A 72089-nucleotide genomic window follows, 5' to 3' on the forward strand; every position below is an offset into this window, starting at 1 on the left:
AAATATATATTTTTTACCTCACAGTGTCTAAGGAGTGTGTCAAAATGCCGTGGTCAGGTTTCTTGTGCATAAGCAGTTCTACACATTTATCTTTTTTTTTTATTTTTAGCTTCCCATTCAAGTTAATGGATGGAAGATGTAAAAACGCATCTGGATGCTTTAAAAAAAAAAAAAAAAATCATCATACTGTAAGGCAAACTATTTCACAATCAATGACAAAATACTCTCCGTGCAAAATAGTGGCAGTTGTATCAGACATCACTTCTAGGAATACATTCCCATCTGTCACATCACCACTCCCTCATACCATTATGTACATGTTCTATATGAGGGAATATCTAATGGAAGTTCCTGCTGGGAAACCTGGTAATACTGAAATCACTTCTCTTTCCCAATATATATTTATATCTATATTTTTCCCCCAATCAAAATAAATTTTTTTTTTTTTTACAATGGACACTAATAAAAAAAGGTAAACATTTATCAAACCACACAAGGACATGACAGAAACGGATAACTATGCAGCAGAACACACCTTCTGTAAGGCAGGAGCGGGGTCTACAATACATTACAGTCAGCTAGTGGCATGGCTCAACAACACTTTTAGTGGCCACTCATTGGCCAAGACATTTTCTAGGGTTCCTTATGCAACCAGCAAGGGTGAGCAATCGCACAGGGATAATATCTACAATAAACTTCAAGGAAATATAAAAATGAAAGCCTGGCTATTCCCATGTATTATCCCAATACATCCATGAGGGGTGCCTGAGCAATATTACAAAAACATATTTTTGGTGCGGCTGTGAATGGCTCTCCGACCGCACGCAGCCTATATTGCCCAAAATTTGGCATTGTGATATATATTGAAGGTAGATGCGTAAATCCATTTATTAATACATCACCTTTATCTGTTTCTCCAAAATGGATTCCACTATGCACTGCAAGATATTGCTTTTTGTTGTCGCCCATATTCTGCCAGTGTCCCTTATTGGGATTAAGGCCAGAAGGTCTTCTCTAGAATTAAATATTCCCTTAAAAGAAGCATGGCAGCTTAAGTCATGTTACAGGGATATAAAATTCATCACACCATTCCCAGATTCCCTTGAGAGTTGCACTTAGAGATTTCTATAAGCATGTCCCAATAACAGTCCCTTGGCAGGTGTAATCGAAATCTGTTAAAATGGAAGCGATACCACATAACTCTACTCAGGCCTAAAAATGTGTGGTAATGCCACACAGACCAAAGTCTAGGAAAGTAACTAAGCAGGGGGACAGCCTGTGTAATGTTCTGTCATGCAGCAACAGTTTACTCTGCGATTGAGTGGTGTATGTATGTATGTATGTATGTATGTATGTATGTACGTACGTATGTATGTACGTGAGTGAGGGTTTGTGTGAGTATCTACGCGTTAGCTGGCTAACGTTTAGCAACCACCTCCTGTAATCCTTCACAGCATTTCATATATGGCAATATTAGATATGCTTTAATCCGAACAGAGATTATATTAGTCAATCAGAACACCTGACCTGCACAAAAAACACTTATCTATCTAACATAATAAAAGGAGAATAGCTGTTTTTTGGATAGCATAAAGCACCGCCTATCCCTATGGTGTCCTTTCCTCACATACAAATGTATTTTCCCTTTAACTGATAAACGATTGAAGTAAATAATACACAAGAGATCAGTGATGGGTGTACACTGCTCAGAGTTCCCTACATATCAAACATACTGCAATAAAACAACTAAAAATGAGAAATCCGACAATGACCTGCGCAGCTCCTTGATGGATACACTACAGTAAGTATCTAAATAATGAACTGTGGGCACGATAACTATGTGGACATTGGCAGTCTTATTACTTCTGACCATTGTCTACACTATATCGTAAACCATAGGAAGCAGTAAGTTCCCAATTGCTGCAACCCAACGTCATGTGTTTACCAGCAAATATGCAGGCAGGGATCAGATACACGAATGCTACAAAATACTGCATATATCTAATAAGAACTCCAGAAAGTCAGAGTGGAGCAACATAAGAAATATTTACAAATGGATTCCCTACTGATCCTGCTATAGATGCAAGAGATCCTCTCCATAGCAACACACACACACACACACACATAGAAAAACAAAAAGGTAGGTACAGACACAAAAACTCTGATGAGTGGAAGACACACAAAAAACAATCATACCAGGAGGGACAGTCCGTTCTGACTTTAATAGGATGCTGGTATACTCCTGTCAAAGACCAGCAGCACCCAATGAGATGGTAAGAAAAGGCCTCAAAGGCTGGAGTGTAGTTCATGTAAACAAGCATAGGTTAGAGTGGAGGAGACGCACAAATGCACTCGACTTTCAGCATTAAATCCATTCGAAGATGATCTTTAGTGTAAAAATATGTCAAATGTTCATTCATTTCATATGATTAAAACATCTCAAGTCTTTTGATAAATAAAAGGTGATCCTTGAAAATGGTAGGATTTCATATATCCCATCAGCACACAAACCCTTAAAAACAAAATTAAAAAAAGGGGTGAAAAAAAAAAAAAAAATGATGATAAATCCATCCCTCTCCTACTCTTTAGCAGCAGAAAAAAATATTCAAGCAATGGTTAGGGGTCCATTATACCCCTTCAAGAGGTTGGCTCGGCTTTTATTGAATCATTCGATGTCGTTGCCTTCCGAGATCTCCATTCAGACCCTGAGGAAGCCGACCGCCTTATAACGCTTAGTGCCTGAACCAATGTTTCAGTAACAGAAGTCCAGTCATGAGACTTCTTCACTCACATCCTCCATACTAGAGCAATCTTCTGAGTAGATTGCCCGACCATCAATGGATTCAAGGACCTGGATACCAGGCGTCCATCATGATAGACCACTCTCATTGGAGGTTTAAATCAGGGCTTCCCTTGACTACGTATTCTGGTCACAGATAGAGGTAATCGATCCAGTCCTTAAAAAGAAAAAACAAATATTTTAACATAGACAGGGCCCCCCGCTTGTGGGGGCCCTAACAATAAAATTGTCCATAATATATGCTAGTGTTGTTTCTAAAAAGTACAATGGATAAATAAACTCCAGCACCACTACTGCTGTAGTGGCCGCAGTTCACATATGTCACATTGCACCCATACTGGTGATAGTCCTATTACCCAACCCTTTGAGTGGCAAGTGAATTTGTCAAACTAGGTGTGAAAATTGCCAAACATTTTTATTCATCATAATGACCTGTAATGTTTAATTTATATAGGAAATAAAAAATATTGCGGAAAAAAAGATACTGAATTTATATAACAAATGTAAGCGACGCTGGCATTTTTAGTGGATATTTTGCACATCTCTCACAGATGTGTCAAAGGGTTGACCGGGCCCTGAACAGAGGTAATGGAAAGAATTCATCAATTAGAAATCTAGTGTATGTTTGTAAACAGGGTTTATGTAATTCCAAAAAGGATCAGATATAAGAACACTATTTTATGGTGTAAAATGATTTCATTGCAGAGTTTAGAGGTATTCTTACCAAATGCACGTATGAGCTCAGCTTGCATGGCCCAGGTAAACGTCTTCACCAGGCAGAGTGTGGTCAGGCCGGCGAACAGCATGTTATACAGGAAGATCAGATAAAAGTTCCCCAGCCAGTTAAAGCGCCCAAAGTCACCAAGAAGATCAAATCTTGTGATACCTGAATGTAAAAATCAACAAAGTTCTAAAGACACAATAATCATAGACTTACAATATATAGATCTCATGAAGTAGTAATTTCTAGCAGGTTACCTATAGAAAGCTGAAAACGCAAAAAGTCTTACTACTTAAAGCTGTATACCCAACATATCTGCCTTTAGTTTAGGTACTTCAAAATAAAACTCTAGTAAACAGTTTCCACGTGTACCACTATTAGTTGCTTAAATCCACATGTAACTTTTTTTTTCAATTTGATGAAAAAACTCTAAAGCAGGGTACACACCTCAAGATTTCTGTCCAATCTGTTTGGTGGGACAACAAAAGCCTGGAAATGTATGGGAGCAGAAAACAATCAAAAATTTGCTCCCAAATACTGGAAACCAGACAATGGTCAGACAAATTGGTTGAATCAATTTGATTTAACAAATGTATCCACTCCATTGTTTTTGTCTATTTTTCCAACATTTGGGAGCAAATGTTTGATTCTCATATGCTCCCCATACATTTCCAGGTTTTTGTTCCCACCAGATAGATAAGGGTAAAAAAATCTTTAGGTGTGTACCCAGCCTAAGGTAGCAACTAAATAACCTTTTTCCACTTAAGTTCCGGGTCCATGATAGAGATTCAGAAAGCAGAAAGGATGCTCTATCAATTTTGGTGACTTTTATACAGTTTCCACAGTCTTGAAATGTCTGGGCTTTTGCGTCGTCCGAGTTGTGCTTAGTGGAATAGAGTCCACTTACTTGGGAATCCAACCCAGGCAACTTGCAGGGTTGGATACAGTAAAACAAAAATATTTTGTACAGTTGCACAAAAAACACCAAAGCAGGGTTGGGTACAGTTATACCCCCTTTCACACCAGCCTAAGTTCCTGGGCCAAAATCCCAGCAAAATTTGCCCGGATTTCAACCTTGCTATGGAGCCGGGTTGTTCTTGGGTTTAACCCGGAGTCCTGGTCGTTGTGAAAGGGTCAGATGACAATACAGGCAGTGGATGAAGATGAGGCAGCTCTCCGGCGCCCTCACTGCAGCCGGAGAGCGGCGTCATCTGCGTCTGCTGTCTGACCTGTCTTCTGCGCCCGCGTGGATCCCCGGCCTGCACAGAGGACCGGCAACCTGAGGCGAGTACTATCCACCACCTCTGCCACCATCCCACCTCCTGAGTCCTGCTCACCTCCTTCTCAACAGAAAATGCAGGGACTTTTCTAATGTGAAAGGGGCCAACCCGGGAATGCCCCGGCATGATTCTTGGGCCATATTTTCTAGTGTGAAAGTCCGGAGTATTAGGAGCTGGGTTAAGAGGCAGTGCAAACTGATAACCCAGGACATGCGACCTAGGACCGGTTTACAGCATGGCCATTACCTCAAATGTCTATGACAGGGGAGGGAGAGATTACAGCCTGACAGTAGGGTCCAAACCGGTTTACCCCATCCCCGCATTATACAGGAAGGCTGTAGGCTCTCCTTGCCCACTGTACCTGTATGCGATGTGAAACTTGGTGTGGACAGCACCACCAGGGACTATCTTGGGTCAGTGCTGCTGTTCCAGATCAGTCCCAGAATAGTGTGCAAAACCCCCGGTCAGACCAGGTCACAAAATTGCATTTTACTTTAAAATCAGGATTCCTAAAAATAAGTAGCACCATTAACCCTGTTTGAAGACCCGAAGAATGCCATTTTCCACCTTGGTCTTTCCACCTATTATGGCTCTCTGCCTTAAAAATAAAGAACCTAAATCTAGCATTTATTACATTATCCTTACAGCACACACCACACCGGCAGCAACAAGACTCACCCAACGTTCTGGAGAAGACTGGGAGAGCAGAGCTCAGCACGAGAAGAGACACGCAGTTTCCGATGATCTATTAGAGAGAGCAGAGATTAACAGTTGGCGGCACATAATCCCGCATCACTGTTTGCTGAACAAAATTCGAGTCAAGATGAGAAATTTGGACAAATGTCTGAATAGTACATTGGTGCAATGGAGGAGTTGTGTCAACAACGCAGTTAATTCTATTAAGGAGAACTTACAATGCTGCCGCATGATGGGGGTGCACTTAGCATGAAGGTGAATGTGATGCCGGGGCTGGAATCCTGACATCACTGGAGATGCCAATGACAGAATCCCATTCATAAGTACGTAGGGGTCTCTTAGTGTTCGGCTGCTGTGTCATATGTTTGGGTGGAGTTTAAGCAGCAGGGGGGGCAAGTGGGGTAGGGCAAGTTTACTTACCCAGCCCCTAATGGGATCCTGATAATCGGGATGCCACGGTCGGTCTTATGAGGACCGGTATCCCGCCCGCTGGTCTCGCATATGTATTCCACCTGATGCATTAACACCACTGTGTGTAGTAATTTGCACACATGTCTAGGGGGTGAGTGCATGTCTTATGTGATGGGAGGAGATGGGCAGATCAGGGCATTTCTTGGCAATTCAGGTTAGACCCCTTTCTCTGAAGCTCTATGGAGCATAGTTTTATATTTAACCCTAGAGTGAAACTGAAGGTCCTCACCCTTCCTATAAAACACCTACTACCCTATAATGTTCAATAGAAGATAGGAGACAAGCAAAGGATTAGCATATACACTACAGGAGGATGGTCTGTGCTTCCCTAAATCCCTGAAACTAAGTACAGTAAGCCTAGCAATACCATCATCTGTCCTCCAAACAGGAGTTAAAAGGTGCAGATGCATCAACCAAATTTTCACAATTTGTCAAAAGTATTAAAAGGTGACCAATGGCTATTCTATAGCATACTGCTCAATCCTCAGAATGTACCCCACAAGAATCACTGACCACTCCTACCACCTATGTCAGTCCAGCAGTTCTGCCCTAAAAGAACTAGCTGAGCCAGTTGCCTTCTGAGTTATTGGGAGGGGGGCACTGCATCCCTTTTTACAAACAAGGCGCCTAAAGAAATGAACGCCTGACTACTGGGCAGGAATACTACTCCATGGAAATGTGCCACATCCAATTAGAAAAGTGTATCCGTAGGAGAGAGTGGGCGATGCAAGGAGCAACCCATGATTGAAATTGATTGATTAGCCCTAGGTATGAATACGAATTGGAGAGCACGGCTAATTCAGACATGACTAGCTGACTATGATAGCAAGAAGAAAAATGGTGCTCCATGTGGAACATAGAACAAAAGGCTGCAAAAATCCAGAAATGGCTGCTTGACATGCGCAGCTCCTTATAAAACAACACCAACATCTGGAAGCAGCTCCAGCTGGTGCAGAAAATCAGAGAGGGAGAAACTTGCACTCTGAGAACTCATAACTGTGCCAGCTCTGCCCCAAACATGGTCTGTGGACTTAAGGGTGTTGACCAAATGTATGTTGACCCAATGATCCATACCCAATTTCAGCAGGTCACTTTGCCTTGCTGTAACTGTACCGGACATCTATTTTTTGTGCCAAATAAAGGCATATTCATCAAAGAAAGGGTTTTATATCATAGTTGCTCTAAAATGAGGACCAGTGCAGCCAATATTGACATTATTACGCCAGATTCTTACTTTTGTCATGGTTGTATCGTGTTTCTGGGGAAGAAGTTTTGTAAAGAAAGGAGAGCTGTAAAACCCGACCACAGAGGCGGCCATCAGGTAGCTGGTCCAAGGTTAAGGAATCAAAACAATGTTTATATAACAATCCTATAAACATGGCTCCCCAAGCTATATACCATATGCAAATACACAAACACTGAGAAACAGAATGCAGGCAATGAAACATACAGTGTAACCTGATAGAAGAACCCCCTCGGGTGGTACACAACTGCATTTTCAAGACATTGTCTTAATTATTTAGGACTTTTCTTTAAAAAACAAAAAAGCTACACAGCTTTACTGCCGTCTCTTGCAAAGGTTACTATTATTTAGAAATGTTATACATAAAGGATACAAAATAAGAATGACTTGTATAGCTGCTCCAAACGGACCGAAGACTGAGAAGGACACTTTCCCGAGTCGAGAGTCCTGTGAAGCAGAAAGTGGCAATTTCCATGACAGACTCTCCAGTATACTACAAACATCTAACTGACATGTGCAAAACGTGAGGCATATACCTGCATCCCTTTGGGCATGGCAGAGTCATCGATGAGAAGTTCTAAGACATGGAAGCAGACTATCAGCACAGAGATGCCCTGGAACAGGTAGGAAATAATCAGTCAACACAGGGTCTGTATGAATTAATGGGACAGCAGCAGCCGCCATAATGGGAAAATGTTACATGGAAATTTTCAGAACATTAAAAAAATAAATTAAAAAAATAATTTTGTTTTTTTTTGCAATTTTTATATTAAGTGTTGCCAGGCAATGTAGTCTGGCAGCCACATTTATTCCTCCACAGCATACAGATAACCCACTTCCACCTGTACTGTGTGACTCAGATGGCAGGTATGTACATTTACACGGCATGGTATGAAGCGGAGAGGTTGCAGCAGTGGCTAGAGTGGGTGAACTAGCACTGAAGGCCCCTTTTCACATCGCACCTAATTACCAGGTTCATGCCGGTTTGACCCGGTAATTGGCTACAGCTAACCGGTGGCAACCCAACACTACGAGTAAAAAGAAGGGTTCTCGCCAGTTTGTTGCAGTGTTGCTGAGCAGTGTGAACTGGTCGAGCAACCCGTTTCCCATTCACACTATGAAGGAGGCAGTGCTAGCTCCAAGCGCTGGCTTCTTCCCCTCCCCCACTTAATGTCAACGAACCAATATTGCTAGTTCGCTGATGCGATCTGAACAGACTGCAAATGCAGGGTCGCACCGGGACTGAATCGTTTCAAAGTCACTGTGCGACCATGCATTTCCGGTCTGAAAGCAGTATAGGTGTGTCGCTGGGGAGTATTTACAGGAACAATTTACAATTTATAAATCACTGCGTCTGGTGCTTTTATGGGGGTAAATTACACACAGACACCAATACTGCTTGCTCTCCAATTAAAAGAATGTTCAAAATTAATACATTTGAAAAACACATAAAATTATATAATTACTATATGCACAAAAAAATTAATCACTAAAAGGGTCCTCCCTGGCCCTGAAATCTCCTTTTATAATTTTATACACGCAAGAGGGCTGGGTTTACCAAGACAGGAAAAGCCAAACCCAGCCCTCTTCACCAGAGAACTCAGCGTTGTCTCAATACGACAGGGGGCAGATGACAGAATATTTTAGAATAGAGCTCAGTACCATTTCAGCAGCTGGAAAAGCCGACAGCCACTGGCAACAGAAACCTCAGCAGTGGGAGCAGCTGAAAGAGCTGACAGCTACTGTCAGAACAGAGTTCAGTACCATTTCAGCGCAGTGAGGGAAAGCTCGAAGAGTTGACAGCCGCTGTTAACAGAGATCATAGCAATTGTGTGCTGGCTCCCTCTGACTGGAGGCAAGCGGCAGTGCCACAGGCATGAGAACCACGTCTCATTAAGAAAAGAGAAGCATGCAGCTCAAGAACAACGGGTTGGCCACCCCTATCTCAGAATATCAAAATGTGCAGCCAGCATATGACCTACCGTGAGTGCAAGGAGCAGTAGCATGGCCAAAGGGTACACCAAATTGCGTTGCCACGGAGATGCTTTCCTTCTCATCTCTGTAGGAAACAGGAAGAGAGCAACTTACTTCCAGGAAACTACAAACCGTAAATATGACAGCAATAGAGGTCGCCCCCTTTCACTGAAAATTTAGCTTTTCCAACACAAAATAGCTCCGGTCCTCTTCTTTTGCATAAAAGCCCAACATTTTACAATTTTAGTCTCTAAAGATGCGACCCCAGATAGACGGATAAGTTCAGTGACTTCTTTCTCACCTAATGTAATTCTCTGGCTCTTTATAGCTAGGAGTCTTTTCTGTAGCGCCTCCATGTTCAGGTTTAACCAGCACGATGCTTTAGCTGTGAAAGGAAACCACAGAAGGTGGTGAGGAAGGTAACCAGAGAGAACACCCCAGGAGGATACTCGTACCACAGCCCAGGTGTCACTTACTGGAGATTTTACGGGATATAGCCGCTTCCTCAAATGCCGTACAGCTCAGCTGCTCCTCCAAATTCTCCAGGAGCTGGAGGAAAACACGTTTTTTTATTATCTGCGATAAACAGAAAATCAGGACATTGTGATTTGATTTTCTAAGTAATTCCTACCCGAGGTTTGACCAGCAGCTTTCCAGTGACCGAGAACATCCGGGACAGGCCCAAGGGAGTGCACACTGCAAAAGGGTCAAAGAAAACAGAAATCAGCTTCAGTACTGTGCCATAAACCAAACAATCAAGGAAGGCAGTGAGGAGGTTCACAAAAAGGAATGACTACACAGCTTCTCATCTATTCAATCAACCTATATTACCCAGATCCATTTCCAATAGGTTCACTACCCTCTTTGGGCTGAGCATACTTGAATCATTAACAAAGATAGACAGAAAGACATAAAGCCCTGGCTGTTTGTTCTCTTTATTTATTTGACATTACAAATAAGGGCTAAGCCAGTGGTCCAGAAGGATCGGTTACTTATACTCTACATGGGTGCATACACTTATGGGTGTCATCAAGAGACCACATGGGGAATGCACTGAAACCCTGGCAGAATACAGAGATTCTGATTAGGGATGGCCATTGACCATCAATGTTTAGAAAACATTGATTGTTTATGGCCGATGTTGAATAGTTTGGACATTGATGGGAGAGAACCAGATGGTTTCCCACCATCGACGTCAAGCTTAGTTTTGCTTTTTTCCTGGGACACGGAGCATAGCTCCACCCAGGACACCCGTGAAGACCCACCCCCGTATTCTGATTGGCCCACAAGCTATTCAGTCAAAGACCATGGTTGACCATCGATGTGTAAAAAAATTTGCATAGTTACGCACCATCAATGGCCAGGTGCACTTTTGCCATCGATGGCAAAGGTAACAATGGCCATCCCTAATTCTGATTTGGCGAGTTCAGCAGTGTTGAGTGATGCAAGTTCAGCACAGTGTTGAGTGATCCTATTGGCTGAAGAGTGTCCTGCAGGACCCTACCAGACTCATGGTGTTTGTCTCTGTGTGGTGGCACTGAGAACAATATCACTCAGTGTGCATGCCCCATATTCTTTACTCAGGAGTTACGACAATATTGTTAGAAATATTGTCCACTAATGATATTATATAGCGTGTACCCAAGCTAGCTACAACTGCTGCAAAGACTTCTGAGTTGCTTTTTCAAATCAAGAATGTTCATTGAAATTTTTACATATAAAAAAATAGTACAGAAAGAGTCAAATGCCAGTCAGTACGCTGGTGCTGCTAAGCGTAGGTTACTACCAATCAATAGTTACACGGGAAATCATTTATGTGCTTTTAGCGCCCTTGTCTGGCAGCATTCTGTAACTACACATTAGCCAGAAACTTACATAACAGGAGAAGAACCCCAAAGAGAGAGATGCCGGAGTACAGGTATGGTAGGTAGTATTCCCACAGGTCTGAAAGAGAAACACACTTATAATAGGATACTTCAGTGGCCTCTCCCACAGTAAAGTCTATGCTGCCTTCACACAGGGAGATGTTTTTTTTTTTTTTGCGAACGAATGAATAATTAGATGTGCAAAAATCTGACAAAACCACATTCAAGCTCCCCCACTTCCCACAAACCTAAGCTAATGTCTTTTCAATATCTGGAACCCTCCCCCCCCCATATTCATCCCAATATTATTCACTTATACCATAATTTCATTAGAATACACAATTTCTGCACTACAAAATATTTTTCAATGCAATAACTACTGTTAACTGACATTATAACTAATATTTAAAATAGTATTATAAAAAACCATATCAGGGGCTTGCAAATATTTTCTAGAATTGTAATGAATGCTTTCTGCTAACACCAGCAGCCAAGAACTCCTATAGAAGCGCGTTCAGTGAAGGCAGAAGCCCCACAACACTACTGGTGGTATTACGGCTTCCTGACAGCAGGTGGAGCTGTGCACATATTACATGTTTCCAATAGATCTTAATTTGCTTGTGGACGGGATAAATACACTATAGAGTGTTAAATCCAACTTTCAACATAGTGATTCTATCCCCACATCTTCAAAATGGTTCCTACATCCTACAGCATCTGTAGTTATTATCAAACCATTGTGCAATCCCATGTTTGTATTATACAAAATGCTCATTATAGAGTCCCAATATTCCCTACCAGACTAAAAACAGCCAACACATTCCACTCTATAATAACATACCGTAAAGAGATTCTCTTCCAGCAGAGTCATCATCGACAATGGCAGATGCCACCCACACGATGCCAAAGACCAAGAGGGTGAGAAGAAGGAGAACTACGGAGGTCTCGTATACCCTGGACATGACTCCCTGCAAATAGGACACCAGAATATAATGAGCTGGCAAATATCTGCAACCACTGAGCATTTGGACTTGTAACCCTGGTGTAAGAATGAGAAGGTATTGGATACAGATAAAGTTAATGGTATCGTGTTCCACAAATATCACTTATTGTAGAGATTAATGGGGCAGTCTCACTCAAATATGATAGAGGTAACATTCCCGGGAGGGCGCAGCGCAGCCAGTGAAATTTTTATATGTGCCTTTACATGCCATAGAGGTGTACAGGAAATCTAGAGACATGGAGGGTACTGTAATGGGCAGGTGTGTGCAGCCAAATGTACATCGCCCTAAAGTAGCTCATTTATAGAAATGGTATTCAATATTAGAAGTAGGAAGAATATCTATTCACCAGGCATGAATATCAATGGTACATGAGGTATTTTGTGCCTCTTGCCTCTTTTTGGTCAATAGATACTTGTTAAATGTAGGCCACAAAAAAAGAGTGGTCTTCGCTGTGTGTACTCATATGGAAGGTCATCTTTTGAGGCTCCAACAAAAACCAAACCATAGGAATAATGTTAAGACACAGAATATATAGAAAGAAAAAATCACAATCTGAGTCTACCTTTTTGGATCCGGCAAAGCCTTCTGCTTCTGTGAAGAGATAGGCAAACGGCATCAGGAACACTAGCGACAGGTTGGAGAAGAGGAACACCAGATTCCACAGGCCTGGAAAACAGAAATATGTACTGAAACAGGGGGTTGAACAAACTATCCTATAGGGTTGAAAACAGACTTGAGTGTTCTAAAACTCTCTACAGAACACACTATAAACTTACACACAGGTTTCAAAACATTAAAAGGCATTATTTTTTATTTTATAAATAAAGGAACAAGGATTGGCAGCAAATGTATTTCTGCAAATAAAAAAAAGGTCTACAGAGTTCCCAACTTATGTCTATGGAAGTAGATGGGATAATTACTGGCCCAGCAAATAGATTAGCTCACTTGTGCATGATCCACAAATCTATGGCTTGGTGGTACCGGACAACTGGAGTCGGGAACCACTGGTCTATAGTATTTTGGCGTACATTAAAATGTATTTCTAGTTATTTTAAAGCGATTATAAAAGCTTGGAAAACAATCCTTGCAGCTCCCAGCTTGAAAGTTCAAAACAACCACCAACATACATGTCCAACGTTCTAGAACCCATTGAATTTTTTACTTTATAGAAAAAAAAAAAAATTCTATTGGCCATATTTTCCTGTTACAAACCTGCATGGCACTTCTATCTGTTGCATCCAATTGGTGATCTAATGTTTTACATAATGCTTGATGCAAATGATGCACACAGCATATATAATAATGGGTGTAGGGTGCTGCACACACATTGTAGCATAGAGAAAAGGAAATCGTTTTACACCTGGATTTCTGATTAAACAACAAAATGTGGCACAAACTAGTTTGTGCCTAATTAGCTCTTTGCCCTCTATGGGGCAGATTTAATCAAATCGATACCATCGTCATTTATCAAGCTACAGTGGGATTTGTGCAGGTTTAAACTTTTTCATAGTGCCAGCAACCCATTAGGTCATAATATTGCTTAATTCTTCTGTAGGTTTTATATCCAAATCACTTGCTCCACAGCTATGTTTTACTCTCCAGGCTGGGCTTAATATTAAATCAGCGGTCCCGTGGGTGGACGATATTGTGCACAAACACTGAACGATATCATTAATCATATTCAGCGACATCACTAGAACCCAGGTCGTTGACCTGCATGTTCAGATGACGGGAGGGTGCATGCAGCTGTAACTATAAGGAGCATACCCTATTATTTTTTTTGAAGATCTTAAATATAACAAGTAGGTGTGTGTGTATATCTCACAAATCAAAAGTTTAAAGGGGGGGAGGGGTGAGAGTCAGATTATCTGAAAATGCTATTCGGTTAGATACACTGAAATCTAACATTGGAAAGTGTTACATGCAGGAATGTGGCATCACATACTTTAGAAGAAAACTACACATTCAGACAGTACACTCATCGATACAGAAATATCGATGAGTGTAAGTGAGACTTTCTGTAATCGGTTCCAACCTTCCATAGATGCTGAAACCAGCTGTGACCGGCACTCACCATGGATGAGGGATCCATTGAGCCACTGGATGTAGTAATTGTGTGGCACGGAGAGCAGCACTTCATTACTGATGATTGAGAATGGCAGCAGGAGGACGGCCCCCACGGACTCAGCGAGAGTGAATGTACACATCCAGAGCCTGGGGAGAAAACAGCAATACGTTACCTACTACGGTGAGGTCAGACCTGACGCAAGCCTGTAACCTTACTGCACTTCCACTCACTGCTCAAACACAGACCTGCCACTATGTGCATACGGAATGTGCAAAGCGGAATAAAAAGTGTGCAGCACTCACATGTTTGTTTTGCACATGGGAACTATTAATACACATGCAGTATATTTCTTATTTCTCCCCCAAATATGTGATTATTACATCCAAATTACAGAACAGGACACTGATCTAAGCCTATGCCAAATGTCTGCTATGGACACAGGAAAAGAAGGAAAATACCCCAATTGTTCTAAGAAACACAGATTATACAAATAAAACACACGGAAGTCGGACTACTAGGAATAGACATAGGACAAAAATGGTTTTAGTGACCAATAACCATGCAACTACAATTATCATATACAACATGACATAAACACAGCGTTGTTTTTGCACGGTCACATGACTACTTGCATACCATTGGGACTACTTAACTTTGATCCAGTCAGAACTGATGCCAATGAGACTGGGCTGATCTCAGGAATATTGCAAAAAAGGACTCCAGGCTCATACCACCACTGGAAAATGTATGTGCAGATTCCTGGCCTATTTTGGGATTAGACCTGGATACACTGGAGCAACGGGCAATTGGTCTGACATTGGAGGATACCCTGAGAACTGGAGTTGGAAACCACTGACAGAAGCTGGTCAAGCGCCTGATTAACATGGATAAAACAGTCATTCAATGAAGTTGCTTTAATCATGCAGATTTACCCAACTTGTTTGAATGAGAATTTTCATCGATTTTCCAGCATTTGTGAGCAAACAATTTTGTTATTTGCTTACATACATTACCAGTTGAATGGATGGAAAGAATCTTTCAGATGTACTCCAATTACACAGATGCCAGCACACAGTAAATAAATGTATTAAACAACATGGAATGTACTTGCTAAGTATCACAGTAAGTAGTGAATATAAATAATATACTCTAGCCCAAGCAATACGGCTTATCCTTTATAATAAATTATGCAGTGTAAAAAAATAACGTTAAAATCAGGAATGAATGTAACCGGGGATGGGAAATATTTAGATACATACATTTATCACAATAGTTACATTACATACATTTATCACAATAGTTGTGTCAACAGTAATTTATAAGCTGCACTGACTATAATGGGCTGGGATCAACCCTGTAGAAGTGAACTTTAATTTACCTTCTGAACAGTCCTCTCTCAAAAGTCAGTGTGCAGAACATGAGTCATGGAAGGCTTAGGTGAGTGCATGCACCCAACTGTAATCCTTCTATCAGCATTATACTGTACCATCACGGGTGTAGCCATTTCTAGGTCACGCAAATTATTTATACAATAGCTATCAAAGCATCATTAAGCAGTGACAATTCCACAGTCATAAACACATGTAACTGGCTACAATTGCTCTTCATTAATGAGAAAGGAAGGAAGGGTACAGGAGCCGCAGCCCTGCACGTTCTAGTTACACACTATTCACAAAGTACATATTTACAAGTGCTAGAAATATGTACTGTATTACTTTTATACAAGATCCTAGAATATTTTATTTCTATTTAACCTCTAAGTAGTACTGGAATTTTGTAGCCACCATTGCCCGAATCATGAGTACATAAAATATAGATAAAAGACAATTGTCTGCGTGCCTGTAGTTGTTTGGCCACTCCCCCATATCTCACACACACACCCCCCTCCCCCTACTCTCTCTCTTCCCATCTACCCCCATCTTTTCACACTGGGAGTGCTTGCAACCAGGCGGTCTACTACAACAGGTCCAGGCTGCACGGAGGAGGAAAGCAAGTCCATGGGATATGCCTGCTCACAATGTACATGCAGGCCACCATAGTAAGCACAGATTATCAGGGTTACATAGTAGTATATACACTATGGTCACAATGACCTGTCCGCATACAGTAAGTAGTTTTGTGTTGAAACAAAAGTTGTTTCCGCCATACAACACTATTTTGCTTATTTCTACAGACGGACGCCCTTTAGTAGTTACAATAATATCCAGCTCATATATGTGGTGCGTGTCTACCAGATGAGATATGTCATCCATGTGTAATCTTCAAAGGAAATTCCTGAATCTCATTTCCTACACAGTTCAAAGTGATCTAGTGTCTACATATTAAAAACCATCTCCATGCTCTGTATTACCAGCTCTTATCTCTAAAACCTTGGTGGGTACAAGCTGGTAAATAGGACACTATGGTCATTGTAGGTCTTGGATGGGAAGCACGCTATTTACTGCTGAAGACAACTCCATGGTATGTGGGAAGCATGCAGCAAGTGATGACGGAGTGACAAGCTTACTGCATACTTGCAGAACCAAGTAAGAAGTGGAAACGGGGATGAGCTGCACGTTTAGGTACAGGGTGTGATCACTGGAGCCTCAGGGCACATGGAAATTGCTATTTCAGTACCGCACCAATAGTAAATAGAAGTTCAAGACAAGCCTGTAAAAGCAGTTTGGCATGCAGGATAAAGTTGTACGTAAGTGCCTTAAGCAATACGCTGAGGCCAAGGCTGCATTCCTAACAAAGTTGTATGTAAAAAAAAAAAAAAACAACACCAGACAACCTGTGTGATAATATATAAATATTCTATACTGTGACAGCACTTGAGAGATTTCATATTTTACACAAATAGCAAGACAGAATGTGAAGGCAGATGAGAAGCACTTGGTCCATCCAGTCTACCCATGTACATACAAACACTTACAAGTGGTCATTTTGTCATCAGGAGCCAATTAACCTATCAGTATACTTTTGGCTTGTGGGAGGAAACCCATGCAAGCATGACAAGAATGTGGTAGGAATAGAACCCATGACCTCAGTGCTGTGAAGCAGTAATGCTAACCATTACACCATCTGTACTGCCTACATTTAATAAGACTTTCACTATTATTAGGAAACCAAAATACTCTCACCATGGAACACCCTCCCTGTCCATCCCAGCCAACTCGCAGTAAATTGATGGCACTTGTCCCACAGCGCACAGCACAAGAGAACGAAACCCAGCCATTATGGTGTAGCAAAGCCTCACCCCCAATAATGCTTTACAGCAGATTTCAAATTGCACCAGGCCTGAAGCGGTGTTCTGCTTTTAAACATATAAAAGTCCATAGCTACCACTCTTCCTCCCCATTAAAATCAGCAGGGCTAACTTCCCCCCCACCATAGGCTCATACACAGAGCCGGCCCTACTTCATTTGATGCTCTAGGCAAGATTTTAGTTGGTGCCACTTAACACCATCGCTATTTCTGCCCCCGACCCATTGTGCCTTATTTAAAATTACATCGTATTCAACACCATATCTAGAATAACGATAATACCAATTACCCCAAACCCATTATGAGCTATATTCCATGTCTACCGTGGTAACATGTCAGCCAACGACCGTTATGTAAATGGGCCACATTTTGGTGGCCAAGAAACTCCTTATAGCAAGACACTGGCGTACTCCATATGTACCAACCCTAGATATGGTTAAATCGAGCGTACAGTTACATTGCAAATTTTAGATAGCTGGGATTACCTACTCTTCATCAGCTTCGAACAGGCCACCATATGGTCAAAGGGTTTAGTTGGACTGAACACTGGCTATCCTGGATACCTACATCCTCGTCTAGACCCCAGCCTCAGCCGACACAACCTCTAGACCTGTCCAACAGTTTTGGAAGTTAACAGGTTCAGGCTTCTTATAGTATGTCCCAACGTCCAAGATCCCTCTTGTTCAGTGAACCTCTCTGTGTAATTTGTTTCCTTTGCAAGCACATAACTGAACGGATATGAGTTGCCTCTCTCTACTCATATAACCAACAATTGTAAGTGCTCAGTGTCCCGTCCCCCCCTAATCTGTTTCACTTTCCCTTTATGTTTTACTACTGTTTACTGTCATTAATGCATTTATACTGTATTGAAATTCTAAAAAAAAAAAAAAATTTTACTTCATAATGTATTGCTCCTTATTCATACTGCACAACAAAGTAGTGCCCTTTATACACATTACTCCACACAGATACTGAAGCCTGGGCTGGCTGCAGAATGAGCTAGCATTGGACGACCAACTGCAAAGGCCTACAGAAGAATGAGCTGCTGCGGCTGGACATGCACCGCAGTCCTCATCCAGGGAAGATGCATTTCTGCTGTGTCTGGCGCTCCCACTGCTACTGGCTCAGTTGTATAAGCTGCATGCCCCTAGGCATTAGCCTAGTTTGCCTATACCTAGGGCTGGATCTGGCTCTGCACATTATGACAGGAAGATTAACAGGACTTTACATTATGACATTTAGGGGTTTGAATTGCACTTTACTTAAACGTTTTCTTGTTGCGTCAAACAACAAGAAAATAGCAAAATTTTACTATAAAGCATTTAAATATTTTTAGCTTAAAAGTAAACACAATAAAAAGTACATTATTATCACAATAATGGTAAAAAACAAACACGCTACCGGTTGATACACATTGGCTGTGTGAGAATTTTGTTAACAAGCTTTAAAAAGTTAAACAAACTACAGTTTTGAATTCCAAGAACAGAAGTAGTGAGCTGCAATAGGTTAAAACTGAAATTCTGCTGTGCTTAGGTAAAAACAGCCCTGACAAGATTATGCATGTATATACATACATATTTGTACACAGTATATGGAAAAATTGTATTACTGTACTTCTAGGAAACAATGACAGTGATCAGGGCTCCCATGCAAGCGCTCTACAACTCAGACCCCTCATGCATCTGAATTGGCAGCAAATATAAAATGTTTAGTCTGCACCCAACATGACATACGTTCATCGGATTTGCTGACAGATGGTCATTTTGAAAATGTGCTTAGTGCTCCGAGAAATTACTTGGATCTCTATAGCATGCCTCCACTACCACTGATTCAGAGGTCTTATCCCACACTAAGTAGGAGACCAAATCAGGTAAAACAAAGCACTCAATGGGGGAAAAAACAACAACCACCACACACAGCTGCTGTGTATTACCATCAACTTAGGAATTCTGTGAGGTGAGGCTACTAATAAAGATAGGCATCGCAACCACTCTATACAACGTAGAACGAACAAGTACAGCAAACGCTCTGCTGAAAACATTGTCAGCAACTATCAGGTCATTGCACATACTCTGGTTACAAGTTTAAAGGTCATATGGTATCTACAACTCAGTAATGCTGATCATATTATTACAGGAGCACAGATTAGTTTAGGTAAATATTGAGGGCAGTACCCACAAGTATGTGAGCATGAAATCATTGGTTATACAACTGGCCCACACATCGCGCCAACACTGAACACACTGGAAAAATGGCTACCATGCAACATTTCTTTTGTTATCTAGGGCATCGGGTAAATCTACATAATCAGCCCTCGCTCTGCCCAGTCAGAGAAAATGTTTAGAAAACCAAAAAGAGGCCAATGTGATGTCCTAAGTCTGAGGTATGAGCGCACACTTCATTTGCCATCAGGAGATGACAATGGATATCCGTTTCGGGATACAGACCATGAATCGACCTCATTTCCATCGATAGTCTACCGGTCGACCCCTTAGATCGACAAACTAATGATCTACAGTAATGAATGTCCTACACATACTTGGTCGACATACACATTAGGTCGACTGTTTCTTTATTCATTTTTTTTCCTATTAAGCAAACATACAAAAAAAACCCCCAAAACCCTCATTTACTTTGTGTGCACTGCAGATGTGTAGTTACAGGTTTCCTGAATGGCCGGTATGTAGAAGTGATGCTGTATTGTACAAACACCCATTATATAGAATATGCCACAGTTATACCAGCACATCCACAACCTTTATGGGAAACGAAACCTGCCGCTCAGAGCTTACTTCTCACAGGAACCCAGACTTCTGACATAACCAGAACAATTTCATAGTGACAGCGGAACTACAAGGTACATCTGGCACATCCCCGTCAGACTAATAAACCTACCTATTCATAGCTGCATCTAGCTGGGATTTGTAGGTCACATTTACACACTACTTAGCCATACCAGACATGAACACATACATGGAAGTGATTATCCATGACAGAGCAGAGAGAGAAATATCATCTGGATAAAACATTATGGGTGGTATTCAAAGCCCCTGACGGTTAGCTATACAGCAAGCAGTGCTGATCGCTCACCGTCAAGAGCAATAAACGCCGTCCTCACCTCCCTGGTTCGTTTCAGAGCAGTGGAAATGGCGAGTGTGACCATCAAAACGTCAGGGCTCGCCACAATATGCAGCGGACTCCCTGCATTTGCGGGGAACCTCGTTGTTTAAGGGAATCTTAAGGATGGTTTTTCCCTCTACAAAAATAAGCCAGCCTCAGAGTACAAACCCCCCTGGCCGCAGCATTGAATATACCTCTAGGTCACACGTGTGAAACACATGGGGTCAATTCCATTGCCCTTTATATTATACTTTACTGCAAGAAAAACACATGAAGGGATCACATTTCAAAGAGATACTTACAAAGAAAAGGTGTTATGGGAAGGATCAAACACAATGAGTGACTGGATACAAGGGTGTATGACAGGGAAGAAGCTACACAAATGCTGGGTTAAGGATACGCTTTCCTGTGCCCATCGCACAGCACAAAGTCTGTGCAGCCCGTGCTTCTAGTGCTAGATTGCATTGTATCTAGTACAAAAAGTACGGTGCTGTATACACATTGTATGCTTTTTGTACTAGAAGCTATGCAGTCTAGCACTAAAAGCAGAGAGTTCATCGCACCGTGTATGAGCACCTATAGTTATGGTATAGTGGGTCCACAATGTCTAGGTCGACAGCTATAAATGGTCAACATAACATAGGTCGAAATTGGCAGAAGGGTGACACAAGCAAAAGGATGACCGACATAAGTTTTTCACTTTTTTGTGTCTACGTCGACAGACACCATATAAGTGTACAGTGTCCCCCTCGCATGGCTCACTGCGCTTGGCACAGTATTATAATCAATTTTTATGCCCACTTGGATGGTATTGTATGAATCAAGTTGGTCTATAAAAAAAAAAAAAAAACACACATGAAAAATTTAGGTCGAATTTTCATTGTCACAAAGTCAATATCGACCTTTTGCTGGTCTCAACCTAGTCACCGTGCACCATTAGTTGTTGACCTAAACATTGTCAACCCAGTGACCAGATAGCCAAATAATGTTAGCGACTTTCACATCTACTCTTACAAATATGGCATGCCCAATGGTTCATTCCATCTTAGCAGGTTTAGTGCATGCCTGGTTTTGGACTTTCCGAATTTCTTCATTTTTTTTCAAATGAAAGAAATGTAATATGATTTCAATGGATAAAGTAGAAGTTGCTTTGTAAATCCAGCATGAAGTATTGCTACATCTCCTTTGTGACTGAGACCATGCACATATGGTACATACAGGGTTAAACTGGAAGCAGCTGGCTATGGCGTAAGAGGGAAGTACAAATTGCCACTGCAGCATGTTTAAAGTCTAAAAGACAACCAAATGTGTCCACAGGTCCCAGGACAGCGTGGCAGAGCAAAGGCCAGTCACTTAGGAAGAGCTCAAGAACAGTGACAACACAGCCATCATCACACACAGTTACACAGTACAATCCGCTGGGTCAAATTACAGAGTCAATTTAGTTATTCATCCACCAAGCAGGGTGTACAGGGCTCTGTGCAGATACATCGGTTATCACAGCTATATGTTACGCAGTAACGATGATCACTTTATGGGCTCACTGATACAAGTTTGGTTGCTGAAAGCATGACTTTTGCCTAGCAACACAAAAACCTCCTAGAAAATAAACCTAAGATTGTATTGGACACATACAGGTACTCATGTATATAAACAGTTACCCATGAAAATCACGGCGACGTGACAACATAAAAGTGCACATATCACACACACATATATATATATATATACACATATATATATATATATATATATATATATATATATATATATATATATATATATATATATATATATATATATATATATATATATATATATATATATAGTGCAGCAGATTCCATTGCGCTTTACATTTGTAGACATTGATAAAACAAACTGGGTAACGACAGACAGACTTGGAGCTAGGAGGGCCCTGCTGCAAGCTTACAATCTATAGGGATATAGGAGGGAAACACAAGGACAGGCACCAGTAATAGCATAGCAGTACCATGAAGTTGCAGGTCCAGAAAGGGAAGCTATATAATACACGAGTGCCTCAGCGGGTTAGGTGTGTAGTACTTATATATGAGAAATATATAACATACATACACACACACACACACACACACACACACACGAGCCATATATAGAAAGCAGCCATAATCTCAGCAGTACATCACCTTCCTGTTCTAGCATCAATCACAATAGCATGATTAGGCTCATGGAGTGCCACCCAGGCCTCAAACTGACACACTAGGTTTCCACCCATGCTCCAATACTACTGCCGTCATCATTTAGACTAGTACATACAAAAATAAAGTGTAGGCGGTAGAAGCTGAGATTGGGTACACTGGGAGTACCAATAATGTAGCGAAGGGACCCAGATAGGTAGCAATGGCTATCTTATCAAGGTAGTTATCAATAAGTAAATACTATATAGTACAATTGGGTTTGGTATAGCAGATGAAAGCGGTCTAGATCTGCCATGCCATGGTTTACCACCCTTAGTCAAACCCATCTACTTAGACTCATAAAGATAGTAAAATGGCTGATCTAGACATCGTAGATCCGTCGACCGGATACGGTACATATTAGCGAGAGGGGATAGGCTGGGTTGGTTAAAAGGTGTTGTGTTGTTCTAGCTGTACTGTACATCAAGGGTAGTGCACAAGCACTCAAGCTGTTGTGGAACTACACATCCCAGCATACATTGCCACAGGTTTAGCATGCACCGATAGCCATACTGAAGCAGGGCAAGTAGAGATTTGTAGACTATATTAAATATCCCCACTATATATGGATAGGACTAAATTTGATGATGACGACTGCAGCTAGATACCAAAGAAATGGGATACAATTAATTGTAGTGTGAGACTTGGTATTTCCCCATAAGAACGCTCGCTGCACACATTACATCTGCCCCACCTGCTTTGCACAATAGTTCTGTCCATTTGAGAAAAAAAAGCAGCTTTGTGATTAGGTCTGAATATCGCCGCCACCAAGCACAGACTGGTACAACTTTGCCCTGACAATGACAATCGCTACCACATCAAGCACACGTATAGGAGAAGTCTGCCTGCAAATATGCACACAGCTAGCGGATACAGGCCCTAATTCTGGTTTGATCACTCTCCTGTGCGTTCACACAGGGGAGCGATGCTTAGCGACTGCGCATAAACATTTATGCACATATGCAGCTGCTTGGTGCAAACAGGCATGGGGAATTGATTATTCACCAGTTCTGGTGGTGGACATGGGGCGGCAGCCCATGGGAAAGCCCAGCGTTCCCATGAAAACGCATGTTAATACGTCGGTAACGCGGGTGCAGTGGGCGAGCAGCTGACGTCAACAAATATAAGCTGCCCACCCTCTTCCGGTACAGGGCGCCGCAGATTTAGGGCAAGCAGAGACGGACTTAGATCTGCGAGCACTGGCGAAATCCTTCAGTGGTTGGTGACCAACATATGATTTCACCCTGCACGCAAGCTGGGAATGGATGTTTATGCATAAAATCCATTTACATGGTTGCGGGGACAAGCTCGGTGCATGTGGTATTCGTGCGGACGGTAGTTAAATGACTTGCAAAGCTGCAAAATTCACAGCTTTGCAAGTCAACCAGAATCACTCCCTTAGTGCAGAAAGGAAAGGGATACATTCAGCACAGGAATGATCAGAGGACCATCTATTTTAATAACTATATCTATAAATCTTAAGTATGAAGATACATCACTATTAAGGCTACATTGCCAAAATCTCTTAGGTTTGCCTGAATTGCCCCATGTGTACACAGTGGGCGGGAACCACTATTGCCCGGCCAAATAGACACTGCATGCACGAATATTTTGACAAGACGCTGCGGTGTCTATTACACATAGGGCTGCTGCCGGGAATCCGGGAATGCCACCGACTTATCTACGGCAGACACATCGCAATTTTGACTAAGCAAAATTGCTTAGTCAAAATCTCCCAGCTAGTGCCCCACGTCTGTATACCTCTTTAGGCCGGTTTCACACACTCCGGCTCCTGCCGGACGGTGAAATCCCGCACGGCCAGGGAGCCGTGCCGCACACATTAGTTGTGAATGGACACTATTGTGTCCATTCACATGGGACGGCCACGGCCCGGCCGCACGGTTGCAGCCGGATCCCGCCACTGGAAGGGACGGCTGCCCGGCTGTGGCCATCCCCTCCATGATAAACTAATGTGTGCGGCACGGCTCCCTGGCCATGCGGGATTTCACCGTCCGGCAGGAGCCGGAGTGTGTGAAACCGGCCTTAGGGTGTTGCTCCCTTGAGTCTGATAAGTCAAATGATCAAACAAAGGGTTTATCATTATTATCATTTATATGGCGCTACAAGAGTTCCGCAGCACCTAACACTACATAAATGAGCAAAAAAAAAAAAAGAAGAATGAATTACACTACAAGACAATTTAGGACAAGTACATGGTAAATAAATATAGTGGCATCGTGGGACAGGACATGGAAGCAATTATTAGGGTGTCAGAGATAGATCCTAAGAAAAGCACATGAGGAGAGAGGGCCCTGCTTGTGAAAGCTTATATTGTAAAAAGGTGTGGTATATTTAATGGAAGAAACTTAAAATAAATAAGTGGACTCCTGTTTATAGCAAACATACATTAGTCCCTCTCTCACCTTGTTAACAAAACCCACATCCACTCACTTGTCATTATCCAATTGGACTACTGTAAACTCTCCCTAACTGGCCTTCCCGACTACAGTCTCTCTCCACTCCAATCTATCCTTCATGCACCTTCCTCTCCAAAATATACTAGGGGCCTAATTCAGGATGGATCGCTCGACAGTTTCCTGATAGTTGGGAAACCGCACACCCACAGGACCCATTTTGCAAACCTAGTCCTGCGATTGCATTGTTATAATGTGATCGCCTCTGCCTGATTGGCATGCCATGTCACAGGGTGCAACGGGGGTGGCCAGTGTTTTCCAGAGCGTGGTGAATATAACAACTGCATCACATTTGCGGTTCTCTTGGCCACACAAGGCTCTCTGAGTAAGGTCAGGCTTACGCAGGCTGCAGACGCATTTGAAGGAACACATTGCAAAACCTGCAATCCAAAAGCATGCAGGACAGGATATGCAACTCCTTTCTTTGCATTGCTAATGATCTCATACGCTAAGCTGCTGCAAGCAGTTTATACAAGATCCTTACGGAGTAAGGTCCTACGCCTGTAACTCTTCTCCTATAATCCCTACACTGGCTTCCCTTCCCCTTCAGAACTGAAGTCAAGATTTCACACTCATTTACAAAGTCTTGACCTGTCTTTTGACACTCCCACCCGCTTTGCTCCACAAATGAATGCCACCGCTCCTAATCAACTGAATACTTCCTCTCATTCCCACATCAAAGATTTTGTCCATACCGATCCCTACCGCTCCCTGTCAGTCTCTCCTCCTCTCTACATAAACTTCAAATGGCCTCTCAAGTCTCACTTTTTCATCAATCCCAACCTACCCTTATCCTAACCCTCCTCTATTCTCCCCATTAGAATATAAATGCTAACCAGCAGGGACAGCATTCCTCACGTACCGGGCGTTCCCTTACTTTTACTGTCATTTACTCCACACTTCACCTTGGATTCTATAATTCTGTATTTTTGTACTACTCTTTCTACAGTGCCCCACAACTGAGTATATGCTATTTATCAAATTATTGAACTGTGTTGTTACTCATATTTAATACATTTGGGTTTCATTGGGCGTTTGAATGTGCTATATTATAGAATACATTCATTTTCATAGACAATACCTTTTATTATTATTTTTTTTAAAACATAACTTTGGTAAACTAATTTATGCTGGGTACACACTAGGCAAATCCATCTGACGATCGGTAAGTTCATACACACTAGCAGATATGTTGTGTTGCTGGAACACACATGCCATAAGAAAGCTATTTTAAAAAAAAAAAATCATTTTAACATGGAGATAAGGGGAAAAAAAATTGTGCCTTAATCTTTGCTTCTTTCTAAAATGTATAACACTGTTATTACTAACAGTCTGCCAAAATACACAGATTATTCTTGAAAAAGGGCAGACCTTTATTACACCAGACAGCAGGTTACTAAATATTTGATCAGAGATAAAGCATATCACTTAAGTTGTTAAGGCTGGAGGGATCTGTTGGAGTACATGGTTAACACTTCAATATCAAAGACACAAACTTACGCAATTCTGTTGACAGCAGCATCTTCAACATCGACTGAAAGAGAAAGGACGCTGATTAGCTGTAAGGAATTACTAACACCACAGACTCCACTAAATTCTACCTTTTGACCATCTACGTAGCCAGATTCTTTTGATTCAATCAGTTATGCCGAAATTAGGAATTACAAAAATGTATACTTTATAGGGAAGAAGACCCAAAGGTTCATTTCAGTTCATTTTAATGCAACGTCCCAGATAGCAAAGCCATGACGTTTATGCAGTCCAGAATAGTTCACTAGAACCAGAGCTCTGGATGTTTATCAACCGAATTCTAGAAAGTGGTAACAAACCTTGCTGTATCTGTGTAAGATAGCACTGATTGGACACTGCAGAATGACACATGGCTGTTGAGCATGCTGTGCGTTTTTAAGGTTACTGTGCCAGAAACTATGTATTAAAATATATAGGGGTGAATTCCCCCTGGCGAGGGGGTTTAATCACTGAAAACAAACGATCCTCACCTTTTAACCCCTATTCAACGTGCCGGGGAAATCCTCAATGTCAGAGGACAGCGAGGATTCCTCCAAACAGCGAGGCTCGCGGGTAATACAGGGAGCCCGCTGCATTTAGTATATGCCATATGCCATTTCCCCCCTCGCTCCAAAACCCTAGCGAGAAGGAAACGGCGTGTGCAGGGGGGGCAGTTGAATACTGACCCTGCGAGCTGTGACAGCTCACAGAAAGCATTGAATACACCCCATTGAAGTTTATAAGGTGAAGTACCACCTCTGACCTCTAGAGGCTACTCGATGGAATAAATTACTCAGAAAGTGAAACATTTTTGCAGGGACACTGATCGGATTCAAACTTGCTGGATATGGAGAGAGGGAGCTGTGGAGACAGATTGGAGGTAGGATCACAGAGGGACATGGGGTGGGGTGGAGAGTTTGTGGACTTAAACGGTCACAGCTCAAAGTGAAAACTGTCACAGCTCAAAGTGAACGTACATTGCAGAAGCGGTCATTTCAACTGGCTTTTAACTAATATATAAATTGGGAATGCCAAAAATGAGCATTTACATGGAATCCTAATTTAAATATTAATGTTAGAGATAATTACTCCAACTACCATAAAGATATTTCTTTAACCTGCAATTTACATAACTTTGCAACGGAATACTATGCAATATGAATTTGGTATAGCCACGTAATGTCCTATTTATATTAAAGATCTGAGTCCATGGCCATATATTAGTCAGCAGGTATCAATAATCCAAATGAACCAGACACCTGGATCCACACACCCTAGTAACAGGGCACTGAAATGAAATGTGACAGATCTAGCCCACTGCACATCTATATATAGCACTGCTGCAGAGGCCTGGAAGTAGAACATAGTATTACACCAGGACGAGGGGGAAGGACGACTGACTTGTGTACAGTAAGAAGAGTTCAGACAGTTACTCTCCATAGGGAGTCATTTGATCCCTGGTGACAATGAGGAGGGTACAATTAGAAATCAGAAGACCAATAAGAAGGGAGAATAGTCAGATGTTTGAGCTGCAATTTTAGTGACACAGATTAAGCGAGAGCCTATTGCGATATGAATTAGGAAATGTGGCCTGAGAAATAATAAAGGTAATCTCATCTAATCCCAACGTCTAGGACTCATCCTACAGTCCTAAACGTCTTTTGGGTAAACCAGGTTAACTGACTGTGGATGCAAGGCTCTATGTGATTTGTAGACAACACTGTAAGGACCCAGAATGTCGGGGTACAGATGTAAATAAAGATTCCAGAGAAGTGCGATGAAGCTTGGTCCTGTGTCAGGGACTTTGGTACGGCTCTAATCCTCAGATTGTTCCCCCCCCCCCCCCCCCCATCTACTCTCACAGCCATCCCATCTGTCAGACTGGGTGATTATTTGGCTATGGAGGTAGCAGATGTCACAGTCCACATTGGATTGTAATAACGCTAGTTTAACCAACTGTGTATCTAGAGCCTTGGTCCATGTACTGAGAGAAGTACTCCTGCTGTCAGGTCTGTCATCATTATGTGTATTTCAATGGTGGGTACTTATGTAATATCTGGGCTCCCGTTTTTCTTATGAGACCGCGTCCCCTCGCGGGGCTCGCTGCGCTCATCATGCTTCGGGCACGGTGGCTCGCTGCGCTCGCCACACTATATAAAGTCAACTCCATGCGTAGTTGGATAGTAGGGGTATGAAAAAAATGGGGTGCATTTAACATGGGAGTCCAGATAATACATAAGTACCCAATGGTGTACTAAATAGCCATTCAGGTTGCTGTTGATCTACTCCTTCCACAGCTATAGCAGGGTGGTGGGAGTGGTCAGACTGAGGTGGTAAAATGCACTACTCCAGTGGTTCTCAAAATCAGTCCTCAGAACCCCACACAGCTCACGTTTTCCAGGTCACCCGTCAGGTGCACAGGTGCACTCATTACCCACTGACATTTTAAAAGATCCACAGGTGGAGCTAATTATTTCACTTGATTCTGTGAGGAGACCTGCAAAACATGCACTGTGTGGGGGGGTCCTGATGACCGACTTTGAGCCTGTCTTGGGTTCTTATCGGACCTTCTGTGGAGGGCTTATTGCCACTTCTGTGCATAAAGGGTTGAGGCAATTCTTCTGCTATGTGTACCCATGTATAGAAGACAAATATGTATGCTGCACAACTAAATAGGCTGGGAAGGAGTGCTGGATTCCATAGAACCCAGGTCACAACATACATATTTCTGTGTATTCAGTTCTTACTTTTCTTATTAGAGTAGGGCAGGGGTTCCCAAACATTTTTGAATCATGGCACCCTAGAGCATCAAAATATTTTCAAGGCACCCCTAGGCCAAATGCTTCTTATCGAGAAATTCAGAAAAAAATATTAAATGAAGTGCATTGTGTTTAGATGTCACAGTTATCTGGTGAGGGACAGGATTTGCTTCTGTTTGTGCACATATATTATGATTGGCAGCCACCAGCACTGGTTTTGCCTGGTACATTGACCATAAATAATATGATATGCTCCTGGTCCACCAACCCAAGGCACCCCTGCAAGTGTCCTGAGGCACCCCAGGGAGCCTAGGCACACAGTTTGGGAACCACTGGAGTAGAGTATTGTGGAAAGGCAGTCATTTTTATTTGACATGGTGTTGTAGTTCAAACTATTTTTCCAATGCCCTACATTGTACATCACTCCTATGGAAATATGATGCATAGAAAGACACTATCAGCTCTATACAAGCTTTATCAGTGCATTTTCTAACCCTTGGTAAATAGCTAAGGAACCGCACATGTTACTCAGCATATCCCAGTAGACAGCAAAGGTGATTTACAAAATGGCACAGTGTGTAAATAAATGGTGTTTGGCAAACAGGAAAGTAATGAAGCTGGGTAGATGCTCCATCTGTAGAACAGTCACCAGGCGAGAATGGACATAAAAGGCGGGATTACATAAATGGTTTCTTAAAAAAGGTGTAACAAGACTCTCCCAAATTCTACACATATCCTAGGATTTAGCAATTCAAATAATTTTGTGTCGGTGGCAACTAGAGGGCTCCCAATGGAGCTATTCAAATGAAGCTCAGTTTGGGTGTATATGGCTGCCTGCAATGGAATTTCAGATTGTACCGCCGGGGAGTGAGCTGAAATGTGTGAAGTTACCGGATGTAAACGGGTGTGCAAACGGGATGTTTCACCTTGCGCCCATTAGTTTGGTCAGGTTTAGCCACTACATGTGCCCAGACCGGACATTAATGGGCACAATAAAAGCAGCAATTTGAATATTGCCCGCAGTCTCCTGTCACTTTAGATGGGAGATTGGGCACAATTAATCCTTTTAATGTGGCATTTAACATGTACACTTCTTGTGCATTACCCTCCATAACCCCTTCCCCAAAATACCTGTAGCGCACTTACCGGTTGTAAAATCAGCATGCTTCTTGAATTTTGTGATTATCATGTACGAAAGGATGTAGAGAATGGAGAACAGCAAGCTGCAGATCTGCCAAAAGAACAAGAATACACTGTGACATGGTTTTCCTGTTTCCACATAGTTTCCACCGCCATGCACCTCTAGGGCAAAATAAAGAGAAATAAAATACAATACTACATGGAGGGGGCTATTTCCTTGTGTAAATGGTTCTGTAGTGAAGCTACAAAAAAAAAATGGATACAATGATTTAATACGGATGGTGTAATGGTTAGCATTACTGCCTCACAGCACTGAAGTCATGGGTTCGATTCCCACCATGGCACTAACTGTGCAGAGTTTGTATATTCTCTCCGTGCTTGCGTGGGTTTCCTCCGGGTACTCCGGTTTCCTCCCACAATCCAAAAATATACTGGTAGGTTATTTGGCTCCTAACAAATGAACCCTAGAATACTTGCGTGTGCGTGTACATGTGGTAGGGAATGTAGATTGTAAGCCTGATGTGAATGTTCAAATATTCTCTGTAAAGCGCTGCGGAATATGTGTGCGCTATATAAGAAACTGTTATCTTCAGTACAATCTACAGCTCACATATGAGAAAAAGCATGTTACATTATAAATAAATATTTCAGAATGCAAAAGGTGTGAACAGTAATTTACGTTACCAATTGTTTGTAATTTTATGCATTCCAAACACACACAAAAGCATATAAGTGTGCCAATGTACACACAAACACCAACACACTAGTATGTCACAGGATGTTTGTGCAGGAAGCAGTCATACTTCTACCCTGCAGGTCATAAATAGAACTATACATAAGCAGACCTGCTGTGCATTGAAGGAAGCTGCAGTTGTTTGCTAATTTTAGGACACTTGCTGGCAAAACAGATTCATCTTGTGTGCAGAGTATAGACATCTCGTATAACTGGCAATCAATCAGGAGGTCGGATAGTAAATACAGGGAGCAAATTGAGGATGCCTAACATGTTTTCCCAATACCCCCGGGCACATGCATTAGGAGTTGCCCTGATACTCTCCTGATGTTTGGGCTCCCATACTCCTTGCACAGCAATTTAATGTGCTAAGTATTAGCATGAAAGCAATGGATACACACTAATCCTAGTTCAAAACACACCCCTGACTCATAATAAAGTCAGATGTGAGAGATTAAGCAGCCAAAACCTGCTTTTGACAGAAGCATTAGCAAATACAGAGAAAGATAAAAGACCGAGACAAAAAACAGATAAGATCATGGTTATCAAATAGGAAAACGACACTGACATTCAGAGATAGTTAAAGGTTTCTAGATGAAAGCACGTTTTAAAGGGATGTACACACAGGGTGATTCTTCTAAGCCATTTTGACTACATAGTCAAAATCGCTTAGAAGGTTTGACAGAACTGCCCATATGTACACACTGGGCGATAGCAAGAGTCGCTATCGCCCGGCCAAATAGTCAGTGCGGCCAAGAATATTCCTGCTACACTGTGCATTTGGCCGCTGCTCCCGGGGCTGGCAGGCCCTAGTTAGCCATCTCTCGGAATATTCTTGCTGCACTGTATATTTGGCAGCGGCTCCCAAGGCTGGCACGATGTAGTTAGCGGTCTCTCTGATGGCTTAACTACATCTTGATACACACAAGGCTCAGCCGAAATCGCCGGGGCTAAATCCCACGTGTTCATGGCTTTAGGGATGAGGATGTGCTCACTTGAAGCCTGTACAGTAACTCCTGAGTGCCCCCACACATGTGATATGGAGACGTGATGCTCCCCAATCCCACAACTAAATTGCCTTGCATGAGCTTGAGGTGATTAAATCTGATCCATAGAGCTGAATGTGGATGAGATAGAAATCAGTCAAGACCTTATAGTCTTTACAGGAAACCTTCCCTGAAATAGAGAACAATGGCAGGTTTGTTTTTTCCTTTGGGTGACATTCTTTTCATGCGGTAGAATTTTGCTTTCGTAAAACATTGATCTGATCAGATTTAATTAAAAGCCTGTTGCCTTTTTCCAGTATTCAATGTGATCAGATAAAAAAAAAAAAAAAAGCATCAGCTACCAGGTCCAGGTGAAAATTGTTTGAAGTGTCCGACATCAATGACTGACAACAGGACCAAAGGCACAATATGTTGCATGTAATCCAAAAATATACTGGTAGGCTAATTGGCTCCCAACAAATTAAGCCTAGAATGTCTGTGTGTGCGTGTATATGTGGTAGGGAATATAGATTGTAAGCTCCACTGGGGCAGGGACTGATGTGAATGTTCAAATATCCTCTGTAAAGCGCCGTGGAATATGTATGCGCTATATAAGAAACTGTTAATATATAAATAAATGTGTAACCTTAAAAAGGGAGGGGGAGCTGTGTAGAAATAAAAACCCTGAAAAAAACATTGATCAATGTCAAGCTGACATGACCCTGTATCCTTTATACAGACAGCAGAGGTGCCGCCCACATCACTACAGCCCTAATGGCATATTATGCAGTTTAAAGAGATAAACTCTGCATACATGTGAGAAGCTCTGATATCACTAGTCCTGCCCCCTGTGTATGAATCCACCAATCTAAACCCTGCATTCCTGCAAAGTTAACCTACCTAGCTATCAGTCACTGTTTGCACATCCTTCCTCAATTTGCTGTAGAAGTATAGTACAGTAATTGGGGACTTCTTTAGTTAAGTAGAAACATTACATATTAGTATAAATATAAAAACCCACTTCAAAAGTGTAATCATTACAAATATTCAAGTATGACATTGAATTAACCTATACAGAGTTTACATAGAAATTAGCAAACCGCATCATGAATAAGAGGGGGTGGGGGGAACCAGCAACACTCGTGCAAAAAAACCAGTATTCAAACAGGTGCAGTTGTGTGAAGTAACATTTTGCAGATTTTTCTCATTCTTGGAGCGCGTTGGATATTTTTGTACACATTACATACAAAACATTTCTTTCTTCTCCAAATAGTGGCTTTACTTTTGGCTACTACTCCCAAAGTGTGCAAATGTGTTTCTACCAAGCTAATGTGCATTATGTGGGGAACCAGTAACTGTCTCCATACTGATGACAGCAACATGTGGTAACTCTGCATTCACCTCGGCTCCCCAGCTGATTGCGCAGAGTGCATTTTTACCTTTGCAGATATAGAGTTTATTTAGGGACAAATGGAAAGCCGCCGTAGATACATTGATCAACTTATCTATGTCCGGTATTGCAGTCTGACGTATGCAAGCCACTATCACAGCTGGTACAGTAATAGCCATATGGTATGAAAGCTTTTTTAACCCTCTGAGTGTCAACATTGCTGTGAGATCCTCAAAATATCTGCGAAAAATGCCGGTCACAGCGACTGTTCCTTTTTTATTGTGCAATTTGACTAAACTTCCAGTAATTGACTTGGCTGTATTTGTATTTATTTTTACTAATAGAACAGTCGCTGCGAGCAACGCTGGTAATTTTTGACGATCTCTCACTGAAATGTTGGCACTCAAAGGGTTAAAAAAAACAATACATTTCTTGTGTGTGAACAGCAAATATGCAAAATCCACATATATTCTACACATTAATATTAGCTACAGCAGTGTTTCATATAATGCTGTGTTATAATTATAGAACTAGTGCTTCCATATAGTATAACGTCTGTGGTGGTAGTAAAATTGTGAGGAGAGCTGGCAAGGCATTTCATACAAATACTTGTTCGAGGTAAAAATCATTAAAATTCCGGGCTCATCACAAACTGCTGGGGATGTGCACGTTTCAGGGGGTTTAGAGCACAGACGGAGAAGTACCAGGAATGCTATGACCTCTAGCTGTCTGAGCACAGAACACAGCAATGCAGCAACACATAGACCAATGGGAAAATGCACAGCTTCCCGGTCCACCGCATCCAGTGTTTCCTCTGTTCTGCTCTTGGTATCACCCAGCTGCTCTTGGTATCACCCAGTTACTTAACGAGGCTATACAATTCTGGTCCTGTGTATGTATTACTCTTTATGGCATCCAAACATAAACCAATGACACCCTTATCGATACAAAAACACCAGAAGACTTGGAGCTCCTATTTACAATACAGTTAGAATTTTATATACAGACACTTTGTTGATGAGGAACTATATAAGGGGCTGGTGGTTTGGAAAGAGAGAACATAAAGCACAAGGTATGCAGAGAATCCAGCAATTAGAACAATTTCCTGCACGAAACATGACAGGATTCTATTCTACCTCAGTGCAAGGAACATCAATCTGAGGAGTAATACATGGGAGCATATGTAAGAAAGATGGCCGGCTTATATCTTGTTTCAGCACCAACTAGACCACACGTCATGCGAGTATTATGAGCCGTCTGGTAAATAACCCTTCATGGCACAGGCACCACCTCGGATATTGCTGCCAGGTGCTTGCTTCCAATTACAAACTTCAAGGGATCCAAAAAGAAAAACAAATCAGCTTTAAATGACTGTATTCAGGACTCCATGCACCAATAGGAATATAATACTAATTATGGTAGCACAGTGTAAGGATAAGCCTTATCCAGCACCAACATAACTATGGGGAAACCATTGACATTAAGGCACCAGTGCAATGAGAGGTCGGGAACAGTGGTCAGCCTGCACAATCCTGAGTTCATTTTATACAGTGTCAGATATTTGATATGTCATTTGTAGTTTCCAGATATATAAGGAAACGGCACTTTTCATTCTCTCATTGCATACTGGCAAACAAAGCAAAGAACTACCCCTTTTCCACTGCACAAATAACCCGAATTATGGCCGCAGGGGAAACCGCTCCCAAAAAAATAGCCTGGATCCAGCAACCTGGCAATCGAACATGAGAAGCAAGCATGGTTGAACACTGTAGGACCTGGGTAACATCGCAGTGGAGAGATGGGGATTGGAGCTACTGGGCCACTGGCAGATAATGGGGCAGATGTATTAAGCCTGACGAAGAGATAAACTGGAGATAAAGTGGAAGGAGATAATGCACCAGCCAATCAGCTGTGTTTGAAATATGACAGTTGGGAGTTGATTGGCTGGTGTTATCTCCACTCTATCTCCAGTTTTTCTCTTCGCCGGGGTTAATACATCTGCCCCAATGTCACCTAACGGAGCCATGCAGACACAGCACATGCTGATGGAGCACAGACATCCACAGAATGACCTACAGTCTGACCCTCAGCCTGAACTGCTGCAATGCTGTGAGATGTCCCTAAACCTAGCTTTTGTGAGCTCATCTTTGTCAATGTGAAAAAAAGGTAAAATTTAACCCTTTGAATGCCAATGTTGTTGTGAGAGATGCTCAAAATAGATGCTAAAAATGCCAGTGTCGTTCACAGCCTCTGTTCTTTTTCTGCGTACAACATTTAACTAAACGTCAATTCATTGGCTTGGCTGTATTTGTATTTCCTTATACAAAATACGGCAATACTGGCATTTTTAGTGGATATTTTGAGGATCTCTCGAAGCAACTTTGGCACTCAAAGGGTTAATGACATGCATAGGGTTTTGCAGGGCTAAACCCGCTTCAGCATAAACGGTAACCTGGGTCGAAGTGCAGTGGAACATGGGTCTGAAGCCAGTCCATAGATTAAGATAGATAATGGAAATGCACAGAATTATTTGACTCAAATGAAGCCACAACAGTCCCCATGGTCTCTCATTTTCAGGTATGGTTGGGTACGGGATCCAAACAGTCAGGACGCCAACGTCAAAACACCAACAACAGCATCCTTACCTTTATAATGCTGGAACATTTTATAAAGTACTGTAATTCTGTCATATCAAATCTATCAATTTAGGGCATTCATATTTTACACTGAATTTGCAAAATGGAAGCTCTATGCTAAATTTAATTAAACAAAATGTTAAAGTGTGTGTGTGTGTGTGTGTGTGTGTGTGTGTGTGTGTGTGAAAGAGAGAGTGTGAGGTGCGGGGTGAAGTTATGCATTAGATGAGAGGTATCATATCAGCAAGGACTGAATATTTGCTGTACCCAACATTCCCAGAATCTTTTTTTTCTGCAGGAAAAATGATCTGTGAAAAGTAGATGATCTCATGAGTTACTGGCCGCTTCATACAATGAGTAACATCTTAGGCATGCATAGATTTTGGTGCTGAATGTGGGACCTGAAGCAGATTTGATTAACTGCAAAATGTGCTTTTATGACAAATGTACGGTTTTACAAGCATTCCATACTCAATGCTGGTACAGGAGCTACTGCAACTGAGTGCACACTCACAAGAACTCATACCTGGCTAAAAGTTGGGTACACACCCGAATGGTCAATCTGCAGCTAATTCAATCTCACAACTGATCTGTCGATGGTGCAGAATCAATGTTGTACAGTCACACTAACCAGCCATTGTTTCTATTAAAACATAGGTCTGTTGTGAGGATATGGAATTAATCCTTTACTCTGTCATCCTCCTGCACATGGTTGGCCTTTTGTCCGTATACACACTGGCAGATGTACAGATACCATACATCTGCTACATAAATTGTCATCAGCCACGCAGCAGGGCCAACGGATATGTCTGAACAAAGTAATTCATCGGCTGATTGAACGACATATCAGTGTGCACCCAGCCTAAGCCCTGACATACAGATGCTGTATCATCAAATATTGTGACCTCCTTGATTGAAAATGGTATTTATTGTTTATGATAACAAAATCAAATGATCTGTCTCTAAGAATATACTATAGTGCATTGGTTCACAAACACAGTCCTCAAGGCACCCCAAACTCAAGGATATCAATGCTTAACTACGGATGGCGTAATAAATACCTCAGTCGGTTGGAGGAGAGCATTTGGAAACTACTGCTATAGCGGGACAATTGCTATAAGAACGAACAGAACAAGCCAATTAGGGTGTTCAAAAGTTCGGCCAGGTGACATACATAGGAATGTCCTTCAGCTGTTAGTGCACTATAATACCTCTATGGGCACCAATAGCATAGTAATAATAACAGAATAAGCATTTAGATATACAATAACATGTAGCTTATTATTAACCTTTATAGCACTACCATATTACACAGTACTTTACATTCAATGATTAATCATTTGCATCAGTCCCTGACGCCAATGGAGCTTACACTAGAAGTTCTTTACCACAAAAAAATGCTGTAAAGTATTCATGGTACTTCTGTATTAGCAGGGTGCCCGGCTACGCTGACAATGTACCTTAGGCTACATTGTCAGCGTAGCCGAGCCCTGCTTATATCTGCCTTTATACTTACTGGGCGGCCAGCGGTGAAGGGCGGGCAGCGGGGCTCTGAAGGGCGGGCGGCGGGCGTACATACGTAATTCAGCGTACTGCCGCTGGAGGAGCATCACATGGTTTCCCTGCTCCCCCAGCGGCACTACACTAATTGCTTACATTGGGGAGTGGGGATCTGGCACTGGTGCACACAGGAGGGAGAGCGCAGAGCTGCCGCAGGGGACATGTAAGTATAAAGCACCACACACACTAACAACGTCATATCCCCACTATCCACGTCATACCAACAGTAACCATGTGGGAGTTAATTTTATAAAGTGTGGCGAGCGCAGTGATCCACCGAGCCCGAAGCGTGGCGAGCACCGCGAGGGGACGCAGATACGTGTCCCCTTGCGGGGCTCACTGCGCTCGCCACACTTCGGGTTCGGTGGCTAGCTGCGCTCGCTACACTTTCTGAAATTAACTCCACGCCCACGTGGATACTGGGGGTATGACGTGGATAGTGGGGATATGAACCGTTGTTTATTAGCACAGCTCCTGAACAAGTTACGTAACTTATGTAAGTTACGTAGTTTACGTAGCCAGCATGGTGGTGTATTGGTATTCTCAATACACCACTACGCAAACTACGTAATGGGCGCCCTGCTAATACAAAAGTACTGTATTCATTTACATGGGAGACTAGTAAATGTATCATTTTATTGATTGGTCACCTTCAACATCAGTAAAACAAATCACAAATAGGTCTATACAGCATTACAATTATACCTGGGGCCTAGTGCACATACAGCCCATTATGTTACTAAGAACTGCATTGAATAACACAAACACCAGACATTATGCATAAGACGACAAACTACAGAAGAACCAGCAGAAGTGTTCTACAGAGATAAGCATTACTGTACTGTGGCTCTGTACATGCTAAGGCTGCATGCAACCTTTTCTAACCTCTGATTGGTGAACGTCAGAGATATTTGTCTAAGCCCGATTGCGTAAATAGAAGTATCTAGCTGTCAAACTAACTTCTCACACGTATGCAGTGGCATGGCTCAATGCAGGATGCCAAACACCACCCCATAACAAATGAACGGAAATAAAACAGGATGACAGACCAGAGCCAGAGGTGTGAGCAAAATGCAGAGCTGATGTATAATGTACAATTGTAGTCTAGCTGCCATTTGTGCACATGAGCACAGGGCATCATTAGACATTCCAAACTGAAGCTTTGGAAGTTGTATCACCAAACCTTCCAGTGCATGAGGTTGAAAAACACAACTGCGTTTAAAAGTAGCATTTCACAGATTTGACCCGTTTATTCTCACTTCTATGTAGTGATGATGGTAGAAATAGATTACGGTTAGATTAGTAAAAACATGTTCACATAAAAGTTGTGCATAGTAATTTGTTATTGATAAGCATGTAACCTGCTAATTGCAGCAGTGGCCACATCACATCTGCCTGATTGCTGCGTTACGGAGGACTGCATGTGAGAAGAAGCACTCAGGCTGCACTGGCCTAAGGCTGTATCTCACTCCTGACAGTGCAGCACTTCCCCCACCTCACATTCTGGGAACTGCAGGGACAGGGATTAAATCCTACAGATCCAATGCTATTCAGTCAGGCCTTCAACTCTTGGCTAACCCCCACCCCCCCGATGCTAGTCAGTCAAGCCTTCAATTCAGGCCCTGGGATCACCCCCAATGCTAGAAAGTTAGGCCTTCAACTCTGGGATTACCCCTGATGCTAGTCAGTCAGGCCTCTGACTCTGGGCCTAGGATCACCCCTAACACTAGTCAGACAGGCCCTCGACTCTGGGTTCACCCCCGATGCTAGTCAGACAATCTGTGAACTCTGGGCCTGGGGTAACCTCATGACACTGGTCAGACAGTCCCTGGGGTCCCCCCATGATGCTAGACAGACAGCCCCTGGAGTCACCCCATGACTCTAGTCAGACAGTCCCTGGACCCTGGGGTCACCCCATGACTCCAGTCATCAGACAGTCCCTGGGGTCACCCCATGACTCCAGTCATCAGACAGTCCCTGCACTCTGGGGTCACCCCATGACTCCAGTCATCAGACAGTCCCTGCACTCTGGGGTCACCCCATGACTCCAGTCATCAGACAGTCCCTGCACTCTGGGGTCACCCCATGACTCCAGTCATCAGACAGTCCGTGGACCCGGGGGTTGCCTCCCCAGGCGCTGGCCGGACAATCCCTGCGGTCGCCCCCCCGGACGCTGGCCAGACAATCCCTGGACCCAGGTGTTAACCACTGACACGTCTTCCCATGACGCTGGCCAGACAAGTCCCTGGGGTCGCCCCCTGGACGCTGGCCAGACAAGTCCCTGGGGTCGCCCCCTGGACGCTGGCCAGACAAGTCCCTGGGGTCGCCCCCTGGACGCTGGCCAGACAAGTCCCTGGGGTCGCCCCCTGGACGCTGGCCAGACAAGTCCCTGGGGTCGCCCCCTGGACGCTGGCCAGACAAGTCCCTGGGGTCGCCCCCTGGACGCTGGCCAGACAAGTCCCTGGGGTCGCCCCCTGGACGCTGGCCAGACAAGTCCCTGGGGTCGCCCCCTGGACGCTGGCCAGACAAGTCCCTGGGGTCGCCCCCTGGACGCTGGCCAGACAAGTCCCTGGGGTCGCCCCCTGGACGCTGGCCAGACAAGTCCCTGGGGTCGCCCCCTGGACGCTGGCCAGACAAGTCCCTGGGGTCGCCCCCTGGACGCTGGCCAGACAAGTCCCTGGGGTCGCCCCCTGGACGCTGGCCAGACAAGTCCCTGGGGTCGCCCCCTGGACGCTGGCCAGACAAGTCCCTGGGGTCGCCCCCTGGACGCTGGCCAGACAAGTCCCTGGGGTCGCCCCCTGGACGCTGGCCAGACAAGTCCCTGGGGTCGCCCCCTGGACGCTGGCCAGACAAGTCCCTGGACCCTGGGGTTACACACTGACACATCTCCCATGACGCCAGCCAGAGAGACCCTGGGCCATGGGGTCTCCCCATGACGCCAGCCAGAGAGACCCTGGGCCATGGGGTCTCCCCATGACGCCAGCCAGAGAGACCCTGGGCCATGGGGTCTCCCCATGACGCCAGCCAGAGAGACCCTGGGCCATGGGGTCTCCCCATGACGCCAGCCAGAGAGACCCTGGGCCATGGGGTCTCCCCATGACGCCAGCCAGAGAGACCCTGGGCCATGGGGTCTCCCCATGACGCCAGCCAGAGAGACCCTGGGCCATGGGGTCTCCCCATGACGCCAGCCAGAGAGACCCTGGGCCATGGGGTCTCCCCATGACGCCAGCCAGAGAGACCCTGGGGTCTCCCCATGACGCCAGCCAGAGAGACCCTGGGCCATGGGGTCTCCCCATGACGCCAGCCAGAGAGACCCTGGGGTCTCCCCATGACGCCAGCCAGAGAAACCCTGGGGTCTCCCCATGACGCTAGCCAGAGAGACCCTGGACCATGGGGTCTCCCCATGACGCCAGTCAGACAGTCCCTGGACCATGGGGTCTCCCCATGACGCCAGCCAGAGAGTCCCTAGGGTCCCCCCATGACGCTAGTGAGACAAACCCTGGATTCCCCCCATGACGCTAGTCAGACAGACCCAGGGGTCCCCCCATGACGCTGATCAGTCCCTTTAACACTAGAAGCAGCGCTGGTGATAACCACCAACTTTAGCTACAGAACTTGTGTGTAGTCCATAGCCGGAGGAGAGTCAGTGCCATACAACACACCAGAGTAAAGACAACGCCAACTTACCGACGTGCACTACAAGTCCCAGGATGCTCTATCACTGGGCATCAGTTGGGAAGTTATGGGATGCGTTACTTTGCCGCCCCCTCCCCCAATAAACCAGTGACCCGCACCTCCACCTCAGTTTTTTGGCCACAATCCCGGACGTGAGTCGAGGCACTGGCGACCACGTACTCTGCCGACGAGTGTTACCCGTATATAACGCCCGCACTCACAATGCATTCGCGGACCCACTCGTGGAAAAGCTGCTCTTTAACCGACACATCTTGATCCGCTTCCATTCTCCGACAGCATGGCGCCCCGCAAGCTGGTGTCACACCTTGGGGAGAACGGAGACGGGGAACCCAGCCTTGCCCCTCACTCCACCGCAATAATAATCCCACCGCTGCTGCTGCGCCTCGGAGCCTGCTCTGTATCTCTGGTTACACACCAGCCTCTACTCCGAGTTCCCAGGCCCCGCCCACTCCTCCGCCTATGGGATTGCCCGGAGACGGAGGCTTCAACGTGATTGGTGGATGGTGGTGGTGACGCACGTAGTAACGGTTGGCCATTGTGTCAGAGAGGCAGAGGCTGGAAAATGCCAGCGTCTTTCTTTACTGTAATAAATACAACAGCCGCTGCTTCACACGGGGCGACGGAGCCTCAGTGCTGAGCACAAATCGCTAATCACACACATGCTATGCACAGGCGATGTGTGCTGAGCAATCTGTCAGGACCAGTGTTCTCCGGTGAGAACACTGATACCACTTTAAAGGAGTGTACACACCAGGGCAGGCGACAGGGGGGATCAAAGGGGACACCTGTACCGGGCCTCAAGCAGGGGCGAATTTAACGGCCAGGCCGCCCCTAGGCACAAAATATTTGCCCCCCCCCCCGTATATATGCACATGTGTAATATATATATAATGCTGGAATGAGAGGTGCCACTACTGCAAGGACAAGCAGTGGGAGAGTATATATATTTATATCGATAGATCGAACTTATGGAAGCACAATAAATAGCTATGGGACACACATGCACATGGAGGAACACACTGTTAACATGAAAATGTATTATCACTTACTGTGTGTTTAATAGTAGGGATGCAAACAGTTAAACTGTCTGCTCCAGACACATCCCGCACAGTGCAGCAGCAACAGTATGAGGAGAGGAATGAGGGTTCACTGGGTTCACTGACTGCAGGGAGAATAGTTCCATGCCTCAAGTAGTAAGGAACATAAAACACAAGCAGCGTAACTCTTTTGGACAGCTTGTGTGGACGGGACTCCGGAAGGTGGACGGACTCCAGAGTTTCAGAGCTTCAGGCTGTCTGTCAGCGTGTGACATATGCCTGCATGCACTGCTCAGGAGGGAGGGACGGGACTGTCTCTAGTTCATGCTGCCGACGCTGCTGCCCAGAGCGTGACAGGTACAGCGGCGGCAGCAGCGCACAGGCACAGTAGTGGGGAATCGTGGGATGCAGAGAGTAGAGAGCTCCTTCCTGCTGACCATCTTTTATTTAGCGGCGCGGGCGAACGTGTCAGTGTCTGAGTGACAGCAGGTGCCGCCCATGACAGGTGCCGCCCCTAGGCCCGTGCCTCACGGGCCTAGTGACAAATCCGGCCCTGGCCTCAAGCTTGTTAGGGGCCCCAAGGTTCTCAGGTGCTCAGGGGCTGTTAGCATAGCTGCGTCAGTGCAGTGCCTAGCAATGGTTTATAAAGGCACCCCCCTGGTTCCTGTAAGGGTACTTACCCGGTATTAGTGAAATATTGTAACAATAAAAAAACAACACATTCAATATGCTGTATACTAAAATATTTTGCTGGGGGCGGGGTTAGGGGGGCCCGTCAGAGATATCAGTGTACCGGGCCCCAAGATTTCTGTTGCCGGCCCTGAGTACACATGTGGGTACTCCTCAAAATCGTCATGGATACAGAACACCCTGACAAGTGGCAGGACCTTGTCAGCTCTTGGAGGAACCAGGAGCTGACAAGGTAGCAACAATGGTGAGCCAGTTGGCTGAGGCTCTCCTCGCAGAGGCAGAAACTTCACAGAGTGTAGGATGAGGAGATGAACCAGGGGACACAGTCACATCTATCACAGCGGGCACCCCAGCAATTAGGCTAGCAGGTCTGGCTGACTAAAGCATGCTGGGCAAATGTTTCATGTGCTTCGGGGCAATGAGGGGCCATAGATATAGCTTATCTAGACTTTTGTAAGGCTTCTAACTGTCTGACATTGCAGACTGCTAAATAAACTTGAAAGCATGGAATTGGATACTAAGATGGATAGAAAACAGAGAGTTGTAGTAAATGGAGTGCATTAACAGGAAGGTATTGTTACCAGTAGAGTACCCCAGGGATCTGTACTTGGGCCAGTGCTTTTTAATATCTTTATTGGTGACATTGCAAAAAGTATTTAAGGCCAAGTCATCTAGAATACTGTGTCCAGTTCTGGAGGCCATATCTTCAGAGGGATATAAATACATTAAAGATGGTACAAAGAATGGTACGGGTGTGGTATATGGTCCCAACAGTTGGGATCCCAAATGGCGAGCGCAACACAGCCCCTTGCGGGCACAGTATATCGCTGCGCTTGCCACCTATTCTATTCTTCCTCTATGGGGGTTGTGGACCCCCACAAGGGAGAATAGCCGGTGGCCGTCGGGACTCTGAGTGTCGGGGTTTTGACTGTCAGGATCCCGACGTCGGGGTAATGACTGTCGGGATCCCGACTGTCTGGAAACTGTCCGGCACCCAATGGTACATGGCCTACATCACAAAACTTACCCGGAAAGACTAAAAAAATCTCAACATTTATAGTTTGGAGCAGAGATAGAAAGGGGGAACATAATAGGTACAGGAGAGAAACATTCTTCAAATGAAGATAATTATTAGAGGACATGGGGCAGGGTGTACAAAGCATTTGCGGTACATCCCACCACACATCGCAAAGATAAGATACTAATCGCATATGTACTAACATATGCGTTTAGTATTGCAAAGGGCAGCTCTTGCTATATACTCACCCGGAAGGGGGATTTTCTGGTGCTAGGAGGAGGAGTTCACTGGTCCAGGCAACACAGCAGGATGCCCCATGGAGGATGGGGAGAGGGGCGCACGGGCAGTGTGGGGCAGCAGGGGTCGGTGCAGGGCAGCGGGTGTGAAAAGAAGCGATGCCCCGGTGGTGGGGCTTTAGAGCATCTGAAAATGTGGTAAAAACCCAGATAGCGGGGTTTTTACAGCATTATCAGTTTAGTACATCTTGCCCATGCACTGAAAGTGGAAGGAGGGAGTATCAGGGGAAATCTGAGGCAAAATTACTTCGCAGAAAGGATAGTGGACAAGCGGAATAGTCTCCTATCAGAGGTGGCAGAGGATAAGACAGTAGAACAATTTAAACATGCATACAGACCAGGGTTGCCTATCTGACCCTCTCCTCTAAGGAGAAAATACTCTGTTCCTGGACTTCTCTGGTAATGTATGATTACAATCACCTGTGGTGAAACACCTTTCTTATCAATTACCTAGCTCACCACAGGTGATGGCAATCATACATTACCAGGGAAGTCCAGGAACAGAGCATTTTCTCCCTGAAGGAGAGGGTCAGGTAGGCAACCCTGGAATAGGCATAAGGATATTCTTACAAAGAAATAAGGATCAAATAGGGTTTGAGATAACAATATGGTTAAAGAAGGGGCAGACTAGGCGCCTGATTCTGGTTCACATGCAAAAAGCAAAATCTCTCTCTCTAATGGACAAACCATGTGCACTGCAGGTTGGGCAGATGTAACATGTACAGAGAGAGTTAGATTTGGGTGGGGTTTGTACTTCAAACTGATATCGCCCGAACATCCCCTCTTCTCCCACTATCTCCATCAGCATTGGTGAAACCGAGATCACCTCCACCGACCAAACGCGATGCCCTGTTGTCATGATTGACTCCTCTCTTTCAACCCCCACAATCGTGCTCTCTCACAGTCTTGCCGCTTTCACCTCCGCAACATCTTGTGCATAAGACCATTCCTCTCCACTGACGCAACCAAAATTCTCATTCACTCTTTTGTCATCTCCCGCCTTGACTACTGCAACATACTACTCTCCGGGCTACCTCTCGCCCACCTCGCCCCTCTCCAATCCATTCTCAACGCCGCTGCTAGGCTCATCTTCCTCTCCCGCCGCTCTACCTCCGCCTCCCCTCTCTGTCTATCCCTTTACTGGCTCCTTTCCGAGTTGTCTTTAAACTCCTCACCACCACCTACAAAGCTCTCTCCTCCTCCATCGCTCCTTACCTCTCTTCACTGATCTTTATCCACACTCCATCCCGTCCTCTTCGCTCCGCCGCTGACCGCCGCCTGACCTCTCACCTAATCACCTCCTCCCACTCCCATGTCCAAGACTTCTCTCGCTCTGCCCCCCTGCACTGGAACAACCTCCCGCCTCCCATTAGGCTTTCTGATTCCCTTACCTCCTTCAAGCGCTCCTTCAAAACACACTTCTTCCAACTAGCCTATCCCTCCTCCTCCTCCTCCTAACCTCTTTTGCTCCTCCTATCCTGCCTACCCTACCCCTCCATCCGTTCCTACTTATCCTATTGTTTTTGTTTGTCCACCCACCTCCTTTTAGTATGTTAACTCTTATGAGTAGGGCCCTCCTTCCTCATGTACTCACCCTACCTCTTTACCTCACCAGTGCTCCTGCCTTGTTCTTCCCTTCCTCTACTTCATCTTCAGTCTCCTCGACAATTTTAACACCTACTTCAGAACTGATGCTGATTTTAGTTCTACCAGCTATACCCCTATTTATGCTGTATTTTATCAACACACCCTGTATGTTACCTTATAACTTGTTTTTTTGTTTGCTATGTACAGCGCTGCAGACACTTTGTGGTGCCTTATAAATAAACAAACTACTACTACTACATATCTATATTGCAGTGAAAAAGTAAAGCAGCCAGTATTTACCCTGCACAGAAACAATAAAACACCAAAATCTAACTCTCTCTGCATGTTACATCTGCCCCACCTGCAGTGCACATGGTTTTGTCCATTAGAAAGAGAATTTTCTTTTGCGAGTGAACCAGAATCAGGCTCTAGATGGGCCAAATGGTTCTTATCTGCCATAATATGATGGCAGATAAGAACCATTTGGCCCATCTAGAGCATTTGTTTCAATGCATCTGCTAGCACTACTAGCCTCATCCCTGATTTCAGAGATAAAAGGAAAAAAAGGGGGTAGTGTAGCGCTAGTACAGTATTAGTCTAATAATCAATACATTTAGATAAATAAATGAGTGATCAATTGGGTTTACAGTAGTAAACAATATTTATTAAATTAAAAGTAGATAAAAGATATTACTGTTTTGCTATCCAAACATTAAAGGTAATTCACCATAAAATAGATTCAATGGAGAATTCTAATGATTTTAAAAGTTCAGTGGATGGGGGGCGTGGCCTGACCGAGACTGCGAACGGACGCAAGTTTAGCAGAGCTCCTGCACTTACCCGCTGCAGACTGCTTGCTGAGGGGTTTGCCGCCCGCCTTACACCCTCCAGATAACAGCCCCCACTACCTGGACAACGGGGACACCCGCCGGGACGAGCTGCGGAGCCGGGGGACGCCGTATAGCGTCTTTGCAGGTTGCGGCCTTCCCGGCTGGAGAAGCCGGGGACTAAAGTTTGGAGGCCTGCCGGGTTCCGAGCTCCGTGGCGCCGACTGCCGATCGCGGACCCGCAAAAGGTAATTAATCACCTCCTCACACTCCCCACAGCCTCCCCTGCCTCTGGAGACACCTGTGGGGGCCCCAGATAACACCCTCAAGGGGCTCTGGAGGAGAAAAGAAGCAGTACACAGGCTGCTCTCACTATAAGCCTGCAGCATTGGCGGCCATCTTAACTCTGCTGCCCTCAGTATAGTGACTCCCTGGCTGCTTTATACACTAAAAATAACGGGCTATAGCAGTGGATATTCCACTCTAACACACTCCAAGACCTTTGCAACCTGTGTATAGCTACCTGGAGAATATATACAGATAACTGTCCTGCCTCAAAGTACTCCTTTACTGTGGATCTCCCATTCCCTGGTCTGTTACTGCAGGTGGACATTGTCACCTTTCACCATCACCCCACAGCTTTTTGCGATCTTGTCTTATCGTTCTGTGCAGCCGCAAGCCTGCTGGCCAGACTGCGGTCTGTTACAGGACTCAACTTTCATTATACATTGTGTGTGGAAATATTCACATGAAAGCTCACCCATGTGATCTCTATACAAAGCCCTCCCATTATGTGCTAAACACTTAATATGGTGTCTCACCTTCCTGCCATCCTTCCCTTTAAAAGAATGCTATAGCTACATCCGTACAAGTGGAGCCTCTCACCTCAATATACTATAATTGTGTGCCTCATCACTATATTCTAATACAACCTACTATGCCTACAAAGCGGGCCAAAGTACCCAAGCCAGTACCTCCAGTCTCATTCTTCAAACCGTCACCTCAGTCCTCCAGACCTAAGAAAAGTGGTGCCCTCCCAGACATTGCTGCCCCCCCTTCCTCTACTCCAATGGCTACTGCCTCTCCATCTAGTGAAGTGCCCTCTTCAGCAGCTGTCAAAGACACAGATGCTCTCAATGTCGGCACTATGAAGATGTTATTATCACAATTTAAAGAGGAAGTGACAAGGGAATTTCGTACCACGCTCCGTGAATGTCAAACATCCATTGACGAACTTGGGGACCGCACTAATCACTTAGAAACGAAAATGGAGGAAGTAGTGGGGTCACACAATGGCCTCCTGGACTCGCACGATGTGCTCGCTACTGAAGTGAGGATGCTACGCGACAAAGTTGCAGATTTGGAGGACAGGTCTCGCCGCAATAATCTGAAATTGCGGGGAATACCCGAACTGGTGTCCAATAGCAGCCTACACGATTACGCAGTGAATGTGTTTAAGAAACTTGTGCCCCAGGCCTCATCCGCAGATTTGCTAATTGACCGTATCCACAGAGTACCTAAGGCCAAGTCAGCTCCGGATAATGCTCCACGGGATGTCCTAATGAGGATGCACTACTTCCACATAAAGGAGTCTATTCTGAAAGCGGCTAGACCCTCCTCTGACACCTCATCCTCCCTGGGAGAGCTCCAACTTTTTGGAGACCTGTCCCCAGCTACACTCCTCAAAAGGCGCACATTCCAACCCATCACGTTGGCCCTTCGCAAAGCCAATATCCCGTATAGATGGGGATTCCCAACAAAGCTCTTAATCTCACGAGATGGCTCCACTACGATCATCAACGAGGCTGAGGAAGGAGTCAAGTTGCTAAAATCTTGGAACATTACAAACCCTCCACCTGGGACCCCCCCGGACCGTCGGCTTCGGCAGGACTGGTCTACGGCTGAGTGAGAGTGCCTCCCTCGCTGCTCTATCGCAATGCTATTCCTGTTTGGATCTTTACTAGACATACCCTCTTGGTAAATACCTGCTAATAAGGATCCTGTGTTCCTCTCTTGTTTGTATATGCAGATACTAACGGACTTCCTTCAAGTTATCCTAAAGTTATGGGTTCTTTACTATAGTGATAATTCTTATCGGTGAAACACCGCTCAGGTTTGAATATATACATTGTTCCTCCTCATAGTAATTTTAGTAATATGCTGTTTGCACTCGCCACATATAAGTTTCTGTTTTCGCAGGATGGCAGGAAAATTGTCCACTACCCCCTGCCTTCACACACAGCCGCCACTTCATGGCGACTGGTTGTGGCCTCAAGAGAGGCCAGTTCTGTTCTGTCTTTTCCCTGTTTTTTTTTTGTTTCCCAATGTAGGTATGTGTTTTATTATACATGTCAGGTCTATATGTTCTATATATTTACTTCAACGTACATGACGCACCCCCTGTTAATTCTCAGATATGGTTAAACTAGTTTCTATGAATGTTAAGGGGCTTAATTCACCCCATAAACGTAAGTTAGCGTTAAATTACTTCCATAAACTTAGGGCGAATGTTGTTGCTGTGCAAGAGACCCACTTCCAACGCCAAAATCCCCCCCTCTTCACTAACCAAAAATATCCTCATTGTTATACAGCAAATGGGCCCTCTAAGAAGGCTGGAGTGGCTATTCTATTTTCTCAACACTGCCCCTTTATATTGTCCACAATGTATGCTGACACGGAAGGCCGCTTTCTGATCCTAGTTGGTCAATTAGATAATGTAGAAACTACTATAGTATCCTGCTATGCTCCAAATACCAAACAAATATCATTTTGTAGGAGATTCTGTACTACCCTCCAGAAGCATGTTAGAGGGGCCCTGCTGATTCTTGGAGATTTCAACATGGTCTTGGACCCAAAAACTGATAAATCCCATCGCACTAGTGGCCCAACCCCAGGTCATACTCAGAAACCCTCTACCCAGTTCCGTCATCTCCTCGCTGAATATGACCTGTATGATGCATGGAGGGCAAAGCACCCCACATCTAAAGATTTTACTTTTTACTCCCCTGTCCATAAATCGTACTCTAGAATAGACTTTGCTCTAGTCGATAGATGGACATTACCCTCCATCAGTAAAATAGATATATTACCAATGACCTGGTCCGATCACTCACCACTTTTGCTGATATGGGACACTAGCAAACGTTCGGTCACTCCTGGCTCTTGGAGGATGAGTGCACAGCTTCATAACCGACCGGAGGCACAGCAGGTCATTCAAGGGTCTCTAGATGTATTTCTTGAAACTAACCGTCCCGAGGATACATCTACCTTTACACACTGGTGCACATTAAAGGCGGTAATTAGGGGCTCTGCAATCCAGATTGCTTCTAGACTCAAAAGGGAATGGCTGCAGAGATTTGCGTCAGCAGAGAGGGAGGCAGCTATACTTGAGGAGGCACATAAAATGGACCCCACTAATGGGGCCCTCTACCGTCAACTCCGCTCTGCTAGGGATAAGGTCAATGCATTCTCCCTCAACGAGGTCCACCGCAATATACAACGACTTAAGCAAACATACTATGTCCACAGTAATAGAGCCGGTCGTCTCTTGGCCCGCAAATTACGTGGTTGTAGAGCACGGAAAAGAATACAGGTTATACACACCTCCAAGGGCGCTAAGGTATTTGACCCTGTTGGCATTGCTAACGCATTTGCTGAGTATTACTCACAACTTTACAACTTGAAAGACGACCCTAATACCCCACAACCGTCCAAGGCAGATATAGACAAATTCCTTAGGGGATTATCCCTCCCTTCCATTGACAAAAATACCTGCCAAGCGCTTGGTGCCCCCTGGACTTTGGGAGAGGTTGAGAAAGCTATTGATTCCCTCCCAATTGACAAGGCTCCAGGACCTGATGGTTATCCCTCAAACTTTTACAAAAAATTTAAAAACACTCTGGCCCCAGTCCTACTGGCACTTTTTAATAAAGCCTCCTCCGACGCTTGCTTCCCTGGGGAAATGCTAGAGGCCCAAATAATAACTATCCCTAAACAAGGTAAACCGCCTACCGCTGTCCAGAATTACCGTCCTATCGCTTTACTGAACACGGACATTAAATTATTTGCTAAAATGATAGCGAACCGGCTCTCTCCTTTGTTGCCAGGCCTGATTAATCCAGACCAGGTGGGATTTGTGCTGGGTAGGCAGGCGTCGGATAATACCCGGAGAGTTATCAATATTATTGAATCATGTCAAGCCCAGAAACTGCCCCTATTGGCCTTGTCCCTTGACGCAGAGAAGGCCTTTGACAGACTCCACTGGGACTATATGCAGGCCACCCTGCGCAGATTTGGATTTGAGGATAAGATTCTAGACTCTATTCTGGCTCTCTACTCTTCCCCATCCGCTAAAGTTTTTGCTAACGGGTGTAACTCAAACAAATTTAACATATCCAACGGCACCCGTCAGGGCTGCCCATTATCCCCTCTGATTTTTGCCCTGGCAATTGAGCCTCTAGCTGAGCGTATTAGATCTGAGAGCACTATTTCCGGACCAGTAATAGGGGACCTACCCCATAAAATTTGCTTATTTGCAGATGACATCCTGCTGTGCCTCCTTGACCCAGAGGCCTCTCTACCCCAGGTGCACTCAGTCCTAGACCAATACTCCAGAATCTCCTACTATAAATTAAACACCACTAAGACCGAAGCTCTTCCTTTTAATATCCCAGATGCCACACTCAAACACCTATCAAATACTTATAAATATGCCTGGCAATCCAAATCACTGAAATACCTCGGGGTGAATCTTTCTAAGGATTCAGACCTTCTCGCCTGTAACTATGAGCCCCTATATAGAGCATTTGAGCAGCTCACTAAGGAATGGATGATGCAGGAGGTCTCTTGGGTGGGCCGCATAGCCGCAGTCAAGATGATGTTACTGCCTAGATTAATGTACTTGTTTCGAACTATCCCACGCCCCCTCCCTAGAACCACCTACAACAAGTTCAATAGACTTATATCCAGTTACATTTGGAGAGGCGCTAGACCCAAAATTGCGAAATCAATCTTAATCACCGCTAAAACGACAGGAGGGGTTGCATACCCTGACCTGGAGAAGTACCACACAGCATGCATATTTGCCCAGGCCAGGGACTGGTTCCAAAAGGACAATCCAAAGCCATGGGTAGCCATGGAACAAGCTATTACACTTCCCCTTACCCTGCCAGATGTGCTGTGGCTTCCACGCGCGGCAGTCCCCTCTGGGATTAGCCGGTGTAAGGCTATTCAGATGACTGTTACAGTTTGGCACAAAATGGTCCTCTCTAATACATCAATTACCCTTCCTTCGCCCAACTTATCAATACAAGCTATAGCTCTTCTGATTCCAAACCTTCATATTAATACATGGTCTAACTTGGGCATCTTAACCCTTCAGGATATGCTTTCTAACAGAGATCTGGCCCCCTTCTCCCAACTCCAAACTCAATTTTGTATACCAAAGCAAGACTTCTTTAAATTCCTCCAAGTACGTCATTGGTTCCAAAGTTTTACCCCTAAACCTCCTCGGCAATACATATTCCCTAAAATGCTTACTTCTCTTTTTATGTCTCGTTCGGACCGGGGGGGGATTTCTCGATGGTACCGATACTTGATTGAGGAGAATGGGAAGGTTGCATTCCCATCACAAGCTAAATGGGAGAGGGATATACCCAATACCTTTACTGAAGAAATTTGGAAACATATCACCCATTCTTGTTTTAAAATCTCAAAAACATCAACCACTCTGAAATGTTTTACAAATTGTTACATAGAGCATATCTTACCCCTGCACTATTACATAAGTTCTGGCCGGGTGTCTCTCCTTATTGCTGGAGGAACTGCGGTGAAGTGGGGGATATACTACATGTTTTCTGGGCATGCCCTGTCCTACAACCCCTGTGGCGTGATGTGTTCTGCCTTATATCAAAGGTGTTGCACAGACAAGTCCGAATGTGTCCCCTAACAGCCCTATTTCATTGTCTCCCGGGTGAACAGACATCCGGGGACAGTTATCTCCTGGGCCAGATATTGATAGCAGCCAAAACCTCGATATCTCAATTGTGGAAGTCAGCCACCATACCTACTCTTCAGTCCATTGAAAGTAGAATTCATAATCATTTTATCTTTGAATCCTCTGGCTCTCTGTACTCCTCTTCCGCCTCATCTGTACACATGAGGTGGCGTGGGTGGGGCGAATATAGGGAATCATTGGGACAAACCTGTGCTTCAGACACACCATACGACTTGTCTGTTCTACACTCACCCAGTTGAATCGCACGCCTGAAATGTTTATGCCTTTGACTACGGGGTAGCTGTATCATTGCACCTCATGAGCATGTACTGTTGAATCCACTAAGCTACATTGTACATTCCCCTTTTACTCATTCTATTAGGATATAAATAATATCTGTAAACATTGTCCTATACCTGACAAGTTACTCATGCCTTCTTACATACCTTACCTCTTTTTTCTTTTGTTTTTGTTTTCCTTTTACCCTCTCACCCTAACTATTGCTATTTTCGTATTTTACTTTATGTAATGTTGAAAAACTCAATAAAAATTAATATAAAAAAAAAAAAAAAAAGTTCAGTGGATGGCAGTAGGAAAAAAAACATATAATATGAGTATAAAAATCAATATAGTATACTTAATGCAGTCCCGCTTGTTCCTAGTCTGGCTCCTTTGATGGTTAGTAGTCCACAAGTAAATGATCCACAGCACTATTTTTACTGGAATTGGTGGGTGTCCATATACCTGACAGGGTCCTTTTTAGTTTATAATCCAAAGGCAGGTGAAGGGTAACGCCAGAGGACTGGTCCCAAAGATTAAGCAGGTCAGCGCCGGAACTACTGCCGGTGCACCGGTGCCCGAGGAGTTAATGGGGCCCGCTGCCGCACGCACGCATAGTGCTTCCCATCCACAAATATCCAGATGCCAACTGGAGTAAAGTTGGCAAGAGCACCAGATAATTAACACCAATACCAGTCTATTAATTTGTGGTTTCAAATTCAAGTGATATTGGACCTTTTAAAATTGTTATGTTTTACATATTTTTATTTTATTGATGTAAATGTCTTAATTGTGTCTTTTTTTTTAGAAAAAAAGTTCTTATATTGATGATTATATCAATTAAATATTTTCAGATCAATACAGTGCGCTCTGACTTCTGTCTGTCTGTCTTTTTCTGTTGGTACCTAAATTCTTGGGAGCGGCATAATATTAGTTAGATGCTGTGGTATCTTAATTGATTTATAATAATTTTTGAGTTTATATTAATATTTTTCCATTGCGCCTAATATAATTTTGGTATATATTGTTCTGTTTCGGAATTGACCTTCCCTTTGTGTGAGCAGCTGGCCCACCACCCCAATTGTAGGCGCCCATCTTCCCCTATTTTCTTAGGGGTAGAGCTTTTTGCTTTTTCTTCCTCCCTCTGATTTCAGAGATGTAGTTTAATTGCTGGTGGTAAGTAGCACGAGGACGGTTCCTTTTAAGTTCAGTGCCATCCTGCAGTGAAGAAGTTGCTAAGCGCATTACGCTGGCTCTGCCCACACACACGTATCCATCATTGAGCAAACTTGTACATGGGAAACACTTTACATTTAGACAGGGGCACTCCTTCTGTGGGTATATTGTGTATATGGGGCACTACTACTGTGGATATTATGTTTATATGCAGCACTACTACTGTGTGCATTGTGTATAAGAAGCCATACTGTGTGGTGTAATGTAAGGGGCACAGTATGCTGTTTAATGTGAATAAGATTGTGCTACTGTATGGCATAATTAAGGTACTGTTTGGCCATGCCCCTTCCTTGTGAGCCCACACCTTTTTTTGCTGTCTCTTTGTAAAGTATGGGAGGGAGGGTACAAATTTATAGTTTGCACTGGGGGGCGGCAAACACCCTAGCAATGGAGCTGATTGGCTGGAAGTTTATCTCTCTCCACTTTATCTCTCTTGGAGGATAGGCTTGGGGGATAGGCTAAGTAAATAGACCCCTCAGTTTATTCTCTATCATTTTATTTTTCTCTGTTCTTGCTTTTAGCATTTCCACTGATTACTGCTAACATTCTTAGTGGTAAATTTACTAAGATGGGAGTTCTGTTACAGATGGGATGTTTCCCATAGCAACCAATCAAAATCTACTTCTAATTTATTAAGCACCTTCTAGAAGATAATAGATAGAACCTTAGTAGATTTATACCTTATACCTCTTTCAGATCGCAAATCCCGGACATGACTCGGCTCTGGCAGAATCCACATTAAACTCGGGTCACCCATTATACAGAGCATACCTCCCAACTGCCCCCTTTAACTGCAGGAACATCCTGGTTTTCGGGGACGTTCCCGTGTCCCTCCCGGGGCCGGTAGTGTCCCATGGTACGCGTGGGGGGGAAGGGGGGGGGATTTGGGAGTCCCCCCTGTAAGTTGCTGAGCAGTGCTAAAGAGATGCTGTGCGCATACGTCTATTCTCACAGCCAGAGGGGCTGGGTGCATGGCTAGAGGCTCTCAGGGCCTCTGGGCCATGCCCGTCACAGCGTCAAAATTGGGGCGTGGTCTCACATGATGATGCAATTATTGGCCTTTTCTGCAAGCCATGTCCCCTAGTTTCGCCATTTGTCCCTCTTTGCTGTACCTGGAAGTTGGGAGGTATGCAGAGGGAAACCAGGGTTTTACCCTTCTTATAACCTGGGTCGAATTGACGGTTGCTTGACCCAGGTTATAAGTTTTGGTGCTTTCACACTGCACCTCAACCCGGGTCATTACCACAGCAACCCGGCAATAGGCTGAGGTGCGGTCTGAAAGGGGCCTATGTGGCCAAAATTTTATTGTGTAGCAGTTGGGCATATGTGAATTGCTAATGAAGAACTGCAGTCAACATTGTATGGTATTGTAGTAGTTCCAATCATTTAATTTAATTACTGTTAGTTACTGATCTCATGACTTTGGAATGCAAATCGATGGAGGCAATTACTAGATTGGACAATGAAGGATGATTACTAGGATGAAATAAAGTATGCTGAACATTCTCCACTTCCTCTTTACATTTTAAGTACTTTGGTGAAAATAACAAAGTGATCTTTCACGAGGCACGTGACACATTGATGTGGGGAGGGATCTTTATTATGGTATGTTTTCATTTAGAGATATCTATGCTGACTGCGTAATATGGCATTTCACTACTGATTGGCAATGCAGATTTCATTCTCTTCTTCCATAGAATATGCTTCCCCAGGGGCTCTGATATGTGTACCAGTTCTATATATGAGGACTCGATCACATTGTTCTTCTGCTGCCTCCAAAATCTGGGTCATATCAATAACACAATAACATTTTGCATAAATTGAAATAAACAATGAGCCCTAGATTTTTTGCAACATTGTACCCCTGATACAGTATAATCTTATGGGGCCTACAAATGGGATTTTGTTAGTGTGTTATATTCTCCACATTTGTTGCGCCAAAAGATCACGTTGATTCCACTTTCTTTCTTTTGTTCACATAGTTATAGATCTGGTGAGATCTATCCAGGTATCAACCCATCTTATTGCAGCACTGCGCCCTGTGCTGCTCACACTATCCCCTCTTTTTTATCAGTATGAAAGGGTTCTGTGTGTAATAAAGCTTTCTATTTCAGTGTGATTTTATTTTACTATTGGTTTTGCTGTGGAACTAAGAGTCCCAGCAAGCCCATTAATGGGCTGCATGCTGGGACTTGTGGTTCTCCATTCTTTTGAATGGCGATTCCTGTTCGTATTCTTCGATGGTGTATACATTCATATTTGTAAATACAAATATGAATGTGCCATGAATACGAATATGAATTCTAAAATTCATATTCGTATGAAAATACGAATACGCCTAAAAAAATCGTATTTTGCAGTGCAAATACGATTTTTTTTAGGCGTATTTGCCTCAGGATTATATGAAGCATAGGTGAGGTGAAGGTGTAACGGTTCCATGGTCTGCATCATTCCAATTGTACAGCGCAACGAAATATGCTGCGCTATATAACAAACTGTATATAAATAAATAAATCATCCAACACAGACTTCCTGGACGTGGTTGTCTGAATCCTACGGCCAGCTTGAGTAAGCTTCAGCTTACACTGGCTGGCTGGAGCCTACAACCATTGCGGCGATGGTGATACGAGGCTGCGTCCAAATGTCAATCTCTTATAAACTCCTCCTGCTGCGCTTGCATTTTAATGACATGAAATTGCGCAGCTGCTTCCTTGAGGTTGTGCAATGCCTTACATTCATGAATCAGACCCTGTGTGTAGAATGAATCTAGGATATTGTTTTTCCACTAATAATAAGCACTATCTCATTATAATTCAAGCTTGTATCTGACATATTAAATACATTAATATATGCACTTTCTTTACTCTTATCTGGGTCATCTAAATATTTATAAGGTTGATCTACGTGCATTCTTTATTTAATTTTAGATGACTAGATTATTCAATTATACTCTAGTATTCTATAAACTAATCATTGGTAAAACACTTCTATAATAATGTTGTTTAATATACTGTAGATATACTGGGGGGAATTTACTAAGATCGAATGGGTACGAATGCACGTATTTGTACCCATTCAATGTAAAATACGGCTGATATATATAAATCAGTCATGTTTTAAATTATTTAATTATTTTTCAGACAGAAGGAAGCATCAGTCAGATTTGTGCAAAGCTTCAGTCTCGTCCGGGAATCTCGGCATAAAAATAGGAATCAAATCGGAAAATACGAATCCAGAGAATACGTCAGCCTTGTAAATTAGCTGTATTCTCCGTTCCTATTTTTGGCTGATTACGGCCGATCCCAGTCGAACCTGTTCATACAGACGGGATCGGCTGTAATTGGCCTTCTTATACCCCTTTCACACCTTTCGCACTTTTAAAACGGTATATTGCCGTTTTTTTCCATTTTAAAACGTTTAAGGCTGCAATGTGAAAGTGCCAGAGTTGATTTACCGGTTAAAGTTAACTGGTATTTCAACACGGTTAAAAAGCAGAGTCCTACACGTTTTAAAGCCGTTTTTTGGCAGTTTGAACAGCTCTATTTCAATGGCTTGAAACGTGTCCCTTGGGGGTTAAACGGGTTGAATGTTTGAATGGTATTAAATGATTTTTAAAACGGTTTTCACCTGCAATGTGAAAGGTCTCAAGGCTCAGACCCGTTTTAAAGTCCCATTTAAGAATACCGTGACCCTCCCATTAAGTACCAGGAAGATGATACACGACAGTCTACAGTCTACTACATGGTACCTAGGTCGAATAGCCGCACAAGACCCCCCGGTCTCTATTAAATGACCATTATAACCTAACATAATATTGTACTTGAATCTCTGAAAGATAACAAAATGAAACTGACTGTACACGAATGTATATCATTATGAATGGAGATGTTTATTTGAACCTTTGAATATTCAGAACATGAGAAATGTTACAACAACAGATATATTTTGTACTATGCACAGAATGTCTCAATAAAATTTTTTGAAAAAAAAAAAGAATACCGTGTCATTACCCATTTCTGCAATGTGAAAGCAGTATAAGTCAATTTCATTCACCATAGTCTGTAGGTATTAGTAATATTATTTTGGAAAGGACATCATCCCCAACTAATAGTGACACCTAGTGGTCATATGCCAATATACTATAGTCTTCATAATTATTTAAGGGTATATTTTTTAAAAGGTGAAAAGTCCTATCTAGCAGAAACATGCTTTTTTCCCTCTTTACTAGAGCTTGTTGTCATCTCATGATGGTGATCACAGAAAAATAAATTAAATAGTCATCTTTTCCTACATTTTTTTTAAATTACCCAACAGTCTGAGGAAGAGATGAACTTGAATCAGAGGGCTCGTAAGGACGTCTCTCACGAGCTGCTGTAATGCATTGGCTTTTTCCACAGGCAGGAAAACCTTTAGTTCCGTCGTGTCCAGAATCATGCCCAGGAACACCATCCTTTGGGCCGGGACCAATGAAGACTTTGGAATGTTCAAAATCCATCCGTGGTCTCTTAGAAGTTGCATGGTCAGATTGAGGGCACTCCTCAAGGCCTCTTCCGAACCTGCCTTGATCAGCAGGTCGTCTAGGTAAGGTATCACATTTACCCTTTGAAGCCTGAGGAGTGACATCATTTCCGCCATTACCTTCGTAAAGACACGCAGGGCTGTAGACAGCCCGAAGGGTAGCGCCCGAAACTGATAATGGTCGTTTCCCAAAGCAAATCTGAGGAAGATTTGATGTGGGGGCCAAATCGGGATGTGCAAATAGGCGTCCTTGACGTCTATGGAGGCTAGGAACTCCCCTGGTTCCAGGCTGGCAATTACCAAGCGTAGAGACTCCATTCTGAATTTGAACACCTAAAGGAAGGGGTTAAGTGATTTTAGGTTCAGGATGGGCCTTACTGAGCCGTCAGGCTTCGGTACCAGGAATAGGTTGGAATAGAATCCCTGACCCTGTTCCAGCCTTGGAACCTGCACAATTACCCGGGACTGAAGGAGCTTCTGAATGGCACCCTGAAGGAGACTCCGATCCTCCATGGAGGGTGGGAGGGCCTGACATTTGGAGATGGGAGTGAAGAGAGTGTGGGAAAGGTTAGGGGAGGAAAGGTAGATTTGAGTAACATCATCAGGATACAGATGATATTGCAAGTCAGAAGAGCTAATAGGCTCACATGAAGAGGATGTATAGAGACAAAAGATGAGGAGACCAAAAAAACTGAAACTTGTGGGTCACCTCTAGTTAGTGGAAGTCTGTGTGTGTGTGTGTGTGGGGGGGGGGGGGGGCGGAGAGAGTGTGCCAGGAGGGACCAGAGACAACACATGGGGACACCATGCGGAGGAGATTGCATGATTATTTCTCTGCTTTTAAGGAGTCGGAAACCATATAGGGAGTAGCTGAAATTGGAATCTCAAAGGGAAGTCAGTTAAATGTTTGTAAGAGAGGGGAGGTGAATGTAATGTGTTTGGTGATAAAAAGAGCTGGACTGCAGCATTGAGGATAGATTTGAGTGGAGTCCAGGATGCCACATACAGTAGTAGATTACAGTTGTCCAGTGTGGAGATGACCAGAGAGTGGATAAAGGTAGTGGTAGCATCCTGGGTGAGCCTGAACCTGGAAATATTTTTGAGATGAAAACAGCAGGTTTGGGAGAGGTGATGAATGTGTGGTTTGAAGGAGAGCGATGAGTGAAGGATTACCTCAAGACATGCACTTGGGCTTGAGGAGATAGTAGTGCCATCAATATATACTGAGATTGTGGGAAGTGAGATTTCTCAGGAGGCTGGGACAATGATCAGCTAAGTCTTAGATGAGTTGAGTTTAGTGGAAGTGGGAGGAGGTGGACAGAGAAGGAATGGTCAGAGAGGTAGGAAGACAGCCAGGGCAGTATCATGCAGACCAAGAGAGTGAAGGATTTGCAAAAGGAGAGGGTCGTCCACAATGTAAAAATCAGCAGAGAGGTCAAGAAGAATAAGCAGAGTAGTGGCCTGTAGATGTGGAAGCATTGAGGTCATTGCAGACTTTTGTGATGGCAGTTTCAGTGGAGTGAAGAGGACAGAAGTCAGACTAGAATGTGCCAAGCAGGTATTGGGAGGAAACAAAAGACTTTAAGGTGGTTTTAGACAATATACTCAAAGGGTTTGGAGGCAAAAGGGAGGAGAGAAATTGGTCGGTTGGGCAGGATGTTTGGATCAATAGAATAGGGGAGACGAGAGGATGCTTGAAGGCAGAGGGGGCATTGCACAGATGAGAGGGAGAGATTGAAGATGTGGGCCAAATGGGAACAGGCAGAAGGAGAGAGGTAGCGGAGGAGGTAGGAGGGGTAGGGTAAAGTAGGGAGGTGGTAGGGGGCGAGGAATGGATGAGGGCCATGATATAGTCACCAGATACATTGGAGAGGGATGTCAAAGTTGGTTAGAGGGATGGTAAGGAAAAGCGGTGGCTACAATGTGTGGTGTCCTAGAAACCCAACAAGCAAAATCAATTGTTCTAGCATAGCAATGGGGTTGCCACATAGGCCCTACTACATAACAGCACCACTCGCAGCCCCTACTTACAGTCCTGTTGCAGGAGCTTACATTTGGACTGCAGTTTCATCCAAAGGGTACATTTAGGGCCTTATTCTGATCGGAGCGGCCAAACGTGCGTACGTTCGCCATTACCGCACGCTAGCCGTACGCGGCCGTTAGGGTTAGGTCCACCCACAAATCAGCCGCTTACGTACGGGCAGAAATACCGTAGAAGGGGAGTGGCGTACAAATGAGCGTACGGCAACGTACGTGGACGGCCCAGCCCTTGCACTCCGACAACTGGCGTACAACTGAGCGTACGGCGCCGTTTACGGACGTCTTTCGTCCGTCTTCCCACCGACTTCTTGCGGAGATCTGAGCGTACGCCAGCTTGCACGGACGGGTCCCTATTGTTTTCAATGGAAAACTCAGCTTATGTCACCGCTCGTGAGAGTGAGCGTACGTCCGTGCACGCTGGCATACCCTTCACATATATGGACCTGCAAATCTTGCCTCTCAACTACTAATCTGACAATTGATTAATTAATCTATTTGTTATTCAATTATTGTTTTCTATTAACTCAATTGTCTACCTTAATAAAGACCTAATAAAACTACATTTGAACCCTCATTACATGTATATTTGTTATGTTCTAATGTGGCATTTTAATCACTATCTATGTGTCCCCATATTGCTGTTACTTTTACATCAAGTTATGTTGGTGTTTCTGTATATGTACTAAATTATGTCCATAATTACTTTGTCCACAATGTGTAACATGTATACCTACCCTGATGTTATGTGTGATGTTTTAATCTAACAACATTAAACATGCATGCATTTTCACTATGTGTTATTTTACTCAAAAGCACACACATTCACACATCAATCATTACCCCTCACCTCAAATTACAAGTATAACGTACAGTACACATCTGTATGTACCTACCCTTACAAGCCCTCTAACATATTTATTAGTAAAAACACAGGCAATTTATAACAGAATCGAAACTTTTATTTGTAACAAACATAATAAGGGGGGGTGGGGATACAAATAAATTAAATGAGGGCCTCCAGTTGCCCAAAAAGAATAAATAAATAGAGGAGGGTCAGGAACATTTCCCTCATGATTCTGGCGACCTCCTCCTGGTGCTGTTCAGTGTCTGTAGTGAAGGGATAAAAAAAAAATAATTAATATATAACATACACAAATGTTTGTTGTATTTGTACATAATAAAAAGTTCAGAGTTATGTGTGAAGGCCACATACATTTGTAAACTACATTGAAGATGGGTCTGCTGTAAACACAGTACTAAAAAATAATATGTTAACACACACATACTGTACATAGTAAATAACATTAATTCAATTACTCCTTCATCAATGAATGTATGCTGTATCCCAATTGGTACTTTGGTTTTGGGGGACTGTCCTCTAACCTCACAATTAGCCTGTGCTATTTAAGGGTTATGACATTGTTGTGGCTTAAGCACTCCTTAGTATTTTAAATTTAGGACATTGCTGTACAAATTATAGGCCTACAGCTATGTTTGTAAAGCATGCATCCGCATGGCCTCACACACTATTACCAAAACAATCTCTACATTTAAGTTGCACCAGTGGCAGATTAAGCCTTTGGGGGGCCCGGGGTACTTTAGAGCGGGGGGCCCCCTTGCACTTGTCATTACTGGCCGCACACTGCATGGGCGAATATTATACTGTCAAAACACAGAGTAAAGGCAGAATAAACTTGGTCAATGGTTACCTGCAGGGGATATATATATATATATATATATATATACACACACACCACATGAAAAGCCTGTGTTTGTCCCTCTGCCCCTTACTCTGGAGGAGACCTCACAGTCCTAGTGCTGCCTCTGATTAAAAACCCTCCTATGACTAAGCTGCTGCTGCTGTTCTCCATGGACCTGAGAAGCATGTAATGAGCTCCACCAATCAGAGCTCAGCACAAACTTCTCAGCCTCTGTCCTCTGGTGCAAAGTGTCATGGGACTTAGTCAACTCCCAGAAATGCACTGCACACTTGTGCAATCAGTGTGCCTTGGCTCCCGATGCTCAGCACCATAAATCATTGTCACATTGGCAGATAGGTGAAGCTGCAGCACTACCCCACCCATGCACAAAACATTTAGCTAAAAAAAAAAAACATAACTTAAACATTTTATTTATAAAAAATACATGACAACCACAGGGGGCCCCTAGCTAGAGGGGGGCCCAGGGGCACTGACCCCTTGCGCCTCCATTATAATCCGGCCCTGTGTTGCACATCATGCTGGGAACTGGAGTTACCCAACACCTGGAGCCACATAACTACCACACCACTAATGTCGGATATCTCATTGGATGTACTGTTATGTCAATTATTCAAGGGGTGAGGCATGGCCACACTCAAAAAACCCACCAAGGGGAGCCTTGTTCCTGGAGAAGGACAGGACACACCTCATGGTCGGCCTGCAGTGATATGTTGCAACTAATGTTGATGTTGGATACACATATGTGGTTGTTGTGATTGTTTATGTGTAGAAATGTGTAGGTCAACATTAGACACATTATTTACTTACGGCTACTTGAGCCATCCTGGTCGCCGCTGGTTGGCTGTGCAGTGGTTGGGGGGGTCAGGAGCAAGGGGGATGGTCCTGGAGTTTGGACCGAGGTAGTGGGTGTGAGTGGGGAGTGGAGAGGTTTGGGGGTGGGTGGTGGAGAGGTGTAGGGGGGTTGGAAATGGGGTGGGGAGGGGGGGGGGTGGGGGTTGTGGAGGGGGTGGGGGTTGTGGAGGGGGAAGGGGATGGGGAAATTGTGTGGGTCCAAGCTGCACCCAGTGTCTCCAGTGTTGGGGAGGGGGAGGGGGTGGGGGTTGGGGAGGGGGTTGTGGAGGGGGTGGGGGTTGTGGAGGGGGTGGGGGTTGTGGAGGGGGAAGGGGATGGGGAAATTGTGTGGGTCCAAGCTGCACCCAGTGTCTCCTCTTCTTCCTCCTCCTCTTCTTCCTCCTCCTCTTCTTCCTCCTCCTCCTCTTCCTCCTCCTCCTCTTCCTCCTCCTCTTTCTTCTCCTCCTCCTCTTCCTCCTCCTCCTCCTCTTCCTCTTCCTCCTCCTCCTCTTCCTCTTCCTCCTCCTCCTCTTCCGGCTGCTCCTGGGCTGCCTGGTCCCGGCGTGCCTGCTCCCGGGCTTCTCTGGCGGCTCTTGCCCGTGCTGAAATGTTCATGTTGATGGCATAGAAATCGAAGATTGGGTTTCATAAAAAAGGGGGAAAGAAAAATTCACATTGTGGAGGGTTGTGGAGGGGGTGGGGGTTGTGGAGGGGGAAGGGGATGGGGAAATTGTGTGGGTCCAAGCTGCACCCAGTGTCTCCAGTGTTGGGGAGGGGGAGGGGGTGGGGGTTGGGGAGGGGGTTGTGGAGGGGGTGGGGGTTGTGGAGGGGGTGGGGGTTGTGGAGGGGGAAGGGGATGGGGAAATTGTGTGGGTCCAAGCTGCACCCAGTGTCTCCTCTTCTTCCTCCTCCTCTTCTTCCTCCTCCTCCTCTTCCTCCTCCTCCTCTTCCTTCTCCTCCTCCTCCTCCTCTTCCTCCTCCTCCTCCTCTTCCTCCTCCTCCTCTTCCTCTTCCTCCTCCTCCTCTTCCTCCTCCTCCTCTTCCGGCTGCTCCTGGGCTGCCTGGTCCCGGCGTGCCTGCTCCCGGGCTTCTCTGGCGGCTCTTGCCCGTGCTGAAATGTTCATGTTGATGGCATAGAAATCGAAGATTGGGTTTCATAAAAAAGGGGGAAAGAAAAATTCACATTAGTCATGCTCATAACCTTCAAAATTATCATTGCTGTGATATTTCAGACATTTATCATGCAAACTATTTGATATCCTACACCCAAAAACTGATCAACTACTTAAACCCCCCCCTATACACCCCCTATACACCCCCTATACACCCATATACACCCATATACCCCCCATATACACCCATATACACCCCCATATACACCCATATACCCCCCCATATACACCCATATACCCCCCATATACACCCATATACACCCCCATATACACCCATATACCCCCCATATACACCCATATACCCCCCATATACACCCATATACACCCCCATATACACCCATATACACCCCCATATACACCCATATACCCCCCATATACACCCATATACACCCATATACACCCCCATATACACCCATATACCCCCCATATACACCCCCATATACATCCCCATACTCAGCAACATATTTATAAAAAGTACACAAAACATTGCTAAAAAAACGCTGACATACTAGTAATCAAAACTTACATCGGGCAATATGGCGGCGAAGGCTGCTCAGCAAAACTGGCTGCCGCCGGCGCAGGTCTGACCAGCGCCGCTCAACCTGCCCCAGGCTTCTGCGGACGCCGGTCGTCGAGAAGATCAGGCGGCGGGCAGCAGTATACGCCCGCCGCTTGTCCACATTCCTTACATATGGGCCCCTGGGCCCCAGGTGACGGTCCATAACGTCGACCAGGGCCAACAGCTCAGGGGTGGAAAAGGGCCTAGCTCGAGTAGACGTCATAGTGGCAATGGCGCAGTTATTAATTGCAGGTACATATATCACTTTTGGTGCTTGCTGATTGGTCGAAAAAATTGTTTGTTTGGTATTAACTTTATTAATCCCTCTTACATTAACAAACTGGATGCGAATAGAAACTTACGCGGACCGTTCCGATATACACACACCACAACCAACAGCATGCATTCAATGAAGAGAGAAGTACTGTATTTACAGTGTGCGGAAAATAATACACGCAACCCTCTACTTATAACTACGCTGCTTAAAGGGGGCACGATACACCGATATCCATGGAGAGTACTGTATTTACAGTGTGCGGAAAATAATACACGCAACCCTCTAGTCATAACTACGCTGCTTAAAGGGCCACAATGCGACATGTTGCTGTATGACAATGTCATACACATTACATATGTAAGGAAAGCATTGTAACGTGATGTTTTGAAATGTGACTCACAAGGCATACACGAACTCCAACAGATACCAGCTGACAACACTCATCATTGGAATGACAGGTGCACACATTTCACGATGTAGCCCACAATGCTCCACAACCTGTGTATATGCATATACGGGTGATTGATCAGGTGCGTTGAGACCTGCGTAATTTAAGCGGGAATTATCGGCGGCAAATATCGGCGTAAATTTGCATCTACCTTGCGGGAAAAAATATATGCCCCCTTGTTCATGGCGGGAGATTAACATATAAATATTCAGTCAGATGCAGCCCACAATTGCTGCAAACATGTCTGACTCAGACGATTCTGCAGCTGAGGACGCTCTGCAGAGAGCTACAGCACAATCCCTGCTTGATGCACTGAACAAGAGGGAACAGGAGCGGAGAAGGAGGGCCCAAGAGAGGAGTAGCCTGCAAGATCAAGCGGGCCCCTCAGTAACAGGCCCTGGTGAACCTCCACCAGCTCCACAAGGGCCAAGCAACCAGCCAGAACAAGAGGTTGCATCTCTCCAAACAGGTGTGACCCAGCAGGTGCATGGTGAGAGAACTGGGGCCACCAGAAAACAGGCTGCAACATCTAGGGTGAGGACTGAGCAGGATACCACCACCAGAAAGAGAAACCCTGCATTTGTAGAGGCCGAAATGCGAATTCTAGTGCCCAGGGCACGCGAATGGATTGAATTGGCAACCAGGAAGCCGGGTGCCAGTGCAAGGAGAAACCTTTGGGAGAAGATCACAGAGGAAGTGAACCAGGTGGCACCAGTGGTCAGAACTTGGGACGCTGTGAAGAAAAGGTTAGTGTGTTTGTCAGGGCAATTTTTCAGCAGTCTCCAGCAGGAACTGAGGCCCTTATTCTAGTTCACTCTTTCTGCCCAAATTTTTCTTAGATGGACAAAACCATGTGCACTGCAGGTGAGGCAGGTGTTACTTGTGCAGAGATAATCAGATTTGGGGGGGGGTTTACACCTGCCTCACCTGCAGTGCACATGGTTTTGTCCATCAAAGAAATATTTGGGCAGAAAGAGTGAACTAGAATAAGGGCCTCAGTTCCTGCTGGAGACTGCTGAAAAATTGCCCTGGTCTTTGTCCCCCTGATGTCATATGTGTGTACATATGTTACATGTATGTTTTGAGACTAATAGAAAGGTGTGTTTGTAGATAGTGCTACACTTCAATGTCCCATGTGAACACAACCATGTCTAATAACCCACATTGATATATGAAACATGCACCATTGGTGTGATGTGAGGTTATGGGCACAGTTCTGCTCATGTGAAGTATGTGATGGGACAAGAGAAAGTGTGTTTTTGAAAGAGTTGTTGTAACATGTTCCATATGATGCTACTGAAACAAGAATGAGCAAACTGTGCACATGTAGCTGGTGAGAAACTACACATCCCAGTATGCCATTCCATAGTTAAATTACTCCATAATAACCACATTGTCAAGCTATGGTGGAATGTGTAGTTTCACACCAGGTGGAGGTGCCTAATTTGGCCATGGATGATGTCATTTCTGCATAGTGATGTATGTATGTGCATTTAGTGGCCTAATGAATGAGATGAGACACTGAAATGCCTCCTAATTGAGACATGAATGTGTGTGTGGGACACATATGGCAAAAAAACATAAGATCACCCACACTAGGAAATGTCACATAGCTAGGGGTCCCACATAGTCCCTTTAATTCCGGACACATATTAATTACACAGGTTCTGTGGCTGGCTGACTTCAAGACTCCACTTCACCTAATTTTAAACTGCCACAGAACCTGTGTAATTAACATGTGTCCGGAATTTAAGGGACTAGGTGGTAACCCTACACGTAGCACAGTGGTGCACATATCTCATGGTGATATTTGTATTTTTAAACTTGTAGGTGGACTGACTTCAAAAGTACACTGAAGAGGAAGATGACTGACCGGTACAACCACAGCATGTCCACCGGGAGAGGTCCTATGCCTGACCATTTGGAGTATACCCCCCTGGAGCAGGACTCCTGTGACGTGATTGATGTGGGGGAGATCAGGGGGATCTCCAATATGGACAGTGAGCTCCCGGCGGAGGTCTTTGATGCTGCTTTTGATGGTAAGTCACAGTAATGCATTGTATTTAGAAAGATATTTTTTATTGCGTATGTGATGGTGACATTGTTTTCAATTCTTATCCTAGCAGAAGCAGAAAGCCAGGATGTACCGGCAGCATCTTCCTCTGCAGAGCCACAGGTGGAGCAAGTGGTCCAGCCTCCACCAAGACGTCGCCCCCAGCCCCAGCCACAGGAGACATGGGATGAGAGCCTGTTGGTGACGCTGGACAGGATCGAGCAGCAAGGGGTGGATGCTGCGATCCGTCAGCAGCAGGTGGCGGATTTTCTGGCGGAGTGGAAGGCCACAAACAAGCTGCAGGTTGAGGCCTTGAACCGCATTAATGAAACTCTGGCGGCTGGCATAGTAAGCATTGGCCAACACCTCAGCCGCCAGAATGAACTTCTTGCGGAGCAGCTGTCCACCGCCAGGTCCCAACGGGACAATCCCCCATCTGCTGCCCCACCCCAAGCTGCTCCCCAACCTTCCACCTCGGCTGACCCTCCTGTGTCGACTAGGGGAAGACGCCGAAAGCCAGCTGAGCCAAAGGCCCCTGTCCCCAAGGCCCCATCTAAAAGGGGCAAAAAAGGGCCCAAATGAGACCTGGTTCACTTCCTCTGTGGTTGGAGGCCAAAGGTTTAAATTGCACTGGACATCCGCTTCCTGAGTTGGCCATCGATCCATTTGCGTGCCATGGGCATGAAAGTTCGTATTTTGACCTCTACAAATGCAGGATATTTTTTTTTGGTGGTGTGTATCTTGCTTAGTATTCACCCTGGTTGTTGCAGTACGTATTCTGGTGTCCCCATTTCTTTCACCATTGCATTTGCAGGGTAACACATGTTTGGAGATATGCAACCTCTTGTTCTGGCTGTTTTATTATTTGTGTGTCTATTTTATTTGTTTATTTGATTTCTCACATTAAAGTGTCAAGCTGTGATGCTGAACAGCAAATAAATTTATTTTACAAATTAAATCTAAATTGTGGTATGTGTCATTTCTTGTGTGAAACAAATACTAGATTTATGTGTACTTACTGACCAGGGTATTTTTGAACATTTGTTGAAGTGTGGTCGAAGTTTCCCATGTGTAACCCTCTCCATGGCCATTCCCATGTTCCTATCCAACTTTTCCCTGCTAATTAGTTTGTGTCAGCACATGTGCAGAGCAACTTAATAGGTGAGAAAGCAGTTTGTGTGCAGGTGAGGTAGCTCCTACAGTAGTAGGTAAAAGCAGGTCCAGAACAATGCTTTCCTCATGGAGTGGGTGAGGCAGACAAACAAGGGTGAAAAGGTACATTTGTGTAGGAATGCATATGTGTCCTCCCTAAAAAAAGATGTGTGAATGGGCCAAACATGATAAATTAGCTTGTGAACAAACATGCATAACTTTTTAAATATATATGATTTGACAGTGTCATAAGCAGATGTAGGAATCCTTTGTTAGAGAGATGAGAGTGCAATAATGTGATTGGTGGCATCTTACATCCAGAGTGTAGTCAAATCCAAATCATAGCAGATGAGATAGTGGTACAGGTCATTATTTTGGGTACTATACAAAGATTGTGTGGAAAATAGTGGTCATGGGCTTCAAACATTGCTGAAACATCCTTTGTAGGTGTTAGATGTGGTTTATGTTATTGTATCCTAAATACAAAACCTATGTTAGTATTAGAGTGAACACGTTGACACATGTCGACTTGTGTAGATTGAGTGTGCTACTGCGTAAAGTCTATGAAAGCACGTAGTGAATGTGTCTAACTGTTTAGCAAATACCTACCTTAGCGTATAAAAAGATTCTTACCTTAAATTAAACAAACCTTTAAATGTGGAGAAGTATAGAAACATAAGCTTCCAATGTGTTTGCGTGCTGTATGTGTGGCTTGCAGGCAGTGAAATCATGGTTTGGACTTAATAGACTGCAGCATTGCTTATTACATTCAGGTGTATGTGTTTGAGTAGTAATCAGCGTTAATTAGCCAACTCAGGCGCACGCTGGCATGCGGTATCTGTAGGGGTGGTTTGAGCTGGCGGTTGGCGGCCGCCTGTTTGGTGTCCGAAATGAACGGTGCCTTAGTCGATCGTGCGGTAGTAGCACCGCTCATTTTTGGTGCACACCCCCGTGTACGCCCATAGTTACGCCTATTTTCCCTCATTATTTCGGCCGCTCCCATCAACACGCCCCTATGCCGCCCCATTACCCGTACACTCGCGTACAGGTTTTTTCGCACGTTGAGAGCCCGGCCGTAAGCGTTGTGGAGTGTTCGCGCCGGCGCATTAGCGTATCTGCACATGCGCAGATCATGAAAAACCCCGGGACGTACGCGTACGGCCCGGCCACTCCAACCAGAATAAGGCCCTTAATGAGGAGCAGGTTGAAATTAAAAACCTGAAATTATCTTTCACGTCAGCAGCATATGTATCTTGGGTGCCTTCCATGTTAGCAGCATATGTATCTTGTGTGCAGTGTAAGTGATACACACAGATCTATAGGTCTAGAGGGCATCCATGTTGCACACAGGACTGGCCTCTTTAGCTACCGTGCAGAACCCCTCTCCCCATACGGCTCCGGCAGTGCCATATTTCTGTCGATATGTTCAGAAAGATGCCTCCTCACAGGAAATACAGTCTTTGACAATGTAAGGCAAAAAATGATCAAATCATAAATAAGCTCCTTGGGAGCTAAACAATCCATTTCTGGCCATAGCTGATTCCTTGGCTGACTACTGACTAAAAAATTTTGAGATGACACCTCTACAGCTCAACTCACCTCCTGGGTCCATTGTTTACTTTTTGAAAGATCTGCACATATGGAGACTTTGACAGCTGAGGCCCTTAATTCCTTTAGCAACCATGGCCCCAGGGCCTGAAGGCTAGTCCATCAATTTATACATTGCCTTACAGAGTTCATACCTATCATACTGGGAGGTTTTGAGGTAGGGTCCTTCCCAGCTGGATCCTCCCCATTTAAAATACCTGAAGCTTGGATAATATAGATTCCAAAACCGGGGAAAGATCCAACCCTTAGTTGATATTATTTTCCTGAAATCAGCTAGCAAAATTTACAAAGCTTGATAATAAATAGGTCAAATTTACTGTTTTCTGGTTTACATCAGGTTATTTGTCATGTGAGGGTAAGCTCTGGATAGCACCAGGTGAGCTCTCTTTCGACAGAGAAAGCCTTCAACATTGGGGTTATATGAAAGCTTTGTTGACTAGATTTAGAGTCACTGGTAGGTTCCTGGAAGTGATTCTAGCATTATACACCTCCCCTTTGGCCAGGAGCTTCCAGTCCAATAGTTCTGATTCACAGATGGACTTATAGCAGCTGTGCTAAAATGTGCTAATGCTGCAAGCCGCACCTGGTGTAATTAGATACCTCCTGTCTGCAATTGTGATCTGCTGCTAAATCCAAATACTCAACATCAGATCACAATGAAGCAGTGATAAGGGAGGAGAAGGGAGCCAGAGAAGTGGCCCATGGCAACCAATAAACACTGAAGTAACATCTATAATTTGCATAATATAAAATTAGACTTGTGTTGGGGGCACAATTTATGAGAAAGAATGTATTTAGTTTAAAACGTAACCTTTAATAAATAATCTTAGAAAATGATCCTATATTACCCATTAAGGGCCTTATTCTGATCGGTGCGGCCCGATCAGAAATATGCGGTCATGTCCGTGCAGGCGAATCCCCGACTTCCATACGGATCGCCACCTCCGTCCGTATGCGGATAAGTGGCGGTCCGCATGAAAGTGGACGGGGATACGCCTCCTCCATGTTGGGAGCAGCCCCTGCATTCGATGGTCGCCAAACATCGAATGCAGGGCCGCACGCTCCACCAGGTCCCGCCACCCAAGACCACACGGACACTTGTCCGTGTGAAATCATGTATGGGGGTGGGCAGCTGACATCCGGCAATGTCAGATGCCCGCC

General features: G+C 44.3%; 1 protein-coding gene across 1 annotated transcript; it reads right to left on the reverse strand.

Annotated features, from left to right (window-relative positions):
* Positions 1-2203: 2203 nt before the first annotated feature.
* LMBR1L (limb development membrane protein 1 like) lies at positions 2204-42007 on the reverse strand. The gene is made up of 17 exons (XM_083169094.1): positions 41785-42007; positions 30590-30674; positions 26676-26709; positions 14129-14268; positions 12617-12720; positions 11892-12018; positions 11061-11129; positions 9817-9881; positions 9662-9734; positions 9487-9570; positions 9194-9270; positions 7748-7825; positions 7585-7658; positions 7203-7293; positions 5480-5546; positions 3525-3686; positions 2204-2957 (listed from the first exon to the last, which is right to left on the reverse strand). The coding sequence occupies exons 1-17, from the start codon at positions 41848-41850 to the stop codon at positions 2902-2904; spliced, it is 1452 nt and encodes a 483-aa protein (XP_083025220.1). The 5' UTR covers positions 41851-42007; the 3' UTR covers positions 2204-2901.
* Positions 42008-72089: the final 30082 nt, after the last annotated feature.

The sequence above is a fragment of the Crinia signifera genome, chromosome 2 (genome assembly GCF_055691185.1).
Source record: "Crinia signifera chromosome 2, ASM5569118v1, whole genome shotgun sequence".
NCBI classification, from domain to species: Eukaryota; Metazoa; Chordata; class Amphibia; order Anura; family Myobatrachidae; genus Crinia; species Crinia signifera.

Coding starts and splice junctions, on each gene's coding strand:
- LMBR1L (XM_083169094.1), bottom strand. CDS start 41,850: ATGGAAGCGGATCAAGATGTGTCGGTTAAAGAGCAGCTTTTCCACGAG. Junction 12,019..12,616: donor GCTTTGCCGGATCCAAAAAG/GTAGACTCAGAT, acceptor TCCTATTTGCAG/GGAGTCATGTCCAGGGTATA. Junction 7,659..7,747: donor CCATGCCCAAAGGGATGCAG/GTATATGCCTCA, acceptor TCTGCTTCACAG/GACTCTCGACTCGGGAAAGT.